General features: G+C 33.1%; 2 protein-coding genes across 2 annotated transcripts; one reads left to right on the top strand and one right to left on the bottom strand.

The window, feature by feature from the left end:
• Positions 1 to 17,279: 17,279 nt before the first annotated feature.
• On the bottom strand, positions 17,280 to 24,978 carry LOC133687901 (4-coumarate--CoA ligase CCL1-like). The gene is made up of 5 exons (XM_062107237.1): positions 23,704 to 24,978; positions 23,354 to 23,552; positions 21,083 to 21,296; positions 20,839 to 20,941; positions 17,280 to 17,724 (listed from the first exon to the last, which is right to left on the bottom strand). Exons 1-5 carry the CDS (start codon positions 24,700 to 24,702, stop codon positions 17,602 to 17,604), a joined length of 1,638 nt encoding a protein of 545 aa, XP_061963221.1. The 5' UTR covers positions 24,703 to 24,978; the 3' UTR covers positions 17,280 to 17,601.
• Positions 24,979 to 53,255: 28,277 nt separating this feature from the next.
• On the top strand, positions 53,256 to 60,355 carry LOC133688110 (mitochondrial outer membrane protein porin 4). The gene is made up of 7 exons (XM_062107499.1): positions 53,256 to 53,499; positions 54,228 to 54,310; positions 55,017 to 55,084; positions 55,664 to 55,774; positions 55,951 to 56,037; positions 58,550 to 58,758; positions 59,808 to 60,355. The coding sequence occupies exons 2-7, from the start codon at positions 54,262 to 54,264 to the stop codon at positions 60,109 to 60,111; spliced, it is 828 nt and encodes a 275-aa protein (XP_061963483.1). The 5' UTR covers positions 53,256 to 53,499; positions 54,228 to 54,261; the 3' UTR covers positions 60,112 to 60,355.
• The last annotated feature ends 593 nt before the right edge of the window (positions 60,356 to 60,948 follow it).

Here is a 60,948-nt window from a genome sequence, read left to right on the forward strand (position 1 = left end):
AGAAAGGCTCTTAGGCATCACCTGTAGAATGATGTTATTATAATTTGGACACCTCATATTCATCCCTTGAAGATTGTGGGTATATTGCTATAGAAAGACCAAATCAATCCTCTTTAAAGAGAGTGGTGCTATTACACTAGGAAGACCAAGTCAATCCCTTCCTTGAAAGTTTTTGAAAGCCCTCACTAAAGATCGATAGATAGAAAATTTATGTCAAAGATATATTATTTTTATTTCAAAAATAAATTTGCATTCTTTTTTAGGATTATGCATATAGATAGGAAATGTATGTCAAAGATACATTAATTTTATTTCAAAAATAAATTTGCATTCTTAAGGATTATGTATCCTGAGGTGATTTGAGTGATAGATATGAGAGAGGTTCTCAAAAGGAACATATCTTGAAGGTTGCGCCAATGGGTTTGTTTTGTTGTCCTTATAACTCTAAATGGGTGATCTTATTTTGATTAAAGGGAATTATAAATCCTTAGGATACACAAATGCTTATGGGTTGATCCCTCATGGTTCTTCCTTGATCTTTCATTTCTACTAGGAGAATGATTTCACTTGGAAAGTCTTTCTTGTTGGTTATCCTTGTAACAACAAGAAGGCCCATGTCATAATAAATTGATCTTTTCCACTTGCATGTGATTTTCCATGACTTATTTCACCTTGAGCAAGCTTTTGTCTGGTAAGGCATAAAGTTTTCTCTAAAAGGCATGTTTGTTTACCCCTCCTTTCAAGGTGTCTGAGGCTACTAGCTCAAGCAATTCTTTTATATTGAGCATTTATTCATTAAACCTCTTTAAATATGCTCATGTAGACTCGCCCTCTTGTTGGATAACATCAAATAGCTTTGTGAAACTTTTCTTGGCATGTATGTTGATGTTGAAGCATGCCGGCATGTATGTTGATGTTGAAGCATGCCACTGGCTTTGCATAGAGATCATTGAACCTTTCAATAGAGCTTGGCTCTAAATTATTGTATCATCCACATGCAAACCCCTAGAAATATAGTTTTTAGGGAGTCAAGTGTTCATATTTTGCACATTGAATCACTATACTAGATGACCAACTATAAGCTATCATACACATTCTATACATACTCCCTTGGGTCAACCAATCAATCATAATTATCCAAACTCATTTTTATGAAAATATAATCCTTAGGGAGTCAAGTATTCAATACTTGTTTGGATAAAGGAGAACCCCTCCAATGATAAGGGTTGTAGTCATTCTCCTAAGTATGCTCATGTACAAACTATCTCTTAGTCCTTTATTTATGAAGCTCTTAGGAGCCAGGGATTTTGGCATGGAATAACAGTTCGGTAACTGGTGTCCATCTCACTGTAACTAGTATGTGTGTTCGGATTATTAGCTCAGTCATTAGTATCACTGATGAAAGTGATCCCTTGAAGGACTCTCATAAATGTCATTCTACCTAGTCTCCTATAAGTAGTGTAATCATCTGCTGGTGCCTGGTGCGGTTAGTGGTTACAACCTTAGGGCATTGTGTGTTGATGATTGTGTTAAGACTTATTAAGGTGGCAAGGTCTCATTTTATCATTGGGTTGCCAACGCAGCTTGAGTAAGGAGTTACGCTTAACTAGTGAGTTGTTAAAGGTCTAATTCAATAGAAATGTCACACGATAATAAGTAGATTTGTCCTATGTCCTCGCTTAGATATGTCTTGATTATATGATATAGAATGGCCTAGAAATGTCAAAAACAAGTTTTAGAGACTAGTGAATATTTTTATCAGTTTCCTATAAACGACGTCAGTGATGAGGTCTTAAAAAATTCAAGTAGCTTTGGAGCAAGATTTATGTGTTGGATAATCAGTTAATCTATTGGTTCTAACAATCTGATCTATTCTCCCTAGCCAAAGTAGTTGGTGTCTAGTACCTAGTAAACCAAGGTGGCTGGTAGTTGATACCTGCAAAAGATCCTCCTTGGTAGATTTGAAGACTTTCATATGCTGAAGTAATAATCTTTTTAGATAGAGAAAATTTAATGATATTTTAGAGATATAGACTCTGAAAATATATATGTTAAAAATGTTAAGAATGAAGAGTTCGTGAACTTGGAGTTTGAAGGATTTATTGTGTATTTACAACCCATGAGTCTTGTTTTTGTTGTTGAAAGGAGAAGTTCAAGTGTAATTCCACCCTTGTGATATTTTGAGTTATATTATACTCAAAATAATACATATTGAATCAGTATAAAATATTAAAGGACCTGTGTAGGGTCATGAAAAAAAATCTCAAAAGAGTGTTGGTTTAAGCAAGGTGCCTAAGCCCATTAGAAGTGAAAATGGGTCCAGACAAGCACGTTGGGTTTAGGCATGGTAGCCCTTGGATTTAATTTTTATGCAGATTCGTCCAATAATTATTTAATTTGACTTTGAATCTGCATTGTTTCTTTAGTCTTGAATATAATGGGATACAATTAGGCTTCAAATTTCATCCAAAATTACAGCTTGATTTTCCCATATGTTTGAAATCCTCCTCAGTCTGTTTTCTCTATATCGTCAATCTTTATTTTATTTTTTTATTTTTATTGGAAAAGAACAAATGAAATTAAAAAAATAACTTAAAAATAGATTATGACATGGGTGCTAGGCAGCACCCAGTATTAGACATGCGGCGTGCACCTTGCTATGGGCGAACACCCAACCTGGGCATGAGAATCCATGTATCTTGTTAGTAGTTAGGCTTGAGCGTGGTAACCTGAGCCTATGGAAATGTATTTTTATCTTTTATGTAAGTATTTTATAAAACAAAGGTGCTTAAAATTTAATTATGTTGTAATGAATTTTAAAAACATAAAAATATTATTGGAAATTAATCAAATTGGAGAGCTTTATGCACTATATATATGGATAACCACCTGATTTCATTTTTGAAAAAAATAAATCATTATATGGAAAATATGGTTTGTATTATATGGCAGACAGAAAAGCAATCCAAGTTGACCCTTGAAATTGACACGTCGTCCTATTGGAAGCAGGCTTGTCACCACTGAGGTAAGTGGGGATGCACATAAAATTCTCTCACAAGCACAGGAAAGACTTCGAGTTGGTGTTTTTTCTTTCTTTGTCGTTGCTTGTCTTTTTGTTACACTACGATGGATGAGTGTGTTGATCTAATTGCTAAACAACTGAACAAACTAGCAAGTAAATGAGAAGTTGGGTCTAATCATCACATTTGAAAGATAAGGACATAATATATCCAACCATGCAAACCTTCCATGTTTCATCTCATGTGTTTAAAGGCTAATGTCACTTCGAGGAAGGCTTGTCATTACAAAATTAATCCTTAATCCGAGGTGCTAATTGACGTGATCTTTTACAAGACATGTGTTGTCTTTCATGTGTATTGTATGGCCGCCTGCCCCCACCACTTTCGTTTTGGACATGCATATATATATATATATATATATATATATATATATATATATATGATAATATTGCGGTGCTTGGAAGGCTCCGAACCCCCTCATGACATGTTTTGGAAATGTGTGAACAGACGGAATTTAACTATGTGACGGTTTTTTGAAGATAAGGCAATTAATCCCTTTGAAAGTTAGGAACATTTCATCCTTTTCTATTTAAAAAACATTAATTACTACGAGTAAACTATACTTGGGCGCCAGGCTTTTCGATTTGGTTTTCTTCCATAGATTTTACAAACCCTCGAGTCCAATAAAACAGTCCACAACATATAGTTCAGTTGAATCAAGACGTTATTCAACCGAGTTAATGCGAAAATCTATCTCAGTCAACTTAAGGAGAGTATCATTTGCTGAGTTGTACTTCCATGTATTAAAGTTCAAGTAAATCTGTAACAAAAAAAAAAAAAATTGTCAAGTGAGTCTTTAATTTTATAACGATTTTTTTCTGTGTATCTTGTTGTCAAGAAGTTCATTTATCTGCTTTCAGATAGAGGAGGATAATTGCACTGTAACTATATCAACTTTTCATTTTAATTAATGGAGTGTGTGTGAATCTAATTATCTTTTTATTTCAAAACTATCAATTATGTACTTTTTCTCCGAAATTCTTTTAATTTTTTTTCCAGTTTTTTAGGACATGGTAATGGTATTTGATCAACAACTTCAAATTGTGGGCTTTTTTCTAAAGGAAAGATTTCTTCCAAAATAATAATAATAATAATATATTATTATTATTATTATTATTATTATTATTATATAAAAAAAAATAGCTCGCGCACTGCTGCAAATGGAACAAAATGTTTTTGAACTTAAAAAATTATTATTATTATTATTGTCGCACCCAACATCGCCACGACCCTAAAAAATAATCTTGATTTAAGAAAAAAGAACAGATATCTGGCATCTTGTTCTTTTAGGGGAAAATGTCTTGTTTGAAGAGTCGTCACCTAGTATTATGGTCACTAGGAACCCTAACTGGTTAACAGAGATTCTATGGCTCGGGATTGGTTACGTAAAAAAAAAGATATTATCACCCCTTAAATGTTCTGCCTAAAGCAGACTGCATTGCTTGTTTTGTCTTAAATTGCTAAACATTTATTCGTTTATGCTATGATGATTTGTTTATAATATTCCTGATTCTGGCGCCAGTGAATATTCGAGCTCGAATAATTCCAAATCTGGCATTGGTAAAAATTCGTAGCTACGAAAAAAAATTAGATCAATATTTTTTATTCCCTACTCTAACGCCAGTGAATAAATAAAATAAAAATAAATTGATTTTTACGCATGCACATATTTTTTTATTTTTCTAGCTAAATAAAATAAAATACACCGAATAAAAATAATATAAATTTAAACCGGTATTTTTATTCCTGACTCAGTGAATAAACCAATAAATTTATATTATTTTTATTCATGCATACACATTTTTTATTTTTTCTACCTTTTTTACTTTTCTGTTTTTTTTATTTTTTTATTTTTTATTTTTTAGTCTGGGCCCAGCTCAGCCCACATGGGCTGGGCTAGACCCAGCCCAGCCCAGCCGGTGACCAGGCTGGGCTGAGCAACACGCGTGTTGCTTCAGTGTGCAAGTGAATTAAAATTCACTTGCACAGAGCCAATGCTAATTAAATTAACAAAGAAGCAAAAGTTTGCTTACCTGGTGCTGGAGACCGAAGACGCTTACAGTGCTGATGGATCCTCGCCCGCTGCTTCCCTTTGTCTTCCTTCTGCGCTCACCTGCCTACATGTTCCTTTTGTCTTCTCGGCAACTTTGAAGCTGAGAAGGTGATGAAGAGGCCGACCTGCTTTGAATTGGTTTTGATTCTGGGTCTTTCTCTGTCTGCAGGGACGAAAGTAATTGCAAAGCCAATCCTCCTCTCTGTGTTGCTCCTTTATTTTTCCTTCTCTTTTCTGCTTTATTTTCTGTTTTATCCTCTGTTTTTTCTTTCCTGCCATAAGTTGTGATTGAATTCTGGGACTAAACCAAAGATGGGTTTAGCTCTCTGTTTGCTTCCTTTTGTTCACTCTGCTTCTAGGTTTTTTTTGTTCTCTGTCTCTTTTTTGCTCTGGTTTTCGGGTCTTTCTTTTTCCAATCTCCTCTCAGTTTTCCCCAGTTTTTTCCTTTTTCCGCTCTCTCATCTTCTCTGGCTTTATAGCCAGAGAATGCCAAGCATTTGAAACGGCTTCCATCCTTTACTCCAGCAACGGCTCCTGAGGAGGAAGACGAAGAAGGCGATTAACAAATTCTAAAAACGGCGCCGTTTGTGTGATGGGAACAGCCACTTTCAATCTGGTCACTGATGTTCTGAAATCGTGCAATCAAGTCCCTGGGTAAATTGTCACTGGATCCCTGTATTTCTGCTCCTTTTACAAGCTAGTCCTTGGACTTTAACCTGCTGCAATTTTGCCCCCAATTAGCCCCAAACCTTGGTATTTTTTCAATTAAGTCCCTGATTGAATTAATTAAATTAATTTCAAGCTTAATTAAGTCTCAAACTTATCAATTCTCCAATTAAACCATTGATTGGATGAATTAAATTAATTTCAAGCTCAATTAAGTCTCAAAACTTATCAATTCACCAATTAAACCCTTGATTGGATTAATTAGAATAATTCCAAAGTTTAATTAAACCTCAAAACTTCCAATCATGTTGCCCTTAACCCAAATTTTAATACATTCTTCATTTATTTCATTTTACTTACTTTTCAATCATTATTATTTTTTTCATCATCATTTTTTTATATCCATTTCAGTAAATAAAATAATAATAATAATTAAAATAAAAGAGTCAAAAATTAGGTTATGACAATTATTTTGATATTTCTAACATATTTTTTTAGCACAAGAACAAATAATCATGAACATTAAAAGCTTAGATCATCTCAGATTAATTTATCAAATTTACAATTTGAGTTTAAAACAAAACAGAAAGATGCTGGAAACTCTCGCGTCCTGTTCAACGAGAGATCACGTATATTTATATTGATCACAGTACAATTAAGGAGAGTAAGTTACAACTGTGTAGTCTATCAATTATAGCTGTGTAGTCTATGGAATGTACATGGAAAGCAAATAATTAACTCCTGAAATCAAGGTGTAATTTTACTTGTTGATTTACCGTGATTTGTAAATTAATTGCACTTGCTGTTGATGTGTCGTGATCTGCAGAATGTATTTCCATAATATGCCCTTTCAAGGTCAACGTGGATGAAAACACGTTGAGCTTGTCTCTCAGGAAGGCAAATCGGGCTGACATAATTGGTTTAGTGAGCTCATCAGCAAGCTGGTCTTTACTAGAGATGAAGCGAACGTCAAGAGTTTTCTGCTGAACTTTTTCCCTGACAAAATGATAATCGATCTCCATATGCTTAGTGCGTGCATGGAAAACTGGATTGGCCGTGAGATATGTGGCGTCGATGTTGTCACACCAGAGTATTGTACACTGGGCTAAAACAATACCAATTTCACACAGCAAGGATTGTACCCAAAGTGACTCAACTGTGGCATGTGCAATTGCGCGGTAGTCAGCTTCAGTGCTAGAACGGGTTACAGTTTGTTGTTTCTTGGAGCTCCATGAGATTAAGTTGTCACCAAGATACAAGCAGAAACCTAAGGTGGACTTTCGATCGTTTGGACAGCCCGTCCAGTCAACATTGGAGTAGATAGAAAGCTATGTTGAGTTATTTGGCTTAATAAGTAATCCGAAGTGAATTGAAAACTTGAGATAATGTAGGATTCTTTTCACTGTTGTCCAGTGTTCATCAGTATATTGGTGCATGAATTGGCAGACTTTGTTAACTGCAAAGGAATATCTGGTCGAGTTAGGGATAAATATTGTAACGCTCCCACTACACTGCGGTAATTGGAAGGATCGGAGTAAGTTGCACTCGAGAACAAGGATAATTTCTAAGAAGAAGATATTGGTGAAGAAACCGGTTTGGCATCTAACATATTTGTGCGTTGGAGAAGATTGAAGATGTACTCGTTTGCAAGAGAAGAAGACCTTCGGCCAGCTGATGTGCTTCCAGGCCCAGAAAATATTTAAGATGGCTAAGGTCTTTGACAGTAAATTCATGACTCAGATTGGTGATAAGTTGGGAGATAGCTAGTGGATTTGATCCAGTGATCAGGATATCATCAACATAAACAAAGAGGAATAATAAAGTTAACCTGTGTCTGCAAATAAAAAGAGAAGTATCGAAGCAGGAGTTCACAAAACCAAGAGAGAGTAAGTGCTCTTGAATTCGATGGTACCAGGCTTGTGAAGCCTGGTTCCGTCCGTAAAGGACCTTATGTAGCCCGCAACTATGAGTGGGAAAATGAGGATGCACATAGCCAAGAGGTTGGTGCATGTAAACCTCTCCAGACAAGTTATCGTGAAGGAAGGCGTTTTGTATATCAATCTGATGTATCGACCACTGATTGGAGACAACATAGCTAAGCATAAAACGAATGGTGGTGGATTTTACCACAGGGCTGAACGTGTCATCGAAATCAATTCCTAGTTGTTGGTGATATCCCTTGGCGATAAGTCTCACCTTTCTTCGTTTAAGAGAACCATCAGACATGCGTTTGGATTTGAAAATCCACATTGAGCTGACTACATTGAAACCAGGTTTGGCAAGGATTAAGGACTATGTGTCATTCCTCATGAGTGCAGTGAATTCTTCATCCATGGCTGCACGCCATTCACGATGTTTTGAAGCTTCTGAATAGCAGGTCGGTGATTCTAGAATTGTACCTGTTACAAGAAATGTTTATGGCAGGGGATACCGAATAGTTATATTAGTATTCTTCTTTGGTTTCATGATATTGTTTTAAGATCGTGTGATCATTTGATGAGGACGATGTGGAGGGAATTCTACAGCAACGGATATATGTTGGGTTGGTTGTGGGGTGAGAGCAAAATCGTTGGGAGCAGAGGAATTTATGTTGGGTGGTGACATATTTTGGGAAGGAGTAAAGAATGATGAGGATGAAGATAATGGTTGATGATGGGAAGGAGATGTTGTTGGCGTTAATGAAGCTGTTGTGTGGGTTGTGTCAGGTTGTGGTGATGGGCTGTAACTTATATTGTTTCTTAAGAGAGAGGAATGAAGATTTGTATATGAGTTGGATGGAGGCTGAGAGAAAACATGTCGTGAAACAAATACCTTTCCAGTGGATGTATCAAGACATTTCAATCCACGATGAGAATTGTTATAACCAAGAAAGACGCAACGTTTAGATCGGAAGTCAAGTTTGTTGCGATTGAAAGGATGAAAAACAGGAAAATAGGCACACCTAAAGATTTTTAAAGATGAAAAATCAGGAACATGGTTGTAGAGTTTTTCAAATGGGGACATGCCAAGGGGGGAGGTAGGAAGACAATTAATTAAATATATGGACATGAGAAAAACGTTATCCCAATAGTTGTGAGGAGCATGACTATGGGATAAGAGGGAGAGACCCATTTCAACTATGTGACAGTGTTTCCGTTCAACAGATCCATTTTGTTAGGAGGTATGGGGGCAGGAGATTCGATGTTGAATGCCAATTTTTGTAAAATATGTGTGAAGAGAGCGATACTCCCCACCCTAATCAGTTTGTACAGATTTTATCTTACAATTAAATTGGCGTTCAACAAGTCTTTTAAATAAGCAAAAAATGGGCATGACACTAGATTTGTTAGGGATTGGATATAGCCATGTGAATTTGCTAAAATAATTAACAAATGAAACATAGTATTTATTGCTAGTGGTGGACATGATAGGGGATGGACCCCATACATCAGAAAAAATTAGTTCAAAAGGATGATTTGAAATTTATTGAGAGCTAGAAAAAGGAAGGCGATGACTCTTTCCTTATTGACAAGCTGAACAAATACCTGGAATTTTATTAGACGAAGTAGGTAAAGAAAATTTGGAAACAAGATGTCGAATAGTTTGATAAGACGAATGTCCTATTCGGCAGTGCCAGACATCAAGAGGCACTCGTTGAGATAGGTAGGCTTGAGGATGGTTTATTGATGATATAGAGGTTAGAAAGATGTAAAGGCCGTCTTTAGGTTTGTCACACAGAAGAACTCTCCTCGTTGCTTCGTCCTTCACCAAAAAATGAAAAGAGTGAAATTCAATATAGACATTATTATCTCTTGTGAATTGGCTAACAAAAATTAAATTCTTTTGAATTTGAGGTACATGCAACAACTTATTTAAAGTAAAAGAAGTTGTTTGTGTTAAGAGAGTTGTAGAGCCAATATGTCGCCAACATGAATTTGGTTGCTGCCAAGATAAGGGTCTGACTGAAGAGACAAGTTGTTGAAGTTGTTGGTGAGATGATTTGTGGAACCAATATCCGGATAGCAATCGATATCATTATGTGGTGAGGAAGTTGTCTTATAAGCTGTCATATAAGAAGAAGTGCCTTGGTAGGTATGATCAAACCTGTAATGACATTGGATGGCAGTGTGGCCAAGTTTTCCATAGACTTGGCATATGGTCTCGAATTGGAGGAGATGTTTGGAGGTGGGCCTCTTCCTCTATAGTCACGTCCCCTTCCTCTGCTGTTGGAACCATATGATTGGTGCTGAAAGAGGTGTTGTTGTTGTGTATTTTCCAACATGCGATTTGTAGTCATTCTTTGTGGCCATGTTCATCGAGCTAACAGATGTATCATTTGTGATTTGTTGTTGTTCCAGGCATAGTTCAAATGCAAGAAGATGGTTAAACATATCTTCTGAGGTCATTTTGTCAATTTGAGTGGAAATGGAGGTGACAATATCATCATAACAAGTATCAAGACCACCAAGAAGGTAAGCTGTAAATTCATAGTTTTGAAGGAGTTGTCCGATGGCGCCCAAGTTGTCTGAGAACGACCTCATTTTTTTAAAAAATAATCAGAAATTGACAAGTTACCTTTCTTGGTAGAGGCCAAGAATTGTCTAGTTTGTATGGCACGAGCGAAGGAGTGAGAGGCAAACATTCTCTCAAAAGCAACCCAGACTTCTTTGGATGTTGAGAGGTCAACCATTTGTGCTAGGATATTCTCAAACAAAGAGGAAACCAGTGCACTTAGCACAACCTGATCTTGATCATACTAGGTAGAGTAGTGGGGATTTGATATTTCAGCGGGAACGGTTTGAGAGGTTGCTGCTTTAGGATTAGGAATGGTGGGGCTAGGACTAGAGATGGTTCCATCAACAAACTCAAACAGGCGTTGATCACGTAGGTAGGGGACGATTTGAGTTTTCTAGAGTAGCTAATTATCCTTGGTAAGTTTGACTGTGACGAGGCTATGGATGTTGATGGGAGTAACAGAGTTAGAAGGAGAAGAAGCCATAATGATGGATCGAAAAACAGAGGTTATGATTTGTTATGATTTGTAATTGCACTTGCTGATTTGCTATGATCTATAATTGCACTTGTTGCTGATGTGTCGTGATCTGCATAATGTATTTCCATAATAGAGTTATGGACCCGACTGAATTTAATAACTTTATTTAAAAAAAAAACATTAATTCATGTTAGGCTCTATAAAAAAAACATTTATTAATGTTATAAAAACATTGTTATAATTTTATTCAAAAATAAAATAAAAATCAAATGGTGTTTAATAAATAACATTTAGAATATAATATTAAATAATTTCAAAACTAAATAAAATGATATATCTAATATATTTTAAATTAATTACTTTTAAATAATTTAAATTACAAGAAAAAAACAAAATAAACTAAAAATATAGGTGAAGTGCGCTTGTTGGATGGCATAATGTGCCTAACCCATTTAAAATAAGCCTAGACGTGTGGCTCATCTTTTTTTCTTTATTTAAACATGTCATCTGCTATTTTAAAATAAAATAATTGCAAATGATGTGTCTCCTACTTGTCATGATTCCAATTACATGAGAGGAATTGAGAAAGAGGTTGGAGTTATTTAAACTTAAAAATTATATTTTTAATAAAATTTTATCTAAAAATATCTATTAAACATTCATAACACCTCAATGAATCAGTAACATCACATTCAAAATATGTCTAAAAACACAAAATCAAGCTTAAAATTTTTTTAAAAAAAAAACTCGTATATTTTAGCATGCAAAAAAGGTAAAAACACCTTAATAAAATCTATTAACACTAAAAATTATTTTTTTCATGACTTGAATGTAGTTAATCTAATAATTCTCTTTTTCATAACTTTTTAATAATTTTTTTTCTCTAAATTTAAAAACTAAAAAAATAAGTAAAATAAAATTTTAAATCAAAACTAAAATTTTAAAAAATAAAAGGGTTTAAAAAAAAATTAATAGAAAAGTGGTGGATGAAGGATAACACTTTTGCTAATCTACAGTGGAATATTAGAGGTTGAAGAATAAAAATGGTTAAAGTGATAACCATTTATTTTAATAAACCATTTATTTTAGAATATATCTAATGGAAGGGTAAACGTGATTTGGTAAACTAAATTAGTTTTTCGTCTATCAAATTTATTGAATTTATTTACATTAAAATTTGTTTGCATGCATTTTTCAATATAGGTACACTTAGAATCGTCAAAGCGGCCGGCGAAGTCGTTTTGCAATGTCATATTATATGATCAGCCAAAATTTTGAAAAAAAACAAAACAGAAATGACATATTTACAGCATATATTAAAAATAGCGAATATAAAAATTATCAGAAATAAAGTGTAGCGAATATGAAGAAAAACCGATGATGAATATATAAAAAGAAAAAAATGATTAATAGCTTGAAAATAAGAAAATAAGAAAGGGATCCAAACAGTGTTTTTACAGTAGCTTGGAACATTGAATTTACAATTTCTTCCCCCAGCCCATAAACAATTGGGCTGATTAATAGGGGTATTAAAGTTTTTTTTTTGTTTTTTTATTAAACAATAAATCTAAATGTCACGTTTTATATTTTCAAGGATCGAGTGATGAAGGCATTGTCCCATCAAAATTAAAATTTTAATTTATCTTGATATATTTATAGTATAATTAACTCCGATATAAAAAAAATATATTGCCAAGACCTGTGCCCATGCCCAACATCGACTTACTTTCAAAGTTAAAACTTAGACCGAATTTATTTCAACTATAAACAACAACAGCTAAATTAAGTAACAGAGGAAAAAGAAATTCTAAACTTCCATGCACCGTTAATTTTGATGAATTTGCATTTCCATTAAACATGGAAACTCGTGAACCCTTTATTTATAAATGTAAAGAAATGAGTTCAAGTCCTTTGGAGGATTCGAACTTAAAACAACTCTATTAAAAAAAAAATGTTAGAGTAGTTTGTCATCATCATATATAATAGTAAAATTATAGTAACATATTAACAATTCTTTGCGACTTTTGACAAGCGGATAGCTAACACATTTTATTGTAGACTTGTTGTTCAAATTTTATTTTTTAAAAAAACTTTTATTTTGCACAATTGCTTTTTTTTTAAGGCATGATTCAACAGCAATTGAGTCAAATTTGTTAATTAAAAATAAAATTAAAAGATAAAGGATCAAAGTGAAAAAAATATCATAAATAGGTAATGTTTTTTGTAAACTTCTTGTTAAAATATTACGGTGTTAGAAAAATATTTGAAATTTAACCAAGAACAAAATGGAACAAAAAAAAAGAACTATATTTTTAGAATAAGAAAATATTATCAATTTGATTGTAATATCGAGTTGAAATTTTACTTTGAGTTTTCTAACACATTATTTTATCTTCAGGTAAACTTTAGGACGATCAAAGTTTGGAACCGTCAAATAAAACTATCAAAATTTGGACAAAAAATAACTAGGAAATTCATTAATGGTGTTTTTGTGAATAAGTTGATGAGTTGGCATTTCCAGCAACTTCTTTTTCTTTTTAAAATCAGCTAGAACCGGAAGAAAGGAAGAGAAAGGAAGAAGAGAAAAAGAAAAGAAAAGCTAGAGATTTAACTGAGAACAAAATGGAACAAAAAAAAGAGAACTATGTTTTTAGAATAAGAAAATATTATCAATTTGATTGTAATTTCGAGTTGAAATTTTACTTTGAGTTTCCTAACACATTATTTTATCTTCAGATAAACTTTTAGGGCGATCAAAGTTTGGGAACGTCAAATAAAACTGTCAAAATTTGGACAAAAAATAACTAGGAAATTTGTTAATGGTGTTTTTGTAAATAAGTTGATGAGTTTGCATTTCCAGCAACTTCCTTTTTCTTTTTAAAGTCAGCCAGAACCGGAAGAAAGGAAGAAGGAAGAAGAGAAAAAGAAAAGAAAAACTGGAGAGGTTTTGCCTAACAAAATACTTGAGAGAAATCATGTTTAGGGTGTAAAAGAAATGATTAAATATATGAACATAAGATTTAAGCATAAGAAAGCAACTGAGGGAGGAAGGAAAACTAAAGGTGAAAGTTCTGGCTAAGAAGGGAGGAAGGTGTGGAAAAATCTCACCAGGTTATAAGTAATCGAAGTTCATAATCTTGTCGGATAAGGTGTCATGAACTTGTTTTTACAAGTTTAAATGGAGATTAACAAAGTTGTGTAAAATTCCTAAATTTTGAATTGGGTTTCATTGTGAATGAATTGGAAAATTATGATATTGTGAATATGTGATGAGCTTGACATGAGATAGGATGTGAATTAGTTTAAATTAATGATTTGTAGAAGAAAACAAAACTTGAGTATTTTGAGAAATTAGTTCATTCTCTACTTGTATTTGATGTTTGTGAGTGATTATATGATAAGTTGAATTGAATTTAAATTAATCCCACTAAAAGTGGGGAAATTGAAAAAATTTCACTACTTTTTATTTTTATATTAAGCTAATCCAAGTAGAGAATGAACTTGATTAACAAGTTAATAGTTGTGGACTTGTGTTTAATGATGTTAGATGATGTATTAAATGATAATAGTTACCCTTAAATGATGAAGAAATGCATGGAAACTATTTGGTTGTTCATCAAATTTACAAACAGGAATCTGAATAATTTTACCACCTAACTTTTTAGTTGATATTCGAACTAATAAATAATGAAAATTAGAATATGTTTTTTTTTAAAGAAAGTTGTAATAAAAGATGTTAACTTTCAAATATAATTGATTTTGCTTAATTCAAAGTTATAAAAACTTCATATATTGATTAAAAATGAAAGAAATGTCACTTTGTATTTTGATAGATAGATTGTATATGCTATTGTATTGGGTGGTTTTGGATGTGCAAATGATAGAACTAGGTGTTATTTCCTTCATTAAAATTGTAGTCTTGTATCCTAGCTTTCGGGCAAGATAAGCACACTCGAAAAACTTAGTTCTATAACTTTAATTATGATTAAATATTAAACAGTGTTCTGGATTGATTAAGTTAAATCAGCTAAGATTAGCTAACCTTTAGAAATTATGATAATGAAATTGTAATGGATTCCCATAATGATTAAGTTAAATCAGTTAAGATTAATCAACCTTTAGAAATTATGATAATGGAATTGTAATGGATTCCCATAATGATTGAGTTGTCTATGATGTGATATTCCTACTATTATAGGAGAAGCCATGAGATCTATACAACAACCAGGGATCACTTGGCACCTTGTAATTTTTAATTTAGCGTAGTTTATTACATCATGTAACTGCACCACTTTTTTGTAATGTCGTATGAACTTATTTTGTTTATGATGTGTGAAGGAACTAGTTACCTAGAAATGGTTCCCTGGTTTTGGGCAAAGAACCTAGTTACTTAGAAATTGGACTCGTGCCCGGTTTTGAACGGTGAAACTAGTTACCTCGTGATAGGGCTAGTGTTTGTTTTTTGATGAAAAAATAAGTTACCCGGTAATGAGGCTAGTGCTACAAATGAGCTAATTGTACTAGTTAGTTAGATAATTATTAAAGGAAAGATTAATATATATATATATATATATATATATATATATATATATATATATATATGTGGTTTAAGATTGTTACATGAATCCTTATCATCTTGATTTCTTGCAAGAGTAATTTATGTCATTATGTGCTAAATTAATTTTAGGTACCTCACAATATCAAGTAGATTAGTATCTAGTTAGGGTCTTTTTATGTTAAGGGAAAAGAAAAGGAGAAATGTAATTTGGAGGAATAATCTTTTGCATTCTAAATATTTATTATGTAATCTAATATTGAATTAATGTAAATTGTAATTATTTTGGATGATTTTCTTATTTGGTTCATAAGTGATATAATTAAGTTGTTAGTATTTTAGATTTAGTTACTTTATGCATTTGTTTTTGCTTCTTTTTTTTTAATTTTACCCTTCAAGAAATTAATATTTTTTTTTAGTTTTACTTATCAATTCTATCCTTTTATATTTGATCTTTGTGGAGATTGTATTTCATGTTTTTTTTTAAAAAATAAATATTTTCATTGGGTTATATACCAATTTCATTCAACATTAGATTTTTAAGAAGTGGAACTTCATAATTTGTTTATTTGATTTTTATGAATTTATCCTGATCTCATAACTCAGGTCACGAGTTTAACAGGTTAATCCAGGTGGACTCAAGGCATTTGTTTTTTACTTTTTTCTCAATTGATATATATTTTTTTTAATTTCATTCTTTAATAGATTGATTGGAAATTAGGTTTTGTAATTTTTTTTATTTTTTTTATATGAAGTTATCTCAATCTCATCACCTGAATCATAAGTTTGGTAGGGAGACCCCAAGTTTATTTTGTTTATTTTTTGGGATTTTTTTATTGAATATTTTTAATTGGGCTTCATAATTATTATTTTTTGCTTTATATGAGTAATCTTGATCTCATGATACAGGGCACAGGTCTAGAAGGTTGGCGATGTTCATTTTTGTTTTATCATTTTTAATTGATTTATTTTCAAATTCACCCTCCAAAAACTTTTATTTTTTATTTAATTTTTCTCTTGATTTCAACCTTCAATACTAAATCTATTGAAAATGGAGTTTTGTAAATTTTTTTTCTTTTCATAAAGTTATCGCGGTCTCATGATCAAAGTAGTGGGTTTAAAGGTTAGCCAAGGTGTAGTGGGTTTAAAGGTTAGCCAAGGTTAACATTATTTTTTTATTCTTTTTTTAATTGATTTTTTTCATTTCATCTTTCAACATTAAGTTGGTTAGAAATTGAACTTTACAATTTTCTTTATTTGCTTTCTACGAGGTTATTTTGATCTCATGTCTTAGGTTGTAGGTTTGGAAGGTTAACTCAGATAGTTTTTTTGTTATTTTTTTCATTTCATCAGTTGATTAGGAATTGACCTTTATAACTTATTTTTATTTTTTTTCTATAGAGTTATCATGGTCTCATGACCCGAATTATAGGTCTGATATGTTAACTTAGATCGATCTAATATGTTATTATCTCAATATTTGATAAATAATGTCATTCAATATATTGTCGTATCAATATTAAAAAAAAATATTATCCAATATATATTATATTTTGAGTTTATGGTTGTTTTTATTTATTAGAAAACACGTTAATAATTTTAAATATTTTTTTACATTAAAAATAAATAATCTAACCTGCTATGTTGCGTGATAAATTATCTAGTTATCTCATAATTGCTTAACCATTAAATATTCTAGGCCACAAGATCTTATTTATAGCAAAAGTAACAGTTATAAAAACATCAGCTTAACTTCAACTTACCTTGATAGCATCGTTTAAAGGTAGGCTAATCAAGAGAAGCCTCCATTCCGGCGACTATCAAGCATTGAGAGGGAGAATATGAGAGTGGGAATTTTAACTACTCCTGCGTGTGTAGCCAAATCCAACATTATACCAAAAAATAAAAAACCAATTACATAATAAATAAATAAATAATACAACTCATGTGGAATAATAAGAAAATAAAGGAAACGAGACTTATTATATGTAACGCAAATTGATACAATTATACAAACCAGAATTTTCCGTCCCAAGTTTTTAACGTCGTCAACAACATGTCCTACAATACCCTGAGCATATTAATTAATACAAAGCTCATTCTTCTATTCAACTTGCATTGAAGGATAAGAACAAACTGATCATTGAAATAATCCAGTCTATATGTTCTCCTGTCCCTTTTGGAGGGCCGATAAGGAAAGGAAAACACAGCAAGACCATACTGCCTCTGGACTTCAGACTACTGCTGTTTTTGCATGTATGTGTCATGTTGGAATTTAATGAGGAAGATCGCCAGTTGCAAGCCTTGCTCTTAGGTCTTTTCTCAAGATTTTTCCGGATGGAGCCTTGGGAATCGCTTCCGTGAAGAACACCCGACTAATTCTCTTGTAAAAGACCACCTACACAACAAATCATCACACCCATTTAATTAAATTATCAAAATGTGAACTATATAACCCATAAAAGTATATGGTATAAATTCTATTAAATATATTGTAAACATTAAATAGGTTTCAAGTTTATAATTTCAGAAAAACTAATGCTTTTAATATCATCATTGCAAATACTTTACAAGTCATGCCGAAAATACTGCTTTCTATGCACTATAGTCCTTTTCACAATTTACTGTGGATTTTTATTGTGAATTTATATTATTCTAAATTTTTTTTCTTAAATTTAATCTTTAAATTGTTAAATTAGAGGACAATTTAAGTTAATTTGTTAAGAAATGATGATATTAAAAGATAGAGTTCAAAGTGAAAAACATGGAGGGAATAGGTGGCTTTAAATAAGTTTAGGAGAATTACAAATCATCTAAAAGGCTTGGGGGAAATATTGTTCATCCCAGCGCACTATAACTCCTCTCACAATTCATTCAGGACTTCCACAATGAAATTTTTTTGTTCAAAAACTTTTTTTTTCTAATTTCACCCTTAAATTGTTAAATTGGAGGCCCAATTAGGTTAATTTGTTAGGTAATTGTGATATTAAAAAACAAGGGATCAAAGTGAAAAACATGAAGGGAACAAGGGGCTTTAGACAAGTTTGGGGTGAAATGTTCATTTTTTAGTTCCTTCAATTTTCAAAAAATATGAACAAAGTCATTTTTTATCTCAAACTTTATTTTTTTTATTTTTTGGTCCCTAGTTTAAGAGAGAAGAGAGGAAGTGATTGAATTCTAGTGGTAGAAAAAAAATCATCATTTATACCAATTAAAACCATGAAAAATAGTGATTTTGATGTCAATGAATTACTACTATTAACGGGGATAGATTATCTTATATTTTGTTTTTTCCATGAACATGTCTTATACTGTAAATCTGAGCTCACAAAAACTTTTGATTTCGATTTGATTATGGTTTTTGCAAGCTATTTTTTAGATTTAGATTGGTTGAAGCTATGAATAAGTTTTAAAAAGTGTTTAGTTTTTTTTTAATTAAAATATTGTTGAAAATAAGATTTATTTTGGTCTAGAACATCACAGCTTCTTTTTTCAACGACTAAAGATCGCTGAAATCTAGTTTAGGCAAGCAACATGTCGTAGCAAATTACTTGACAATAGATATATGTTCCCAGGGATGAATTAATAGTATAGTAATCTAATAATGTGGTTCTTCATACTTGTTATTAAATAGCTACTGCTAGGTGCCATATCACATACACCATGAAGCTAGAATTAGAAGTCAAATACGGATCACAAGATTATTGGGTTACGTTATGCTGTGGGCATATCAAAAAAAATTGAACATAAATAAAAATTATATAATCTACAGTAACTCTTGATAATGTCATCAACTTCAGTTTAGTGGGTTAATCTTGCAACCTCTCGACCTGATTCCTTGATTAGCCTAAGTTTCAAATTAAGTAGTATGTGAGTTGTCTCTACATGACCCATTTAATGTATTAAGACAATAAGTGATGGGTTGTACCGGGTCTCACAACTTACTCTGCCAAACTACAATCCGGGTCATGGACTATACTAAGTTTAATAACTTTTTTTGTTAAACTATTAAACTATTTTTTTATTTAAATATATGATAAAAAAATATACGCTAGAAAAACGGAGCACCAACCTAATACTGAGATGTTTATTTGAGACCACGATAACCCTATAAAAAATAAACTAAAACAAATTATAAAATTTAATTTTCAATCAACCTAAGTTACTCTAACAAATCTGCTATTCAAATCAAGAACTCCAATGCGTTTAATAATTGTTTTTAGAACTATTTTTTTAATTATATAAAAATAAAAATGAATAGATGCAAAATTAAGCACCAACTAAATGACCGGATATTTGTTTGAGACCGCAAAAACCTATAGAAAGCAAGTCAAAATAAATTACAAAAAATCAATCAAATGTTGAAGGAGGATATGGGAGGGAGAAAGCCAAAAAAAAAATTCAATAAAAACTTAATATTGAAAGATAAAATTAAAAAAAATAATAAAACAATTTCAAGTATGTGGTCTTAGGTTGCCAAACATGCCTAGGCCTTTACAACAAAGCAGGAGCGGGTGGGTCTTCTTGACCAAGCTCGTACACGTAGGACTTTTTAGTTTTTTATTTTATTTTTTAAGGGGTGGTTGACTTTAATTTTCTGGAAAAAAAAAAGAGAAACATATAACACGTTATTTGCTGTAGAACACGATGCATCATTTATTTGCCCAGAATCTAGAAAAACGAATGAATTTGCCTAAAAATATATTTTACAACTCATTTTCATCTAAAGACACCTGATAAATATACTTGGAATCTAAAAAAAAAACAATTTATCCAATCAAAAAAGGTCAAAAATATAGAGTCAAACCATAAAAAAATTTCTCTCAATTCTGATCTATTTTTTGAGCAAGGTGAAGGTTCAAAAACACTTCAATGAAAGTTTCCTCATTGAATGAAATTCATTAACATCAAAATTGATCTTTTTAGTTTTTGGAATATGGTCAACCAACAATTTTCTCTCCTTATCATTGCTATCTATGACTTTCTCTCTTCTCTCTTACATCAATGAACTAATAAATAAATAAAATAAATTTTTGGATCAAACTAAAATTCTAAAAATATAGATACTAATAAAGGAGGAGAAAGGAAATAGGTGAACGAAAGAGTTCTTTTCATAGGAATTTGATATTGATCATGAGATTTATAGGTACTGGAAAAGAAGCAAAAAGATAATAGGTGGATGAAAAAGTTATTTTCATGGGAATTTGATATTGGCCATGAGATTTATTCTTGTTTTATACTATGATTCTTTTTTGTGGAATTTTTTCTTTCCTTAACATATATCTAGAAATTTGTCATTAATTTGGTCATAGAATGTTGTAATTGAAGAAAAAAACAAGTTTGAGGATGAAACTGAAAAATAAATAAATTTATTGTATTATAGATTACTACAGTAGAAAGCCTAGTTTTGATTCTGTATATTTTATAATTGTAATTCTAATGTAATATCAAGTCCTTCAACATGTGATTATTGAACTATTTAATTGATTCATAAAATTAAGTTACTTAGTACCTGTTTTGAGATATATTGTTTGATTTCGTCCTCGGTGATCTTGGAACCATTTGCCCGCACCACAAAAGCAATAGGAACCTCTCCGGCAGCTTCATCTTTCATGCTGAAATACCCACACAAAAAATGGTACTACTGATTAAATATTAGAAGCATAGATCTTAATGGAAACCAAGAAATATTATATTACTAAAGCTTGTTAGGATTGTACACACCGATAAACAAATATGTAATATATAGGACTTACGGTACTACAGCACAATCAGAGATGTCGGGATGAGCGATCAACATTGCTTCAAGCTCAGCAGGTGCTACTTGAAAACCCTTGTATTTAATCAACTCTTTCAATCGATCAACGATGAAGAGCTCATCATCTTCGTCGATGTATCCAATGTCGCCGGTGTGTAACCATCCATCATTGTCTACAGTCCTTTCAGTGGCCTCAGGGTCATTTAGATAACCTAACCAAAAGCAATATTGAGAAAATTCAAACTTTTAGGGAATTATCTTTTTATTTTATTTTTTTACCCAAAATACATCCTTTCCAATGCTTTATTATTATTATTATTATTATTATTATTATTATTATTATTATTATTATTATTTCCCCTTAATTAATATCTTCTTCCTTTTCTTTTTCCAATCTTACGTATCTTTGGTCACCAGTTAAATTTACCAAGTTGTTGTTGCAACATCATGGCCTTATTTTCCTAATAAAACAACTTCATAGGACAGCAGTGTTAAAGTTTCTTTATATTTGGTTAATGCAATGATCCCTTCATCTTTGACTTTAAATTTGTTTTTTTTTCCCTTACCTTTTGGAGACTTTTGGGCGTTGCGTTAATGCTAAATAAGCTAATGATTCTCCCGTTTGAATACGAAATAATAATGACTCTCCTTCGCTTAATTAAGAAATCACACACTAAGTCATTTAATTAAGAAATCAATATCTTTTTTTATTATTATTATTAACATGGATGCTTGGATCAGTTTACACGCATCTCGACTAATCTCACGAGTCCTGGAATTAATAACTAAATAAAATTTTAGTAACCTAAAATTTATAAGATTTGAAATAATAAACTCTAATTAAACAAGTTTACCAAGAGATTACAAATATCTTGGCCTATAAAGGTTGTCTTCAAATTAGTTGGAACCACCTCACTAAGTGTGTGTTTGTATTTGAGGTGGAGGTTGAGGTTGGATGTGGGACCCACTACAAAACCACAAAAAGTAAAAAAAATTAGTTTTTATGGTTGAGTTTTGTGTATAAATGAGTTGTACCCTACCACAACCTCAACCACAAAAGCTAAACCAAACACACCCATATAATCATGGACAACTCAGCCAAAACGCACACATTTATATAAAATAAGTGGACTGAATTTCCGCAACATAGCATGCAGAGACGTGAAAGCATATTCGTGGACATCAAAACTAAGAAATAGCAGCAAAACATTAAAAAAAGAAGAAAAATCGTAGTGGTGGTTCGGTCGGTCACGATTTGCAAGTCACGAGCATGCACAGTCTGTGAGCACCACTACCCCTTAGAAAGTGCAAATAAAAAAGATGCATATATCCTACAGCCACGATAGTCGTCTAGACTCCATGGCATATATGTTTCGAAAACATATGATATAACAAAACTATTCATCAATACGTGTTTTAATATATTGTTAGGAAAGTTGTTATGCATCAAAACACAATTAAGCATAGCATTAACATCTCAATTTATGCATGTAAGGAAATCACAATATTGGGAGCAAGAAAACTTACATACTAATCAAGCTAAGCTTACAAAATTTATATTGGTTTGTCACTTTTTTTTTTAATTAATGTGGATATTCAGGCTAGCTTGCGCGTACTTTAATTAATTTTATGAGCTCTAAAATTAACGATCATATAAGTCTACAGTAATCCTAATATTTATAAGACTCGAATTGATAATCTCTAAAAATATAAATTTAAAATCTGATTAATTAAATTATATTTTCTAAAATTTTACTTATCACTTTTTCATTCGGGCTCCCGTTGCTCTGCCAACCCACCCTCCAAAATTTAGCCATCAGTAAGCAAGGATGTATTTGATGCGATATATATATATATAATCGTTATACTGGAATGAGCTTCTTAAAACCTCACACCACGTTGTTCAGATCACTTCAAATGTCAAAAAAGAAAAAAAGAAAAAGAGAGCGACGATGAGTCACTAGTCCCACCACACCAATAATTAACCTTACCAAACATTTAGTTCAGTTTTGATGCTTTTTACTGACTAGAGAAGTCTCTCGTGGGGTAATCCTCTTATTTGTGGTACATGTGCTTTCTTCTCTTAAAACAATTTTAGTTTGATATATAATTAAAAAAAAAAAAGATAAACCAGTCCATTTCCACCCTAAAAGGATATAGTTACTTGACATGTTAGTTAGAAGTATTGAGCTTTTACTACTGTAGAAAATTGATTATGACATGCAACAACTAGTAAGAACCGTTTGAGATAGTTGGTAGAAACGTGTACCTTTCATGATTTGGCTACCTCTAATGCAAATCTCTCCGGCTTGATTTCGTGGCAGGGATCTACCGGTATCGGGGTCAACAATCTTCATCTCGGCGTTTCTAACAACAGTCCCACAGGCACCTGATTTAATTTCAAAGGGTTCCTTTGCAAATGCCAAGCACATCGATAGCACGGGCCCTGCCTCTGTCATTCCGTATCCCTTCACAAATAAACAAGGAGCAAATTAATTCCTTGGATTGTTAACATTACTAATTTGCAAGGATTCAAGAGAATTGTTTTTTTTTTTTTTGTGGTATAGAACAAGAAAGACTAAAAAATAATAATTAAAGAGTAGATGATCAACTCTATACCTGTCCAAGTTTAGCATTAGGCAGCTTAGCCCTTACTGTATCCTCAAGCTCCTTCCCCATTGGTGCGGCGCCAGACATTACGGTCCGAATGGAAGAAAGATCATACTTATCAACCACTGGACATTTTGCAACTGCGAGGACGACAGGGGGGACAAATGGCGCAATTGTCACCTTATATTTTTGTACAAGCTCCATTAACGTAACAATCTCGAATTTTTGCATAAGCAAAATTGCTGAACCAACCCTTAGCCCACAAAGTAACACGGAATTGAGCGAGTAGATGTGGAACAAAGGCAACACACAAAGAATCACATCCTTCTCGTGAAAATAGAGGTTAGGGTTCTCTCCATCAACTTGTTGTGCCACACTAGTAACGAGCCCTTTATGAGTCAACATGACACCTTTAGGGAGACCTGTTGTCCCTGACGAATAAGGGAGTGCCGCGACATCATCAGGGTTAATCTCGACAGCAGGAATATCATCCTCATCAGAATTTGTCAACTCTGAAAAATGCAAGTAGTTTTCTGGTGGAGAGTCAACGGTCACTATTTTGACATGATCATTTTCCTTGACGAATTCTTGCACTTTCTCGGTGTAAACTGCCTGTGTTATTATCAGCTTTGCCTTTGATGCTGTTGCTTGTTTTGCGACCTCAGCGGGAGTGTAGAAGGGGTTTGCGGTTGTGCTAATAGCACCAATAATTGATGCTCCGAGAAACGCAAACACAAATTCTGGCGAGTTTTGGAGCAACAGCAATATAACATCGCCTTGTTTGATGCCTAACTTGTTGAGGCCAGAAGCGACTTTGCGTGATGTGAGCTCAACTTCCGCGTAGGTGTGGATTTCACCGGTAGGGCCATTGATCAAACAGGGATTGTCTTTGAATCGGGAAAGGTTTTCAAAGCAATAAGTGTGTAAAGGGAGGTGGTTTGGGATGTGGATATCGGGGAGTTTGGACCTGAAAATGAATTCTTGTGCTTGATCATTTTCCGCCTCCATTGTTTGTCTGGATCACAGAGAATGAAAGAGAGAATGGTTTTTGGGAAGCAAAGGAGAAGGTAGGTGTATGGTTACTTGCTTCCCTGGCTTGGACTTGGTTTGATTTCTGGTTGAGGTAATATACAAGTAGGTGATGGTAGAGGGGAACCGGTGAGGAGGAGTTTCTGGGGATTTTGCTATTTAATTGTCACTAACGCAATCCAAGCAAAGAGGTCTTAATTGAAGCTAAAAACTAACAGGGGCATTTCTTAAATAATCTCTTAATTATGCACAAGGACATTTCTTGAGGATACGAAAACGTTAATTATTACCGAACCAAAATCTTTCACTTTCCTTAAGATCACTCTAAATAATTTAATTTCTTAGTATGGTGATGGTAATGCATCATGTTGTTATTACCACATCTTCTTGGGGTCCCAAATCTAGCGCGGCACCCTTGACATTTGGACACCTTTTACAGGAGTGTTGATTTGGGGTTGTTCCACCGAATTTGCGGCCAACTGTCTTAGGAGTATTTTTATTCAATGCAAGACAGTTTAAGAAACGTTTCTATGTAAACTAGTTTGCTAATATTTTTTTCAAAATATGCTGGTTTTTTTGGAAGGAAGAAAAAAAAAACAAGAAATTCTGCTCTAGGGTAAGATTTTGAGGTTGTTTTGATGATTTTTATCACCTAACTTGGACTCTTTAAAATATTAGTATAAAAATGGGGGTTGGTGAGGGGTCTAGTTGGTGATATGGGTGCGCTGGCAAGTGACGTTATTTATGGAAGACAAAACTCCAATGCCCAATAGGATCACTTTTAATTAGCTGAATGGAAAATAAAGGCCACCTTGTTGCTATCAGAGCAATCAGCACCACTCACCTACTGCCATTGCAACAATATATTATAATTATAGATAAATTAAAAGAGATAGGTGTAAATTTCTCATTTTTAAAAGAGATAGGTGTAAATAAAGGCCATCTTGTTGCTATCGTAGTAAATTTCTCATTGAATAATTATATATTAACTCAATATTCAAATCTTATTTTTTTAAAATTGCTCATTAATATTTAATAAAAAGATAATATCAATTTTTTAATATTTTTTATTGTTAATTTCTTATATAAGTTTTCCAGATTTATTATTCTTATATTTATTTATATAGGTGCATAAATGATCGTCTCATGATTATTTTTTTAATGTTTTTCTTATTTTCTTTCATAATCATAATAACTTTTTACTTTAAAAAAATTTCTAATAAAAAATATGTGTTTTCATCAAAATAAAAAAAATACATAAATAAAAAAAATAAATTTTTTTATAATTCAAATCATTAGAATTCTTACAAGCTTCTCTTGAAGTAATAGGGACCTAGAGCCACAAAAAAAACATATTTTTTTTACTATCATTATTTTTTATGCAATAAATTAAGCTGCTAATAAAAAATATATGTAATTGTCAAAACAAAACAAAATGATAAGAAAAGATAATTTTGACTAAAACAATACATTGCTCCACCATAAATCCAATCATTGTCTTTCTCATAAATATTTACTCTAATATCTATTACATAAATAAAAATAAATTCCAAAAGGCATCACGTGACAACATGTGAACACTTTTAATAGTAAGAACTAAAAAGTGGTTAATTATGTTTTGCGTGTATCTACTATTGAGCTTTGATTGGTTGCGTCAATTCGTTAATAACGAGGTATCTTCTCTTCTCTGTATTGTATTAACATTCAAGAACTTTAACTTGAGAGCAATCTTAAATTGACGACATGTTATGTTTTAAAATTTTACTTACTTTATTTTGAAAAATAGTGCATATTTTTTTAATTTTTACTTCATTAATAAAGGATAAAAATATTTATTTATTAATAAAACAAACTTGATTCAATTTGGGTATTTTTTTTATAGGCATGATTTCCCAATAAAAATTTTTCATGAAAGTCTTGATTTTATATGTTTGAGATTTTATAGTTTTTTCATAAAATTTATTTTTTTTCTAACGTGTCTTTTTGGCTTTTGAAAATAAAACAAAACCTCATTTAGAAAAATAATAACTACTAAAAAATAAAAAAAATCAAGAATAAGTTAATAAAAGATTAACAATTTTTATCTTTCATTTTTTTGTCTTTTTAAAATAATTTAAAAAATTCAATGTAAATAAAAAATTTGAAAAATAGTTTCTAGCAATTAATAAATAAAATTTGGCAAAAAAAAAATTAATAGTTATTTTTTCTTTTTTATTTATCTGAAATATTTTGGATATGTCTAAAAAGTGAATTAAAAGGCAAATACACTTTGCAGCTTATGGATATGTATCACGTCAAGATGGCATCATTTATTGGCTCTTCCTTTCACTTTTTCTTTTTTCCTTTTCCCCTTTGTCTTTCTCTTCTTTTTTTTTTCCTTTTTGTCATTTTGTTTCACTTATATTGATTTCAATTTCATTATTTCCCGCAAGTTTCTTTTCTAAGATTCGAGACTTTCTGTGTTTCTTTTTTCAGATTATGATGCTTTTATATTTCCCTTGTTATATTCATTAGTCAACACAATCTATGAGTCAATCATCCACTTTGATATATTATTGAACAAAAATGATGATATTAGTCCTCCATCGATCAAAAATTAGTCAACACAATCTATGCATAACTAAATAGATGGCTGCCGCTACACTGTAGACAACACTAAAATATTTTTAATATAAAAAAAAATAATTAGGTTATAAAAAACTTTTTTGCAGCCAATAGGTCAATTTTAAAACTTTTTAATCCAATTTCTTATCGAGCTCGAGTTTCAAAATAAATTGTAAAGAGTTATCCTTAATTGATAAAGTCGACTTGTTATGTCTATAGTCAATTTCGATGTCCGGCAAAAAACATAGACTGACTTGAAAAAAAAATTAAAATGACATCTTTTTAAATAAATATTGAAACAGTGAAATATTAGATCAACCAAAAAATTAGATTGATCTGAGATTCACAACCAGGTCATGAACTAAATCGAGTTTAATAATTTTTTTACAACAATTTTATATTTAGTTATATGATAAAAAAAATGCTTTCAAAATCGAGCAACAACTCAATGCAAGAATATTTGTTTGAGATAATGATAACCTCACAGAAAGTAAACCAAAACAAATTATGAAGGTCAATTCTCAATTAACTTAAGTTAACCTATCAAACTCATGACTCGGGTTATAAAGTGTATTAGGTTTAATAACCTAATACATATCAATTCACAAACATCATTAAAGATCCATTAGATATTCCAATTAGACAAATTATAAAGTCAGAGACAATAGTATGGAAAGAATCAATGAATGAGATTGTTATAAAGATATGGAAAGAATCAATGAATGGGATTGTTATAAAGATTTTGATTAATGATGATTTTGAAGATTCATTGAAGTATTAAGAGAAGATTCTAGTCCATTTGATTCGAGTGCAAAGAGAGTCCAATCCATCTAAAATATGGGCATGAAAATGGCGGCAATTTTTCCTTCCATTACAAGGAATATTTGGCAAAGGATTAAAATAGTTTCCTTAGCTACAAAGGACATTTAATTTCAGCATGAATAGGAAATATTTGGGCAGCAATTTCTCTCTTCTTTCCTAAGATATATGATATATGTGGCAGATAGAGGTACTTTAATTTATTTGGCTTTTATTTATTTTGCTTTTATTTAAGTTTCAACAACTTTGAGAGAATTTTAACACTTAGTTTTTTATTATTAATTCATGTTTTTAGATTTAATTAATTAGCTACAACTCAGTTTATTTGGGATTAATTATTAATTAGTTTTTACCTATTACCCAGGGTTTGTTTTAGTCTATACTATCAGTTTATTAGTATAAATTTTAAATCATTTTTATAAGTGAACTCATTTAAGCCACAATGATAGATTCATTAAGGTTTTTATTTTTAAGAGTATAATACTATTGTTACTGAGTTTATTGTTACTGAGTTTATTCACTTGTGTAAGAGAGATTTTCACATTCTTTATTTTCTAACAAACTAAATTGATTTGTCACATATTAATTGATCTTATAGCATCTTATTTATACTTATTATTTGTGAATTAATATTCACATGATGGAGATTTTTATTCCAATAGTATTGGTGTCTTGAGATAAACTTTTATTATATCACGCTCCTATTATATCATAAGATTCGTGTTATAACTTTTTTTTAACTCATAAAATTAGACATCAATTCAATATCAAGATATTTGCTCAAAATCATGACATCCTTGTAAAAAGCAAACCAGAATAATTTAATCCAAGTTAATAGGCCAAAATCACAATTCATATCATGGGCTTAAGTGAATTAATAATTTTATTTTTCTTAAATATTTATTTATATGACAAAAAAATATTAAACACCAACCATAATATAATGTTGATTAACTGGTACAGGGGATTGGGGACAATAAAAAAAAAAGAGAGAGAGGACAGAGATAGCATTCCTAGGATTAACCTTCTTCAGCTCAATGATTTCAATAAAAAGCTCAAGTGATCATGGACTTCACCAAACCAGGAAATCTCTCATTTTATGTCAATTTAAATTTTCAGGAATAAAGCAAATATCATTCGTGTTACTCCAAGTCTACAAAAAAAACTTGATCCGTAATCTTGAATTCATAACCCTCCGGTTCATTCAAAATGAACTCCTACAACTGGGTAACAGAAAACCACGAAATTGAGGTAAATAGAGAGCACAAGATCATTGATATTCAAGATCATAATACATTCTCAAGATCAACAATACATGAAAAATTGAGGTGAGAGGAGAACATAAAATCAGAGATATTCAAGATCACAAAACATTCTCAATCAACAATACATGTGAAATCCTGGGCTTTCCTCCTTTTTTTTAACCCAGGAAAGGGGCAGATGACATTCATGGTGAATAAGAAGCTCTCGAAGCTGGCAGAGAACATAGATGAGTCGAGGGTAAAAAAGGATTCAAAACCCCCTCAAAAACAGACCATAGACCCTAGAAAGAAGGGTAAAACAACTTGCACACCACAATGAAAACAGTAAAAAATATCCATAGACAAAGCAGGGAAAAACTAAAGCGCAATAGATAGGGGAGAGAGAGAGAGAGGGAGAGAGAGATAAGCCAATTCCGTGAGAAGACCCACAAAAAATAAACTATACCAGACATAGACATGTCATCAGCATCAGCCGAAGCACCAACCATCTGGAACCCTAACATAAACACTTGGCATAGTTTATCTCCCTTCCACTTCACTTACTCACCTAATTCATCTTCTTGCACGCTCTCCTCCTCTTCCTCTCATTCATTCTCAACAAACCTCACTTCTCCCTCCAACAAATGAAAAGAACCTAAGTTTATGGATCACAATCTATTCACAGCAAAATCAAATGATGAAAAGAGGGCAAAAAAGGCACATGGATGGAAAAAAATAATGAGCACAAGTGCAGTAACGGGTATAATCAAACAATAGGTGTAAAGAACAACGAAATGCAACAAAACACGATCTGAACTGAAAGTAAAAACACAGCATCCAAAGAAAAAAGACATCAGACAGAGCAACATCAAATAATGAGAAGAAAATTATCTGGTCAAAACATTCCTCTTTCATCAAAATCGAACTAAAAACTGCAGATCCAGAAGCCCAGAGTGCTAATTCTGAATGTTATTCTCTCTAAAACTCTGTGCTCATCCTTTTTCTCTTCCATCGATCTGGTTTTACCAAAAAAAAAATAGATGAAATGAAAAATCATAGATCGAGAAGCCCAAAGTGCTTCTTTTACACATCATTCTGCATCTCTGTGTTCATCCTCTCTCTTCCATCAATCTGGTTTACAAAAAGAAGGAAAAAAAAAGTAAAATTATGATATGAGCTGGAAAAAAAGTTTGAGAAAGAGGAGCAGAAGAAATCTTTATGAAATGCAAGATGAGAAATTAAAATAGAAAAACAATTTGAGTCCACATTAAAGCTCTCATAATACACAATATATTACTGATCTCTTTTAATTTTTTGTTAACTAATAAACCAATTTATGATAATAAAGTGTAAATAATACATCGAAACAATTTAAATGTGAAAATAGAAAAAGAAGTCTTATATGCAAAAATCAAGGCTTTAAAAGAAAATTAGTATCAATGTATCGTCATCTAAACATGAGCAAGGATATATCAAATCAAGATTGCAGTTATCAAAACTATCTAGGTGGTAGCCCAATGATAAAAACTTGAGACTAAGAGATTTGTTCCCTTTATGGTCTCAGGTTCGAACTCTATGATTGCTCATATGATGACCACTTAAGGCTTACATGATCGTTAATTTCAGGACCTGTAGGATTAGTTGAGGTAGGCATAAGCTGACCCGGACACCCACATTAAACTAAAAAAATATAGTAGTTATCAATTATTAATTTGACAAACATTAAGACATTAAAAGAAAATATTATCAAACTCTAATTTTATGATAAAAAAAAAAACCACTGAAAATATCTGAAAACTTGACACAACACAATCTTTCCCATTAAAACCTATAATTCAAAACCCAAAACACAATCACATTCATTCACTCTTCTATTGTGATTTCTTTCACCAATATACAAAAACTACTCTAAGTCCCATGATACGCAGCTTGGAGAGCTGCTGCCACGAAGGACCCAACGTGTCATAAAGAAGAATTTGAAATATCGTGATTAAAGGGAGTTACAAGCAAGTCAATTGGAATCATGCTTCCGATTCAATGGGAGAAAATAAAGCAACCACTTTCACATTATTTGCATTTCTGTTTTGTAATATGTTATTTCCATTTTGACGGGATTTACTGAAAGTTGTTATGGTTTAGTTATTTATATGTATGAAGAAGAATAAAAGGATAGCATTATTTTATCCAAACAATATTGTGGTAAATTCTCACCCTAAGAGAATCCTAGCATTTCTGCAATTGTGTATCACTCTTAACTAAGACCTTATCAATTGGTATCAGAGCCTGCCCAATGGCAACAAACGAAGAACGAATTGAGCTTTGGAGACAGGACTTGGTGGAGTCCAAGATGGCATGCAGTGACTGGAAGATTCCATGATCAACAGATTACACAGCCTGGAGGAAACCATCAACAAACTTTCAGAGGCCATGATCGCTTCCAAGGCATCTTCAAGTTACCACAACAACGACCAGGATGGCTTCTCACGCACACCTTGGGATGACACTGATGGGGGGAAAGAAGAAAACTGATAATGAGTGTGGAGGCCACGTCTTCTCATCAAAAATGGCTAAGTTAGACTTTCCACGATATTCTGGGGATGATCCAACCGAATGGTTCAATCAGGTGGACCAATTTTTTGAATATCAAGAGACTGCGGACAATCAAAAAGTATCATTGGCCTCATTCCATTTGGAAGGAAAAGCCAACCAATGGTGGCAATGGTTGTATCGAGCCTACAACGAAGAAGGATGCACTGTCACGTGGGAGATATTTGAAGAAGAGCTTTGGGCCCACAGAATATGAGGATTTTGATGAAGCATTATCAAAGGTCAGACAAGTGGATTCCTTAAGGGACTATCAGAAGGAATTTGAGAGGTTGGGCAATCGAGTTCATGGTTGGACTCAAAAGGCGCTGGTGGGCACAATCATGGATAGACTTAAAGTAGAAATTTCTGATGCTATTCGGAATTTCGGATGTTCAAACCACAGACTTTGAAAGAGGCTATCAGTTTAGCTAGAATGAAAGATGAATAAATAATGCGGCAAGGGAAATTTACATGGCCAACACAATTAACTCGCACACCATTGACTTTTCCCCCACCAAAATCCAGTTTTCCAGTTCCGATAAAAAGACTAACATGGGATGAAATGCAAAGACGGCGTGCACAAGGGCTCTATTTAAATTGCAATGAAAAATTCACTGCTGGACATAAGTGCCAAAGACCGCAACTGTTATTACTAGAAAGCCTTAGTGAACCTGTCAGAGTCATGTGCGAAAAAGTTACTGATGACATTCCAGTAGAGGATATAGCTGAGGAGAACACTGAGCCAGAAATTTCACTCAATGCACTCACGGGTTGGTCCATACCACAGACCATGAGGATTGAAGGACGAGTTGGGAATCACACTCTAACAGTGCTCATCGACAGTGGGTCTACCTATAATTTCATCAATTCTAAAATAGCAGAGGAGCTTCAATTACCTGTTATTCCTATGGGACCCTTCACTGTAAGGGTGGCAGATGGCAATCGAATGAAGTGCCAAGGAAGGTTTGAACAAGTCCAGGTTATTCTCCAAAGCATTCCATTTTTATTAACCCTTTATTCAATACCTATCACAGGCCTTGATCTTGTTCTTGGTGTACAATGGCTTGAACAACTCGGACCAGTGGTGTGTAATTGGAAAAAATTAACAATGGACTTTTGATGGAAGAATCAAGCTCAAACATTAAATGGTTCTAATAGCCAAGCTATACAACCTGCTTCACTATCAGAAATTACTAAAGATGTCCGTCATGATTGTTCCACTTTTACAGTGTATTGTCAATTCATAGAAAAGATGGAACGACCCAATATGCAAACAGATATGAAGGAAATCATCAACAACTTTGATGACATTTTTTATGAGCCCACACAGTTACCTCCAGCTCGTGAAGTTGATCATTGCATTCCTCTTAAAGAAGGTACTGAGCCTATTAATGTGAGGCCCTACAGGTATGCTTATTTTTAAAAAACTGAAATTGAAAAACAATTTCAAGACATGCTTAAACTGGGGCTTATAAAACCAAGTACTAGTCCCTTTTTCTTCACCTGTTTTGTTAGTTAAAAAAAAAGATGACACCTGACATTTTTGCACTGATTATAAAGCTCTCAATAGCGTAACCATTAAGGATCGATTTCCTATTCCTACCATTGATGACATGCTTGATGAGCTCTGTCATAACCCAATTCTGGGTTATTCCCCAAAATAATTTTTTTTTAAATAAAGACAAAAAATAATAATAAAGGCTGGCAACGTGGAGAAAGTAAGCAGGGAAATCAAGTTGCAATTTTTAGAGGAAATTCAAGACCAAATTGTGCCCCATTACCCCCAAAAATGGAGAAACAATGCAAATTCAAGGTTAAAATAAATTATTATTGAATGAATTTGCATAAAAATTAAGTCCAATGACATAATTAAATTTTTAACAGGCCAATTTGATTTAATCATAGGCCAAATTAAATTTTAATTATGTTTAAGAATTAATTTGGGTCCAATTGAAGGATTTAATTAAGTGCAAGGACTTAATTATACTTTAAATGGGTCAAATTAATTTTATTTGAGGCTTGATTGGTGAAAAATTAAGTTTGGGAGCCTAATTTGGGCTTAAGTGAAAAGATTGGAATTTTAAGAGACCGAATTTAATTTTTAACAAGTTAATTGATTGAAATTAGGGGTCAAATTGCAAGAAAATTAAAGTTTTGGGGTCAATTAGGGGTTAAATTGACAAAATTCGCAGCTAAGGACTAATCTGCAAAAGGCGCCAAATTATAGGGGTTTAATTGACAAAATTCGGGGGTCAAATTAAAGAAATTGAAAGTTTAATGGTCAATTAGGGACGAAATTGCATAAATCCGAAACCAAGGACCATATTGCAAAAGGCGCGTAAATCCGGGGCTGAAGTTGCAGTTACGCCAGGACCAAATTGCATTAAATCAGAAGTTGAGGGTCAATTAGGGATTCTATTGGAAGAAATTGAAAGATGGAGGACTAAATTGAAAATTGGTGAAAATCCCTAATTTTAACCCAAAACGGCGTCGTTTTGGCGTTAAAAAAAAAAAGAAGAAGAAGAGGAGAGACCAGGCGACGCGTCGCCTGGTCACTGTTCATCATCTTCCCCGATGAAGCTGTCAGGGTAGGAGTTTCACAGGTGCATTTAATGCCTCGTTTGTGCCCCAAAATTGACAACTCATGCACCAAAATGGCCACTTGAAACCCCTCTATCTCCGAGCATTATTGGTTCAGGCCTATAAACATCAAAATGACTCTGATGACCGGCCTAAAGTGGCCACCTCGGGCAGCCTTGGACTGTCAAATTTGGCAGTTCGAGGTGCACAATTTGAACGGACGGTCTGGATTCTTCCATTCAAATCAAGGGCTGAAAATTTTTCCCTCGTGAAGACAAGATTGCTCTCTTCCACCGCCTATAAATAGGAGCAGATTTCATGTTCGGAGCAAGGAGAAAATCAGGTCCAAACTTTGAAAAAAACCAGCGTCCTCCCCAGTTTTTCTGCAACAAGTCTCTCCCTCTTCACTCTCTCTCTTGATCGTGCTCTCAATGACCCCACCATTGTCACCACCGGCTTGACCGCCACCCTATCCACCACACTTATCCCTCTCCACCGACTGCTTCTCCTTTCCCTCCACAACGGCAGCAACCCACCAGCACTGCCATTTTCGTTTTCTTCCTTCTCCAGTATCGGCAGCAACAACACCAACTCCTCCACAGCCTCGGCCACAGTCCTCACGTCGGCCTCTCCCCGTCACGACCAGCCAGGCCTCCATTTAGGCACTCCGACATCAGGTAGAGCCACCCCGCCGTAGCTGCAACTCAGTTGCTGCATGCAGAACGAATTCTCGTTATGCATGCAGCCCTATTAATTTGCATGGTTGCTGGGTCAGGCCAGCAACCATGCGGGCCTGGGCCGGACCATTTGGGTTCGGCCTGGCCCAAAAAAGAAGGAAAAGGATATGTTGGGCCGAGATCGGCCCAACTAAAGCTCCTAGGCTCGGCCTAGTTAACTGGGCCGGCCCAACCCACATATTTAATATTATATTATATTATAGTACTATATTTAAAAAAAACGAAAAAAATTCAAAAAAAATTTCAAAAATCTTTAAAAAAAATTGTGATTTTCTCAAATATTTTTCTACCAGTTTTACATAATATCGGATTGTATATTTACACTATAAAATACAAATCCGGTATTAAAATACCCAGTTTTCTCTGAAATATTTCAAAAAAAAAACATTTTGTTTTCATACGGCCAAATCCTAAAAATTTTCCAAGCATGTTTCCATTAAAAAGATTGCATCTTTTTCATGTTTTGAAAATCCAAAAAATGGATATCGTAACCAGTTTATGATCATCCATTAGGGTTTGGCCAAAATATCAAAAACCTTTCTCCAATCTTTTTTTCCTAGGATCCAGGTATGGGCTTTAATATTTGTGAGGTGTAAAATTACACGATAAAGTACACTCTCAAGTATTAAATATACAAGGTGTAAAAATGCGATGCTAAAATTCAGACTTTAGAACGGTTAGGATTTAACCCGATAAGGTAGAGACTCTTTCATGAAGATAGATCTACCTTGAGCCTTAGAAAAGACCAACGAATAGAACCCGACTTAGAAAAAAAAAATCAAACAACAATGCAGCTTACCTTAGGTAGGGTGCACTGGGGGTGATGTGTCTTCCCCTTGCACAACCAGTCTCTTACTCAGACTCTCGCAGACCATAGGTTCCTAGTGACCATAATACTAGGTGGCGACTCCTAAACATTAATCAGAGTTTTATGATTAAATCCAAGACCCTTTCCAACACACAACACCTCACAACAGGAGGCACGAAAAGTAACCTCCGTCGTCGCCAGACGACATCGCGGCGCTCGCGCCCCCGCGACAAGCTCCATGGAGCTGCCTTCTTTACAAAATTAGACTTTAGAGCGGGGTACCATCAAGTACGAGTAAATCCAAAAGACACTCACAAAATTGTGTTCCGTACCCATAATGGCCACTACGAATATATGGCCATGCCCTTTGGTCTTTGCAATGCTCCTTCCACTTTCCAAGCTATTATGAATTCTATTTTTCGTCCTCATCTCCGTCAATTCATATCAGTTTTTTTTATGATATTTTGATTTATAGCCCCAATTGGACCATGCATCTTGAACATATTACAAAGGTTTTTGAAATTCTGCGGCAACATACATTTTTTGTAAAGGCAAATAAGTGTACATTTAGGCAGTCAAAGCTCGAGTACCTCGGCCATATTATAACTAATAAAGGGGTCAAGATTGATTCAAGCAAAATTACAGCTATGGTAAATTGGTCAAGGCCAAGCACTATTTCAGACTTACGTGGTTTTCTAGGCCTTACAGGTTATTATCGAAAATTTATGCGCAACTATGGTCTGCTGGCAAAGCCATTAACCAATCTCTTGAAGAAAGGGCAATTCAGATGGAGTCAAGAGGCGGAGGCAGCTTTCCTACAGCTCAAACAAGCTATGACGACCACACCCATTTTAGTTATGCCAAATTTCGATGAATCATTTACAATTGAAATTGATGCTTCTGGAGAAGGTATTGGTGCAGTGTTGACACAGCAAGGTAAACCCCTTGCTTTCCTCAGCCGAGCACTCGGAGTGGCCAAACTTTCATGGTCAACATATGCCAAAGAAATGCTTGCCATCCTTCAGGCAATACGCACTTGGAGACCATATCTACTGGGCAAAAAGTTCTTCATTCAAATGGACTAGCGCAGTCTAAAGTATCTATTGGAGCAAAGAATTGGGACACCAGAACAACAGCGTTGGGTGGCTAAATTACTTGGCTATGACTATGAAATCATATATCACCCAGGACGCGGCAACTCAGCAGCTGATGCATTATCAAGAGTGTCTGGAAGCCCTATTCTTAATGCCTTGTCTGTGCCACAAGTAACTTTATGGGAAGACATAAAAAAGGCCTCTACTGGACACCCATATATGGAACAAATTATTCAGCAAGCTCAAAATAGTCCTGGAAAACCTTATACCTGGCGAGATGGGTTAGTTTTCTTCAAAACACGTGTTGTGGTACCTCCTCACACAGCTGTGATAGAACAATTACTACAGGAATTTCATGATACAAAGATGGGCGGCCATTCTGGTATATTGGGTACATTCAAACGTCTATCTCAGCAATTTTATTGGCCATCTATGTATCGTTCTGTCAAAGAATATGTCCACACATGCGTGACATGTCAGAAAACTAAAGCTGATAATCTTAAACCAGTTGGGCTCTTGCAACCTCTTCCTATTCCGTGTCAGGTATGGGATGATGTTACTATGGATTTTATTGAAGGTCTCCCTACTTCACATGGTCGCGATACCATTTTAGTGGTAGTGGACCATCTAAGCAAATTTGCTCACTTTTTGGCCTTAGCACATCCTTTCATAACAAAGATGGTAGCAGAAAAGTTTGTAGATGGTGTGGTGAAGCTACATGGCATGCCTCGTTCTATTGTGAGCGACAGAGATAAAGTCTTTATTAGTAAGTTTTGGCAGGAATTTTTTAAGATGTTTGGTACTCAGCTTAAGATGAGCTCAGCATATCATCCTCAAATGGATGGTCAATCAGAGGTGGTTAATCGTTGTGTGGAATAATATTTGCACTGTTTTGTTCACCAAAGACCACGACAGTGGAGCCAATTTCTTCCTTGGGGAGAGCTGTGGTATAATACAGCTTACCATTCATCAACAGGAATGACACCTTTTCAAGCTCTTTATGGGCGCTTACCACCTACATTTCCACTTTATGCTACAGGCTCTTCACCAGTTAATGAAGTTGATCATAGTCTTCAGGTACGAGACACACTGCTCAGGAATCTCAAGTAGAATTTAGCGAATGCTAGGAATCACATGAAACAGTTGGCTGATCGTGGGCGGAGGGATGTCGAATTCACAGAAGGTGACCTTGTGTATCTCAAATTACAACCTTATCGACAGCAGACTGCTTTTTGACGAGCTCATCAAAAACTTGCTTGCAAGTTTTATGGTCTGTTCCCAATTGAAAAGTGAGTCGGTGCTGTGGCCTACAAACTCAAGCTTCCGGAGGGGGCACATTTACATTCAGTTTTTCATGTGTCATTGTTTAGAAGGAAGTTGGGTGACAAAGCAGACACTAGTATGGAACTCCTACCTATTGATAAAGAAGGCACCATTGTGGTCACACCAGAAGCTGTTCTGGACACACGTTGGATTCCACATGGGGCAAGATTTATTGAGGAGAGTTTGGTGAAGTGGAAACATTTGTCTACAGATGATGCCACCTGGGAACCAACGACTGAACTGCTAACGAACCACCCAAGCTTGGACCTTGGGGACAAGCGTCCACTTGATGTGGGGGGTAATGATACGCAGCTTGGAGAGCTGCTGCCATAAAGGACCCAATGTGTCATAAAGGACCCAATGTGTCATAAAGAAGAATTTGAAATATCGTGATTAAAAGGAGTTATAAGCAAGTCAATTGGAATCATGCTTCCGATTCAATGGGAGAAAATAAAGCAACCACTTTCACATTATTTGCATTTCTATTTTGTAATATGTTATTTCCATTTCGGCGGGATTTGCTGAAAGTTGTTATGGTTTAGTTATTTATATGTATGAAGAAGAATAAAAAGGATAGCATTATTTTATCCAAACAATATTGTGGTAAATTCTCACCCTAAGAGAATCCTAACATTTCTGCAATTGTGTATCACTCTTGACTGGGACCTTATCATCCCACCACTCCTAACTCACCTTCTCTTCCTTTCTCCTCCATTACTCCTATTCCATCACTACCACCATCAACAACCCTCCACTCCATCACTAGCACAATAACAATTATCTAACTAACCCTACCAAAAGCCCACCAGAGCTGAATAATCCTCCTCCTCCTCCATTATCACTTCCTAAAGTTTCACTCAATAGAGGTTTTCTCTCTCGAAATCCTCACTACACCAACCTAGACATCAAGATTCCATATTTTTACCACCATTGAATCACCAATGCACTCCAACTACCTCTACATCAATGAAAGGTAAAGAAAACAATTAGCAAAGTCTCTAAAATAATTAATAAAAAGAAAGACGAAGGGGGAAAATCATATATTATCCCTTTAGATGAAGAATTAAATGTATATGTAGCCAGGTTCTTAAAACTTTTGGAAGGTTTTAATGAACTATTACGGGATGAGTTTGCAATTCATAATGAATTATCGGCTATTGCATAAATATTTATCATCAAGTCAAATTATAGATCGAGTGAGGCTAGTTATGATAGGATCCTGGAATGGGCGAAAAACATGTTACCTAAAGGGAATAGGTTGAAAGATAATTTGTATGATGCAAAATCCATGATGAAACCTCTTACCTATGATACCAAAAAATTGATATATGTCCAAACTTTTGCATGTTATATAAGGGTGAATATGTGAATTTTACCAAGTGCAAAACCTGTTAGCATGCTCAGTATAAACCAAATAGTTGTAAAGAAATGACACTTATCGCATATAAAAAATTAAGATATTTCACAATTACTTCTAGGCTTTAAAGGTTATTTATGTCTCAAAAGATTGTTGAGCATATGACTGACATCATTCACATGATGAGGTAAATGAAGTCATGAAACACTCTTCTAATGGTAAAGCTTGAAAGTAGTTTAATAGGGTATATCCTTAGTTTTCAGTGGAACCGTGAAATGTATATTTTGGATCATGTATAGATAGATTTAATTCATTTGGATCCTTTATTGCACTGTATTCTTGTTGACTGGTCATTCTAATAGTTTACAACTTGGCCTTAAGGAAGTGTATGAAACCAAAATTCATGTTCTTATTTATATTCATACTTGGTCCTTACAATCTAGGTAAGAATAGCTATAGGTCATCCTATGAAGAAATAGGGGAAATAAGAAATATATAAAGGAACAACCATTTCTCAATAATCAGCCTACATCTCGAGTACAAGCAGTGTCTTTTGCCTTCACCTCACAAAACTAGAAGGTAAATGATACCCCTCTAAGGTCCTAGTATGCTAATTACCTTAAATAGTTGACTGAATGAATGAAAAGATAAGAAGGATAATGACTCAAACCATGAGTAATGTGCAAGAAATGCCTAGGATGCGGTAAAAGTTATACAATAAAGGTTTAGATTCTGAAGAGCTGGGAGCAAATAGGAGGAAATTAGGTCCTAACTTAATTACTAAAAAAGGCCATAGTTATAGTAAGAAGAGAAAGAAATGACTTGTTAACCAAAACAAACAACAATATATTTTATAGGAATTGTATGAAAAGTTTAAAAAATTATCAGATGCTAAGAAAAAAATAGGATCGCAAGATGGTAGAAATAGCTCAAGCATTACTAGAAGCCTAGAAATTTAAGAAGATCAAACACTTATAAGCGGCTATTGAGTTAATAATAGTGGAATGGTTAGAAGTTCTTAATGAAATGGAGGGAATACTCCATTATAAATTTAACGATAAGAAATTATTGAAGACTACTTTTCATATTCCTTATTCCATTATAAGAATTCCTTAAATGAACATTTAGAGTACGTCAAAAATTCAGTGTTGAACATACTTCTAAATAGAGAACAGCACCCCATATACTCGTATTTATCTCACAGGGCTCTGAACCAACTCAAAGCTGTTAAAATAGATAAAGAAAAGCTAGCACGAGTGGTATCCAAACACAAATTACATTGGTATTTACGTTATAAAAAGACTCACCTTATAAAACAAATCAAGATATTCTTGGAAGATGTCTTAGATTATCTCTTACACTCCAATAGGTTCATTGAGGCACCAAAGACCCTAACTAACCTTGTTGAAGCAAATATAGAAGGTATTTACATAAGTAGCATTTTCTTGATTGATATTGTATGTAAGATATTTAAAGGTTTAATATAACTTATAATTAGCCCAAAATTGTTGAAAGTACATGCTATGACATAGTTGCGTGAAATGTGCCAAAACAATTCTTAAAATAAAATTTATGGACCCATAGGAAGAAAACATGACTATAGAAGTCCTCATTGATGATCAACTTGTGGGCAAAGATATTTATAAACCAAAAAAACAAATTACACACAGTAGCTGCCAAGGATATATTGGAGAATATCGGGAAAGTCCTGGGAGACAAGGAGTACATATGAAATGCACACGTCTTAGGGACTACATTACATTTTCAATGAAGTATCCTTTTTTATTTCATTGTTATTATTTTTTTGAAATCAAGAGATTATTTTATGAAAGTAACATTTGGCATTTGATTTTTATTAATGTTCAAATAAATATAATGTCAAATTTACCTAAAAAATGGTTGAACTCTAAAATGTGTCATAATGCTGGGGGGAAGCCCTACCTTTTTTAAACCTAGAAAATCCCTCACTTAAAACCCTAAAATCCATTATCTATGGGTAAACCTTGACCTTACCTTTATTTGACTTATAAAACCCTTCTCATTCCAAGAAAAAAGGTAAATTATGCTAAAAATAATTGAATGCTAAAAATGTTTTTAAAACATAATCAATTGATTTGTCAATATGATAATAAATGTGTACTTGAGTTATGGTTTCACTTGTTCCACCACATGTTCTCTATGATTGACCTTAAGGTTTTTCATAGTAGTTGATTACGGCTGACATTTATTCACATAAGCAAGTTTAGTTTTGAGATGAAGAAAAGACCATCTTAATTTGCCCTTCACAAACAAAATTACATTCCTTGTTGTTGTAACCCAGTTTTGGCTCATTGGCTTTTAATTTAATTTTTACAGGGTTTAAAATGTAAAATTAAAATATCAGAATTTATTTCGATGAAAAGTGTGATTTGTCAACTTGTGTGAAAATTAAGGACTACAATGTGTTTTTTTCATTCTATCTTTATCTTCAAGATAATCTATATCTTCAAGATAATAATAGTTATTCGCTTTCAAATTTGATTCTTAATCAAATTCAAACTTCAAAAAAAAGAATGAGTTTGATTGAAACTCGGTTTCTTACACGCGAAGGGACTCTGACACTATAAATACAGATCCCAGGGTATGAAAAAGGCAGAGGAAACCCCAAGAGAAGGCCATTAACAAAAACCCTAAAAAAAAGACATTTACAAAAAAAAAGGAAGGGGCACGGTTGAATCCTAGACTAGCCGCCGCTGCCCCCTCCCCCCAGCTTTTTCCTCTCTTCTTCCCTGGTCCCAAACCAGCTATTAAACGCCCCTATTCATCGATTTTCTTTTCGCCAATCTCAACCCTAAAGAGCTGCAATTCCTCATAAAAAATAAAAATAAAAAGTCTTTCTCCCTTCCAGTCACCGACCTTTAGCCTCTCTTCCCCACTCTCACTCCCCCCATTAACCATCATCCTTCATCTCAGCCTCCTCACCATAAACACAAGCCTCCACCCATCAATCCTCAGCCACGGTGAAACCGAAGGAAACACATACACAGACCATGTCCCTCATCACTTGAAAGTAGAAAAACTAGAATCCTTATCTGACTCTTTCTCCTTCTCAGTTGGTTTCTCCCCATCACAGTCTCCTTTCTCTCTTCCACAAGCTGACACACCAACTCCCCCACAGTTCGGCCAGCGCTGCACCATCTCTCTTCTCCCTGATGACAACAGCCTCTACCAATAAGTCACATTGTGCCCCTCCTGACTACGTCTGTTGTCTCCTTAGTAGAGAACAGCAGCAGCAATGCCATCTCTGTTGCACCGTGGCCTTCACCAACAACAACCAGGAATGAGCTGAGCCACCCGCCTAGTTGTAGCCACATCTTTCCTCAACCACAGCGGCAAAACCAACAGAAGCCTTCTTTCCCTTCCAGTAACGTGAGAAACAGAAACAAAAAGGAGCAACATCGACCACCCAGCGTGCCACCATTTTCCGCTTTGTCTACAACCGTAACTGAAATCAACAGCGATAATAGGTACTCATTCAGCAGCAACCTTCTCTTCCCTATAGAGGTGGTACAGATCGCAGCGACACCGAAGAGCCACCATTGGGATGACCATTTTTCAGCTGGCAAACTTGTCTCCACCGTGAATGGCGAGCAGGGTTGTCCTCCGTGAGCAGCACCCAGTCGTCTCCCTCAGCCTCGTCTCCAGCCGCAGCCTCGCCAAGTAAGTTCATCTTTCTGTATTTCATTAAATCAATTTCCCTATTACTGTTGCGTGTATGCGTGAGTGATTCACACATGCATGCAACAGTAACCAAACCAGGTCACCAGACTGGGTAGCGACCTGGCTGGGGTGAGCCAGACCCAGCCCCAAAATAAATAAAAATATTAAAAATTAAAAATATGTGCATGCATTAAAAATAAATTTATTTTATTGGTTTATTCACTGACATCACAGTCAGGAATAAAAATACTGATTTGAATTTATTTTATTTTTTTAGCTACGTAATATTTATCAACGCCAGAGTTGGAAGTATCCATAGTGGAATATTCACTGACGCCAGAGTCAAGAATATTACAAGCAACAGCAATGCAAACCATCATAGCATACACCAACAAACTTTTAGCAATTTAAGACAAAACCAGCAATGCAACTTGCTGCAAACAGGACATTTAAGGGGTGATAATATCTTCCCTTTTACGTAACCAGTCTTGTACCATAGAATCTATGTTGACTAGTTAGGGTTCCTAGTAACCATAATACTAGGTGACAACTCCTTAAACAAGATATTTTCCCCTAAAAGAACAAGATGCCAAATATCTGTTCTTTTATCAAATCAAGATTAATTTTTAATCGGTCGCTGCGATGTTCAGGTGTGACACTTGTTATCCCCTTTAAGCCTTAATATTTTCTTGAATGATAATCCATACTAGAATCACCCCTCACATCGAGGACATGTTCTAAAAGCTTTTAAACAATCAATGACACTCTCTAAATAGAAAAAAAAAGATAAGAGAAATGTGAAAGGGATAAAAGTGTTACAAAAGAGAGCCAATAGTTCATTAAGTGAAAAAAGGTTCAAATGATCATATGAAAAAAAAATGATGAAAAAAAAAGATAAACAACTCTTTAAAATGTCCCTCATAATAGTATAAAATCCAAATTTAAAGATGAAATATTAGTGACAAAGCATAATATAAAATTTGGAGAATTGAGATTGAAATGAGTTAATCTAAGTCAAAATAGCAAATCTAAGAGATCTCTACACTAGATAAGTAATCTTATGTCTTTGAACCTTTAAATACCAATTGAGCTTTATATATCCTTTCTTTCACAATCATAAAGCATAGCCTACATTACATGCCTTGAAAAGTCTTTTCAAATAAAAAAAAACTTGTTTATATTTTATGGTGTGAGCCTAAAAAATATATATTAAAAAAACAAATAGAAAAGAAGAAGAAGAAGAAGAAGAATGACCTGTTTGCGTACCACATTTTTTATGATATGGAATCATAAGATAAATGGATATGTTTAACATAACATGAAGCGAGATACTCAATTTCTGAAAAGCCAAATAACCCACTTTTGAAATCCAATCTTTTCTTTCTAAAAAGCCTATTTATCATGAAATTCATGATCCATGCAAAGTTTAATTTCGAGTTAAACTTTTTTTCTCATAATCAGCATATACCTTGTCAATTGTGAACCAAATACCCATAAAACTTTATCCTGATATTGAATGACATGTTTTGGGTCTTCGACCAAAGAAGTATCTTCACAAAAATACTTTCAAATTTACATCTCAATGATTTTATTTCAACAATTAGACTTAAATGGATGCGATCCTTGAAATTTTATGGTTAGATATCTAGGCAAGAAAGACAGTTTTTAGACAACAAGTGATCATTGATTGAATTCACAAAGTTCTTGATAAGAATGATATTAAGGCATGTGAATTGGGTAACTAACTAAATTAGCTGATAATGCTTCAATTTGAAAAACAAAATGATGACAAAGTGTGTAAGCCTCGTGGAAGGTAAACAATTAGATTATCCGAGAAGTCCTTGATAAGTGACAATGTGTGTAAGGTCAAGCTAGTTGGGGGAAAATTCAGTTTGAAGAAATCTTTTGCAATGATGATAACATAAAGACCCTTACCACAAATCATAAGTGGTAGAAGACATATTTAATGATAATGACAATGTTTACAAGCCTTTTTACAACTATTGAAAAATAAAACACATCTAAAATAACATGGATAATTTAGTCTAGAGAAATCCAAGATAATAACAATAGTTTGATAATGATCACAAACTATAAATAGTAGAAGAAATATTTGATAATGGTGTTGATATATGTGTGCCTTTTAATGACTATTTGGAGATTGAACACAACTGATCAGCTGGGAGCAAATTTATTTAAAAGAATCTATGGCATGAGATGATTTGATGAAATTTTTTATAAGTTGTTAAACGAATACCACATTTAGAAGGCATAATCCAATTAGAGGTAAATATCATGGAAGAGAAGTAATTTGTCACTATTCAAAAAGTGATTGACAAAACAAAACTTCTTGTGGCAAAAATAAAAGGGTGATATCTATTGTACAAGGTGTAGGTTGTATAATATATAATCACTTAGACAAATGATATACAAGGATAAACTCGAGTGGGCTAGTGCACTAGTGCGCTAGTGAGTTAAGTGACCGAGAAAGGCCATATTAGAAATAACGAGTTTTCATCATCAATAAGGTAGATGGATTACAAAAGAGAGGAAACCTATATTTATGACCGGGTAAATATGCATTCATGTCATCTAACCTATAATGCTTGGCATTGTTCAATGCTTTATAGAAATATATATTCATAGTGGAATCCAATAAAACTCTAATGAATTCAAGTCTAGCAAGGATCTAGGAAGATTCCTTTAAAATTCGACCCTACCACTAGGAAGTTTTGAACTCTTCAAATCAGGAGGTTTATAACTGAATCCCAGCTAAACTCTAAAATTAAGGTAGTATTTTTATCCTTCATAGATCCCAAGTTGATCCAATCATTTTCATGTAGTTCCCAAGTTGACCTTTTCATTTATATGGATCCGAAATTGATCCCTTTATCCACATGGATCCCAAGTTGATCCCATCATTTTCATGTAGATCCCAAGTTGATCTTTCTGTTTACGTGGATCCTAAATTGATCATTACATTGTTTGGATCCCAAGTTATTCCTTTCATTTACACGGATCCTAAGTTGATCCTTTTATTTTTTATCCAATTGATGTCAAGTTAATCAAGTTATTGGCATGGATCCCAAGTTGATCCCTTCATTTCATATGGATCTCGAGTTAACTTATTTTTAGATTCTTCATGAGGCTAATTGCCTTTTAAGATCCCTAGTTGATCTTTCTTAAAAGTTTCCAAGTTGACATTCCTCAAAAGATCCCAAATCAATCATTATTAAAAAAAAGATCCCAAGTCGATCATTTCTTAAAAGATCCCTAGTCAATCATTGCTTAAAAGATCCATAGTTGATCATCTTTCAAAGATCTCGATCAATTAATTTTTTAAAAGTCAATCATTCTTCAAGAGATTCCAAGTTGATCATTTTTTATAGATCCCAGTTGATCACATTTCAAAAGATCCTCAATTGATCATTTATCAAAAGATTCAAAGTCGATCATTTCTCAAAAGATTCTTAAGCAATCATCTTTCAAATATCTCTAGTTGATTATTTTTAAACATTCCTAAGTTGATCTTTCTTTGATCATTCCTTTTTTAAAAAATAAAAAATAAAAAAAATCACTTTTTTATATTATTATTCTTTACAAACTTACTGCACAAAGCCAAAAAATAAATTTCAATGTTTTTGCACTATAAGTAGTGTAAATAGAAAGCAGTTATCATAACCTAAATTTGAACTCATTTGCTCTTAGATTTTTTTTAGAGGGGGTTAAATTTAAAAATTAGAAAATTAGGGACTAATTATGATTAAGAATGTGATTTGCTAATTGTTAAGAAAATCAATGACTAAAAAATGTATGGTTTGTTTTCCTATTAAGAAAATCAGATCATCGTGATAAATTTTATTCAATTTTTTTCCTTTTCAAATTTTCTTTTCAAAATCAAATTTCAAAAGAAATAGAGATTAAACTTTTTATAACATGTGGGACTCTTTTACTATAAATATAAATGCTCATATACAAAAAACAAATAATGAAGGTCCTATGAAGAAATACACAAATTGAAAAATAAAAAATTCCCTACCAAAAACCCAATCAACCTGCATTTAACCTGATTAAACCAACCTTTATCCGCCTTCAATCCCTACTACCAGCCTCTATAACCCACAAAACCATTATCAACCACCCTCTACTAGCACAAGCAAAATACTAGCAGCCACCATCAAAGATCTAGATCTCCATAAATCACTCATAACCACTACACACTGCCACATACAAAACAATAATCTACAACTTATACTTACACAAACAAAAGTAATAGACATCGTTCATCAACACTCTAGATCTTTAGATCCATAAAAAGAATCCAAAATACACGGTCACCACCAAAATTCATCAGATGCTTCCTCTTCAAAAACAATAACTCAATTGTAAATCAACCTTATAATGCCCATCGTCGCTATAGTCAACACTAGTAGCTTGATTTCCCTTTCTTCTATAATAGCCATCACATTAAACACCATTACCAACCACGATGAAAATTTCTAAACATAAACCAAATCACCTTCCTTGACCACACAACATTCAGCCAATATACCACCACAATTGCTTCTACATTCACCTGTCATAGACATATTTGCATTACAGCGTTGCAGTTCCCCATCCTAAACCATTATTACAACCTATGTTTATAACCTAAGAAACAAACCAGTTGTCATTCACCATGCTACCTCCTCCTTCTATAACCATTAAACGCCATTAAAACCATCATACATCCATCTTCACCACTATGAACTTACCATTACCTAGCTCAGTATCATTAAGCAATCCTAACTAAATTAAACCCATCAACAACCAAGCCATCATCCTTCATCACACTCTAGAATAACCTCCACTAGATTCTTCTCCTTAAAAAAAAACAAAAACCCAATTCCTTTTTTATGATGTCTCAAAATCTAGGAATATAAATAAAAGATTATTTAGTGTTTGAGATAGTGGTTAATCAATATGTTCACGTACTTGGACTTTTTCTTTTTAATCTAAGGAACTTCAGGCTTACAATAAAAGTTTTGAGTACCTGTAAAAACAAACTCAATCGGGAGGCTCAAAGACCCTCCGATGATAAAGTTAGTATCTTTATGGAAAATGTATTAAATAACTTAAAAATGTCTTAAATTCCAGGAACAAAGATGTTTGTTTTTGAGTTTTAAGTTTATTAACGCTCTGAAATCGAAGTATTTTTTATCTTAAGAGATAAAAAGTTGTGAACTTTTTATTTTGAAGGTTTTATGGTATATCTATAACCCATGAGTCTTGTCCTTTTATAAAAAAGAGGGTTTGAAGTGTAATTTTACCTTAAGAGCATTTAATGAGGGATAAATATTCCTTGCATCTGTATTAATGTTTAATGAAAATATGATGAGTCCCTAGATGACTTTTATACACCTAAAAGGTGCAAGGAGATTAGGATCCAAGACGCCAAATGTAGTTGAGCCCATGAAGGTTGAGCTCTTCACAAAGGGAGGTGGGTCCTTCCCTTGGTGAGCCTAAGTGAGGTTAGGTTCGTCCCTTGGGTAAGTCCAAAGGAGGTTGGGTTCGTCCCTTAGGCGTGCCCTATATAGAGGATGCTTATTCTCTTGGGTGTATGAGGGAGGATGGTTTGGTGGTGTGCCCAAGAAGGATGGTCATTTCCTTGGGCGTGTCCAAGGAGGATACTCATTTCCTTGGGGTGCCTATGGAGGATGGACATTTCCTTGGGCTAGGACTTGGCACACTACCATGCCCAATCGTGGCTGGATCTGGCTAGCGCTAAATCGAGCACATTTTCACTAAGGTGTGCTTGTGTTCCATAAAATTCATAATCGTAAATCTTTCTTGATTCAGTGGTTTTTGGTAAAGATATACTGATAAAAACTTGGTTCATCACTTTTATTCTCTAATATGCCAAGTTAACCTTAATTTCCTTCGTTCTTGTCAACTACACATAAAATTCACCAACAAATCTTGGCTGAATTTTGATAGTTTTAAAGAATTTATGTGAGAAGATTTATTTGGGGCTATATTCACATGTGTTTATTTCATGATTTATATAAGGTACGTGAAAAGCACGAACCTTTTAAACCAGGATCTCCAAGTGTTGCTAGTTGGTACTGCGTGGATTCCAAATGCCAACAATGTTCTAAGTCCTTGTTTTAGAAAATCTTTGATGTTTTTTTTGTTATCCCAATGGTCAATTTTGGTTCTATTTTTTTTATTTTCTTTATTATTATATTGTAATCCTTGTAATAGTTGACAACAACAACAATAATAATGAATAAGCATATGAGGACTAAATTCACGCCCGATTCGTGGATACCCCTAGAAATTTATAATCACTAGGGAATTTTATGTGTATGGAGTGATAAAAAAAAAATCCAAACCCCATTATTAGGATTGAAAACTAAATAATTTCAATGTCCATCAATTTTCTTTGACTTTTATATGCATTTTGATTTTATATCTCTTATTTTAATTTCATAATAATTTCCTTCTTAAAAAAAAATGGTAGGAATATTTTTGTACATAAAAAAGATTTTTTGATTATGTGTTTCTTTATGTTTGTTTGCTTTTCTCATTATTTTTTTAATAATTAAAAATAAATTAAACTAATTTTTCTAAAAAGTGCATATCAATTTGTGAGTTGATAGGTGCCTTGAAAATACCCTTTTGACTTTCTTTTTTTATCCAACAGTAAAACATTATCCTACTAATACAGTCATCTATACGGTGATAACGTTAAAAAAAAAACAAAAGTTAAAAATATGTAGCATGTTCTTTAATAAATAGATGTTATTTTCATTTATTTTAGTGAGAATTCATGATAGGAATTATTTAGAATATATTCCTTTATACCATAATGAGTTTTAATTTGGGTCGAGTTAACATAATTTCAAAAGGTCCATTGAGAATGAGTGATGACCCATACACCTATTTTGAGACATGATGAAGGAATGAGCTTAAAAGCCTAGTTTAATATTCATCATCCTCTAGGGTCCAACACTCGCATTTTAGACCTCGCATTTTAAAAGTGAGAATCAAACCTTGTAGTCATACTTAATCCTAAATCATTGTCCTATGTTTTTATTTTCAAGAATATGTTAGTTTAGACAAACAAATAGAAAGACCTAATGGGTAAATTATCACAAATTAGAACATAAAAGTAATTTACCTTAGGTAGTATATTTTAGTGTTATCCATCTTTCTTTTAGTATAACTAGTTCTTATTTTAAAATATCTGAAAACCAATTAGGGTTCCTTATACTATAAACTATGTGGCAACTCCTTATTCATTTTTATCATTTTTATATTCGTCATGATATTAGGTGTGACACCAAAAATTTAAATTTTTTAGCCAAAATATTAATTTATACTCTATTGAAATAAATTTTCAACCATTTGAAATAAGAAGGAAAAAATATACTTCTTCAATCTAAACTTTTTTTTTATTAATGCACCTCTTGATTGTTATAACGGAAATATATTTTTTACTTTCAAACATTATTTTCTAAATAAAAATCCATCATGGTCTTAAAAACAAATTAAAAAAACTAGTAAAATAAAGTTTCAATATTTTCTATATGAGTGAAAACAAAAAAAAAACAATAAATGTGATAAAATTATGTCAAAAATCTATTAAAAATTTTAAAAAAACATAAATTTTTATTTTAATTGAATATTCATGATTTTTTTTTCATATTTCATACATAATAATTGGAAAAAACATTTTTGCTAACATTTCTATTAAAACCTATAATATTATTTGAGAACCATGGAAAAATTGAATAATAATTGAAATATAATATTACGTTTCTTTTATAGTGCATTTAAATCTAAATCCAAAAAATATATATATAAAAGGGTCAAGCCCTAGTATTAAACCTAATACACAAAGAGCCAAACATGTGCTGGTTTATAAGCCAAGCCCACACAATTAGCTTTCTTTATTTTTTCTTTTTTTAATGGGCGAATGACATGTTGCTCATCCTTTTCTTTTTTAAAAATAAAAATAACAATAAAAAATGTGGTGTCTATAAAGACAAATGATGTATCATTTGCTTGTTTAGATTTTAACCACCGGAGAGGTGCCTATAAAATCAAGATACATGGTGTTTTGATCTTAGAAATCCATTTTTAAAACCTTTTTTTTTTTTTCCAAAAAGCATCTAATAAACATCTTTTGTACCTCAATAAACTAATCTGTTAACTCAAAAAACCTCTAAAGTTGTCCAAAAATATAAAATCAAATTGGAATTTTTTTTTCTCAACCTTAATATATTTTTCCAATAAGAAGAAAGTCTAAAAACAACTTAATGAAACTCGTCTCTCTAAATGGAATTTGTTGACACCAAGATTGATCTTTTTTGTTGTTGAAATGTGGCTAATCAATGATTTTCTTTCTCATTTACCGTTTTTGATGAGCTTCTCTTTCGTCTCTTAAACTCAAAAGTTTAAAAATAAATAAAATAAATTTTTAGATGAAAATTAAACTTGAAAAAACTAAAGGAATGTTGAGAACAAAAAAGGAAAGTAATGGATCAAAAGGAAGTTTCTCATGATAATTTGAGTTTGGCCACGAGGTTTCACCTTGTTTTGCACTTTGATCATTTTCTGTTGAGATTTATCTTTTTCTATAAATTATAAAAACGTTATGGAAATATATTATAATAAAACCGTGTTATGGGATTTTAAAAAATAAAAAAAAGGAAAAAATAATTCTAATATGAGAAAATTGTCTAAAAATATTTTAAATGAAATACAAATTGGATGATATAATTGAAGTTATTGTAAGTATTTTTTATATCTAAAAAGAAAAAAAAATCACAAATATTAAAAAAAAGAGCAATGAAATGAAGTTATACAATGTTATTAAACACAATTTAATTTGACTGATTAACTCGAGATTAGCTCGACTTGAGTGTCAAGAAAAAATAATTCAAAGTTGATCTGGTTAACTTGTAATATAATCTAATCAAATCTCAATTTTTATTTTTTAAAAATATATTTAAATATTATTTTTTAAAAATAATTTTTTTAATTAATCCTAATAAAAACCCTTATTGGATTAGATTTAATAACTATAAATTTATATGGGTTGCTATTTGTGTTGTTGGAACTAGAATGAGGTAATAATTGCATATATATATATATATATATATATTATATTTTCAAGGTCACCTACATCACTTTAATAAAAAAGTAAGAGTTTGGCGATAACTATTATTTTTTAAAATATATTTTATTTGAAAATATATTAAAATATGCATATATATATATATTAAATTTATTTTTGATATCAGAACATTAGAACAATTCAAAAATATCAAAAAAAAATTTCAAGAAAAAAATAAAAAAAGCAAACTTTTTTAAAAATATTTTTGAAATGTAAAAACAAACAAACTTTAATATGTATATATTAGCAATATTTCATTTTAACTTTTGCTCTTATAATGTTTGGTGTTATAATAATATTTATTTTTAAAAATAAGTTTTATTTGAAAATATATTAAAAAAATATATTTTTTTAAAAAATATTTTTGATATTATTCTATTAAAAATATTTTAAAAAAATATTTTTTTAAAAAAATAGATAATCCTCAAAAACAGACAGCCAACTTCACTGCCTCACAGTCAAATAAAATAAAAAACTCTCAATTTATATTTATTTTAAAAAAACCCCTCTCCAATCGAGATCCACGCCTGTTCTATCTATCTCCCCTTTAAGTAACCAAATCACCCCCTCTTCGAATTAGTGTCGCGTCTTTGACCTTGGCCTTCCTTTGGTCCCTACTACTGCACCATTCAAATTTAAATACCACTTCTACTTATTCTTCAGCCATTTAATATATAAGCCGCCGCCTGAATCCGCCACGAGAGCCGCCGAGCTTGTCGGCGATCATCGGCGCTTTCTATTTCATTCCGTTCACTTCTCTCCTTTGTAAGCATCTCTCTTTCTCGTGTATGGATATCAAATATTGGTTTTAAGGTTATAGTACATTTTCCTACCCTATTCTGATTTATTTATTATTTTCCTTTTTATTTTTAATTTGATTTTTCACTTGAGCACGGTTTGAAAGAAATTAAATCGAATTAAATCGAATCGATATTTTGTTTTTTTCATTAATTTAATTGCATATATAAACGAGACACAGGAAAGATATTTGATAAATATCCTATTTAATTATTTCTTAAGCTAGGGTTTCTATTATTATTGTTATGTTTTGAAATCAGTGTTTATGTTGATGCCTTGCTATACCTTTTTTCTTTTTGCTTTCAAATTATTTTGATCCAGTATGCACCTGCAAATATTTTGCTAGTTGCAAAGAGAACATTTCCGTATGGAGGTTTGCAAAATCCTGCTAGTTGTGTTGGAAACTTCTGTAAAGTGTTATCTATTATATAGGAGTTTAAGCAGTAGAAACTTAGTAGCAGTACTTAAATGGTCGTGGAAAAGGTGGATGTGATTGCTGTTTATGGCCCCTTTTTTTTTTAAGATATAATTTTTTTTCTTTCTCATTTTGATGTTAATGGTGGTTTGTGTACCTAGGTATGTTGATGCAATGCACGTGTATTTTTCGAGGGCTTTCATCTTTTTTTACTTCCTTTTTAGTTGATAGAAGTCTTCTTTTTGGTCTGTGGCGTAAGTGCATTGTTTTGGTTTAACAGGGTATAGTTGGCAATTCATTTGTCCTGATTAAAGATGGGCAGCCAACCAGCTCCATTTTCAGATATTGGCAAAAGAGCCAAAGGTATCTCTTTTATAATATGTTTACTAGGAACCATTCGGTCATATGTTCTTGAGATACTAGATATGCTCATGTATGCTAGCACATGCATGTTTTGATTTGTTCATCTGTGTATATGTGTTAATGCTTAATGGTTTAATTTGGTGTTTACTGTTGAAATCAAGTTTAATCAATTTTTATGGTAGGATAGGGAAAGGTGCCTTTTCGTATTAAACTGTTGAAGTGGAAATTAATTCCACCCTTTATTTATATTACCTTAAGTAACACATTACACCATTTGGGCAGAAAATACCTGTGACCATGCCTTTGGACTTCAGGTAGCAATCCTGCCTGTAGAATATTTTAGGTATTGATACTGTGAAATGTATACAACTCATGGTACTAAGCACCTTTGTGTGGAGTACGTATGGAGTTCAGATGTATACTGCATCCATGGTGGTGCTTCATTGTTATGGATATGATAAATGACCTTGTAACATCAATAGAATCATGTCTAAACCCAAATATTACAGTCAAATGCTTGTCCTAGATGCTCAGATTGTCAGACAATACAAAAGACTTCTCTTACTATATTCTTTTTCCTTAGTTGTAGCAACTTTTCATGTATATTGTCTGTCATTGTTAGCTTCTGTGGTGACTGAATTAGGCTTTTCAATTTGGCTATGGATATAAATTCTAATTTCTTGCAAACATTGCTTATCTTATGCAGATCTTCTGACCAAAGATTACAACTATGATCACAAGTTTACCCTGTCAATTCTGAGTTCTACTGGAATGGTACCATTGAATTTTACTTTTCCTTATTTAAGTTGCTAATTTATTTAATTCCTTTCGTAATAACATCTAGCTGTTTGAGTTGGTTGGTCTGGTTATTTTGGATTTTACACCAAAATGCTTTAGCATATGGTTTTACTGAATTAAGACAGCGAGCTGTTGGGATGGTACCATCTGATTTTACTTGTCATTATCCATGCTGCTAATTTGTTTGGTGCTTTTTGTAATAATATTTAGCTGTATGGGACATGTTTTTCTGGTTTATTTCAGATTTGACACCAAATGCTTTAATATACTGTTTTACTTAACTCTCTTGTTATGGAATTGAGCCATTTTAACTATTCAAATATTTGGCTTGATTCTATTGTATTTTTTATATGTTATTACTGTAATGATTATGCACTTGTGAGGCATCAGTGTGGGATCAATAAGATTCTAGAATATAGTAGTTCTGTTGGATAAAGAATAGTTCAGTGGTCCATCTTTGTCCACTGAACTATTCTTTATCCAACAGAACTACTAGATTCTAGAATATTCTAGGTTGTGATGCTATCTAATTTTATCTTTAAAATGTATGTGCAGGGCTTTACAGCTACAGGTTTGAAGAAGGATGAAGTTTTTGTTGGTGATATAAATACATTGTACAAGAGCAAAAATACTGTTGTGGATGTGAAAGTTGATACCTATTCTAATGTAAGGAGAGAAGTTCTAGTATTGAGTCTGAATTTATGGCGTTTTCACTCACCTAGCTAAAATTAATTTCTTACTCTTGCTATGGTCTTTTGGACATACTGTCAGTGCTCCATTATTTGCATTGAAGCATGCCTTGATACCATGCTAATCTGTTTCCATGTGTTACTCTTTGACAGGTGTCTACCAGAGTGACTGTCAATGACATTTTACCCAGCACTAAAGCAGCATTTAGTTTCAAAATACCTGATCACAAGTCTGGCAAGGTCAGTGCATTTTCAATTGTGCAACAAAAAAATAAATAAATTGCATGCTGCATGGAACTGACAGAGATGCATTTGTTTTGGAACTTATTTGTTCCTTGCATGAGTCCCAGTATTTTTTGCTACTTTCAGAATTTGATAATCTTGTCGTCACTGTATGTTATATAGAGCCTTTTCATGTTGCTTAAAGTGGAAAGTCTATCTAGTTGTCATTCATTTGGTCCATAATTGGGTACTGACAGTTTCCTTTTACTTGTTACAAGGAGATGTACCATCCTATTATTTAATGTGATTTGCAACTCAACCCAAAGTTTTAAATAACTAAAGAAGGCATAAAGCTGAATAAAACTAAACAAGCTTTTGCTGCTTGTAAAAAATGGTAATATAAGCAAGTGATTGAATTGATCTATTTAATAATACCCTAATCCAGCGTTTTCGAAGGCGAAAGGCACTAAAAGGCACCAAACTTGTAAAATGCCCGAGGCGCTCACCCAAATGAACCAAGGCAATATGCTATAGATTAAAAAAATATATATGTATAATAGTACATTATATTATACAAATCTAAAATATATAGCTTCCCAATTAAGATTAGATCATTAGAAAATCAAAAGAAAATATAAAATACCATAACATAGTCGTACAAAGTTATATTTTTCACCCTTAAAACAAAATAAGATAGTTTAAAGTAACAAGTAGCCAAATAGATTAAAAAGCAATCTTAAATATCATGATCATTATTCATTAATTTTCAAAAACATCTTCATTCATGCTTTCTTGTTTTGTACCTGTGTTGTTGTTCTCAGACTCTGTTCAACGCAAAGCGTGGCTGATGTTTCTCTTCAAGTGTCCTTCCTTTACCCTAATCTTTGTTTTTTTACAAAAAAAACCCCAAGTTGTTTCTTGTGATAAGTTAAAAAATGGACAAATAGGTCAAAAATTAAATCAGTTAAAAAAAGAAGAAAAATCCAACCTAAAAAGAAGTATTTCATTCAAGCACTTGCTTTAATGCCTGATGCCCACTCATAAGTCGCTCGCCTAGGCAGCGGTTCATTGAAATTCATCGCTTGAGGCTAATAAAGGCATTGTCGCCTCGCCTGGAGTGCCTAGGCGAGCTCCTTATCGCCTCTTGACAATGCTGCTAATTAAATATGAAAGGTAAAATACCCATTGAACATGGAACGTCATAATTGCAGCAGATATAATATTTTTATGATTGTTTTCCCCAATAGAACATGGTTAGTACTAGAATTAAACAAGCAATACCTGCATATAGAAGAAGAGGGAAAAAGCAAGGATTAAGCTCAGATCTAACAGTATCCTAGTGAAATAATTAAGTGAAAGGTAAAATTCCCCTTGAACTTGGAGATTCATGATTGCAGCTGTTACGATATTTTGTATCATCATTGTCCTCCAATAGAACATGGTTAGTTATGTTATAAATATGAAAAAAAAAATTAAGGCAAATTCATCATGAAATCAGTAAAGCCTTGTTTTTCTCTAATTGATAAGCACTAACCAGAAACACACATGCGCGCACACACACACAAATAATAATAAAAAAAACCCTTCAGCCATGCTTTGATGATTCCTATGATCATGCACATGACAATCTTTCAAACTTTGCCAGTTGAGGTTTTTCTTGAAATAAGGAAATTAAGCTTTAAAGGTTGTTAATTAAGAGGACACTAAAACACTTGAAATAATGTAAATTAAGTGAGCCATTAACTTGAAAAAGGCCCAAAACATGGCTGCCATGCAAGTTCACTGCCTCCAATGTTCTGAAATGCCAAACAGCAGTGATAAGGTTGCAACCTTTTAAACACATGTTTACCATATTTCAAATCCCAAAATGTGAATTTTAGTGTTAAAACACTTTTTTAACAACCATGGTTGGTGTGATGCCCAGCAAGGGTTAGATTTTTCAGATACGGTTGCTGAAATAATGCTTTCATTTGAATTTGGAGTGTAAGATCTTAATATCTATAATAATAATCTGAATGACTACATCTCTGGAATCCTTCCTTAAACTTCATGAGATACTATAGAACTGAATTGGGGCAGGCAGATTAGATAACTCTTATGTGGTAATGACTCTGCTTGCTTGCCTGCTAGTTCTCTTAAAGTAGGATTTTTTGATAATCTGATTCCTATGAATCTGTGAAAAAAACCGTCCATTATAGTCATTTAATGAAGTCTGTAATTCCTGTTTTACTTTATTTGTGGCCATGAGAATGAATTACAAAAGTGAAATATTTGTGGCAATATTTCCTTGCGAGTATATGTAACCTCCTTGCTTTAAATTAACTAGATTTACCTGAAAAGATGAACTAGTGGAAAGAAGCACCAATTTTTTTAAAAAAAATTAATCTGGAATAGGTTTAAGATGGTAGAACATGATAACTAAGAAAATTTCATTAGATTTCATTTTGTTGCAGAAACACTTGCTAACCGTGGATAACCTTAGGAAATGGTTTGCTGAAAATCTGACTTATTCTTGTCTGTTGTGCCTCAGCTGGATGTGCAATACTTTCATCATCATGCAGCCATCGAGTCCAGCATTGGCCTCAATCCAAATCCTCTTTTGGAGTTCTCAGCTGCAATTGGAAGCAGTAATCTTAGTTTGGGCGGTGAAGTTGGATTTGATACTGCCTCCTCTTCATTTATCAAGTATAATGCTGGGATTGGCTTGAACGAGCCAGATTTCTCTGCTGCACTTTTACTGTAAGCATACAGGATGCTTGATATCTCTGTATAAAAGAGTATTTATTCCCTGTTTAAATATTTTATATGGTGCGTCTTTTTGTCTTAAAAGGTATTTGCTTTTTTGTAAAATTTGCCAATTGTTATTTTGCTATGAAATATGGACACCTAATTAGCTGTGAGCATTTCTGGATGTCAGATCCTGCATGGTACTTGTGACATGTGACAGTGAACAGAGTGCTTAACACTATGTTAAACAAGTCAGAGTGGTGCTTTGCTGATTCGTATTTTCACTTTTTAGATTGGCACTTCTGAATTTTTACGCTCATATTGGCAGGCTGTTTTTTGCAATGCCTTTCAATATTTGTTACCCATGCAAAAAAAAAGTTTTTTTTTCCGCTGCCAAGCTGAGTAATCTCCATATAAAGACAATGAATATTCTTAAAATGCAGCAGTTACTGTTTTTAGATGTTTTTGTAGTATCTCAGGTACTTGTTCTTTTTCAGTATATATTCTTGTGGTAGCCTTTTTAAGTCATTAAATTAACATTATGAAAATGCCTTGAGGACTTTGAGTTTTTACATGCAAACCTTGTGCAGGTTGATCCTGAAAGCAAGAATTATAATGCATTAGATTACTGAATCAGAGCTGAATGGGACCGTAGGTTATATTAGTCCTGACTAAGTGTTAAACATTCTGTTGATATTCATGCAACTAGAGACTTGTAGTCATGATGAGTAATCACTTTCTATTCACCATATCTTTATTAAATGCATCCCTGGTTTTCAAAACATTTATGGTGCTTGAACGATAAACATTTATTTCATAAAATCCTCTTTCACATGGATTCTGACTTGATTCTTAGTGAGTTCAATGAGATCTTGGAAATCATAACTCATCAGAAGCACAGCTAATTATGCTTCATAGGTATTAGGGGTTATTATTGTGATTTTCATTTTAAATATGCATCACTTGTTTGTGTTTCTTTGTATTGATAATGATTGCTATTTGTTGGTTTAAAGTTCTGCATTGACTCACCTTTAAATTGACTCGTCTTTTTTGCTACGTAGGACGGACAAAGGACAAACTCTTAAGGCATCTTATGTTCATTCAGTGAATCCCTTCCATTCAGTTGCTGCTGAAATGACTCACAGGTTTTCCTCCCTTGAAAACAGTTTTACCATTGGAAGTTCTCATTCAGTGGATCCATTTACAGTGGTAAAAACACGATTCTCTGATAATGGTAAGGCTGCAATGCTATACCAACATGAATGGAGACCCAAGTCGCTGATAACCTTTTCAGCTGAGTATGACTCGAAGGCCACCCATGCAGCAAACCCAAAGTATGGTATTGCTCTCGCTCTGAAGCCATGAATGTGAAATCACTTTCTATTCTGCTCAGCCACTTGAATTCAAGAACACTTGTATCGTTTTATATTTTTTTTCCCTGAGCCCAAGGAAGGTTAAGTTCTTACCACAACATATTGGTAAAACCAAAAGATAAGTCAATGATGAAAGGTTCTCAAGTAGTGCTTGGGAGATTGATTGAACCCAATTTTGATAAACTGTTGAAAAAATCACGAGATCCTAATACCATTTTTTGCAGTTGAATTTCCAATGCTATAGTGCACGGGATGCATCATCTCCCTGGATTTTTCAGCTCTATGATGTCTAATGGAAATTGGAATATATGATTTTTTCCTTTTTGGCCGGTTGATTCACTGCCATAATAGTTACTGGTTTGTCTGTGTTGTCTTTGTATTCTTTATCGGTAAGCATGTATGCGTGTGATTGCCTTAATTCTTACTATCTAGTCTTTCCTCTACCCGATCTGGAAGGGGACTAGGTAGCTACATGATTTGGATCCTTGCGTTCTCTGGTCCTTTAGAGACCAGGCGTTTGCTTAAATCACTTGAATGGAAATCGAAAACAAAACACTCTTCATCAGTATTTGAAATGTACTTTCGATCACTGGGATTTGAAGTTATTTGTAATTATGCAAATTCGAATTTTCACTAACCACCAGTACGTACGTGATTTATTTGGAATCTCTGGCGGCTTAATGAACAATTTATCAAAGCACCTATAATCTCAGTCTCTGCTAAGCTTTGCTGCTGGAATCAGTCCAAGGTGTGCAGTTAGGAGACAGGAATTCTGTGGCCATGTTTTTGCATAAAATAAATAGTACTGATTATAGGAATCTCCAATTTA

The sequence above is a fragment of the Populus nigra genome, chromosome 3, assembly GCF_951802175.1.
Source record: "Populus nigra chromosome 3, ddPopNigr1.1, whole genome shotgun sequence".
Lineage (NCBI taxonomy): Eukaryota > Viridiplantae > Streptophyta > Magnoliopsida > Malpighiales > Salicaceae > Populus > Populus nigra.

What these genes read in the sequence shown, in the direction of transcription:
- LOC133687901 (XM_062107237.1), bottom strand. Translation starts at nt 24,702, where the DNA reads ATGGAGGCGGAAAATGATCAAGCACAAGAATTCATTTTCAGGTCCAAA. An exon ending in CTAATGCTAAACTTGGACAG is followed by an intron (nt 23,553 to 23,703) that starts GTATAGAGTTGA and finishes TTATTTGTGAAG; the next exon opens with GGATACGGAATGACAGAGGC. An exon ending in AACAATATATCTCAAAACAG is followed by an intron (nt 17,725 to 20,838) that starts GTACTAAGTAAC and finishes TTTGTTGTGTAG; the next exon opens with GTGGTCTTTTACAAGAGAAT.
- LOC133688110 (XM_062107499.1), top strand. Translation starts at nt 54,262, where the DNA reads ATGGGCAGCCAACCAGCTCCATTTTCAGATATTGGCAAAAGAGCCAAA. An exon ending in TATTGGCAAAAGAGCCAAAG is followed by an intron (nt 54,311 to 55,016) that starts GTATCTCTTTTA and finishes TATCTTATGCAG; the next exon opens with ATCTTCTGACCAAAGATTAC. An exon ending in CTGATCACAAGTCTGGCAAG is followed by an intron (nt 56,038 to 58,549) that starts GTCAGTGCATTT and finishes GTTGTGCCTCAG; the next exon opens with CTGGATGTGCAATACTTTCA.